The sequence below is a fragment of the Magnolia sinica genome, chromosome 1 (assembly GCF_029962835.1).
Source record: "Magnolia sinica isolate HGM2019 chromosome 1, MsV1, whole genome shotgun sequence".
In the NCBI taxonomy this organism is placed as follows: domain Eukaryota; kingdom Viridiplantae; phylum Streptophyta; class Magnoliopsida; order Magnoliales; family Magnoliaceae; genus Magnolia; species Magnolia sinica.
The window spans coordinates 53,707,649-53,779,737 of record NC_080573.1 but is presented as its reverse complement, the minus strand read 5'-3'; the positions used below and the strand labels follow the sequence as shown (position 1 = coordinate 53,779,737).

General features: G+C 38.5%; 1 protein-coding gene and 1 non-coding gene across 2 annotated transcripts; both read left to right on the top strand.

Annotated features, from left to right (window-relative positions):
- The first annotated feature begins 21,061 nt into the window (after positions 1-21,061).
- On the top strand, positions 21,062-21,168 carry LOC131223210 (small nucleolar RNA R71). Its single transcript, XR_009160342.1, has one exon. It is a non-coding gene; the product is annotated as a small nucleolar RNA R71 (small nucleolar RNA).
- An 11,698-nt stretch (positions 21,169-32,866) lies between these two features.
- Positions 32,867-37,228, top strand: LOC131243424 (uncharacterized). Its single transcript, XM_058242816.1, has 5 exons — positions 32,867-33,325; positions 33,465-33,718; positions 33,818-33,856; positions 36,643-36,728; positions 36,917-37,228. Exons 2-5 carry the CDS (start codon positions 33,626-33,628, stop codon positions 37,032-37,034), a joined length of 336 nt encoding a protein of 111 aa, XP_058098799.1. The 5' UTR covers positions 32,867-33,325; positions 33,465-33,625; the 3' UTR covers positions 37,035-37,228.
- Positions 37,229-72,089: the final 34,861 nt, after the last annotated feature.

The window sequence follows — 72,089 nt, the reverse complement described above, 5'->3', positions numbered from 1 at the left end:
TTCACACAAAACCACATTCAACCAACCACCACTACACTAGATATTATAGTGGTTCGCTTGTGTGTACACTAACTATTTAGAAAAACAGCCACACAACTACTCCACTCCCAATATCCTCTCCCTCGGGATATTGGCTTTCACTATGAAATAGGTTTTTCAAGGTTCACCTAAAACCTTCATAATTGTGTCTTTCAAGTGGGCTTACACAATTTAAAAACCCCACACTCTGATATTTTCTAGATCACCTCAGACAAACCAAATAGAGATTTTCCTTGCACAACCTCAAAAACCAAAAAGAGATTTACAAAAAATGTAAATATACTTATCTGGATATTTTCCTTTGATGAAGCCCGATAGAACCAATTCGAAGTAGATGTTCAACGTAGATGTTCAATGTCTACACTCACTTATGAAAGGGTTCTAAATGATTTTTAGATTTAGATCACTTTGGGCTAACTTGATTTGATTTTGATTCCAAGAAAGGGGAAAAACTTTGAGTCGAGCCTGCTCGACTGGTTGAGTACTGTTCACTCGACTGGTCGAGTACTGTTCACTCGACTAGTCAAGCAGTCTTTAGGACTGGTCGAGGGTCCAACAGAAAATCTGAAAAATCCATAACAAACCTTAGAATGGTCGAGAAAATTCTTAGACTGGTCGAGCCAGTACTTGGACTAGTCGAACATCAGCTAGGACTAGTCGAGAGAATGTTTATAAAATTATATCATGACCCAAAATAAGAATGTAATCAATATGACCTAACCTAGGGTTAATCCAGGGTCATTCATACCTTATAGGTGAAACTCGAACATTGAAACATTGTTCGCTTCGGTTGATAGTTTATCTTAAAGTACTTGAAGCTTGTCATTGTATATTCGAAGATGTGCTTAAAGTAGTGACCTTGTAACTTTGAGTTCCAACTTAAGAAGATTACTTGAGCTTGAAATCTTTAAGTAAAGCACATTATCTTGATATAGTTGAAACTTGAAAACTTGATCTATCACTTGATGGTGTACTTGAATCTTTTATTCTTGTACTTGAAGTTCTTGATCTAGAGACTCTTGTTCTTGTACTTGAATGTAGGTAAGGATGATGTAAAGTTGAGCTACACAAGATACAGATTCCAAGAGGTTTTGGCACTACAAAATTTGACAAATCTAGGAGCTAGATAAGATAGCATTCTCAAGTGGCAATCATACCTCTTCTTTTGGATTTATCATTCATAGGATATTTTAAAGCTACATGCCCATATTCAGAACAGTGTCTTTAAATTTTGATTTCCAAACATTTGAGTTTCCTTTTCTTTTGTCAAAATGTTTTTGAAAATCTTATCTATTTTTATTCTTAAAAATTTTATAAAACGTTTTAGCTAACATAGCCATATCATCTTCATTCTCATCATTTTCAGAATCTAAGTCTTTAGATTTAGATTTATATTTGGAAGATTTAAGAGCTATGAACTTGTTCTTTGGAGCTTTAAAATTCATCTCATTGGTTTGTAGAGATCCAACTAATTCATATACCTTCATAGCATCGGCATTCCTCAATTCTTGAATCGTAGTGACTTTAGAATTAAACCTTTCAGGAAGTGATCGTAGTATTTTTGTGCACACTTTTCTTTCAAGGACTTTTTCTCCAAGAATCCACATAGAGTTAACAATGTCATTTAATTAAGTATAGAAATCCATGAATGATTCATTTTCTTCCATATGAATTTCTTCAAACTTTGTTGTGAGGATTTGAATCTTAAACTTTTTGACAATGTTAGTCCTTCCATGTGTCATTTCGAGAATATCCCAAGCTTGTTTAATTGTATCATAAGAAATGATTCTTTCTAATTCATCTGGTGATAGAGCACAAGTAATAGCATTAAGGGCTTTTGCATTAACACTACTTTCACTTTTCTGAACTATTGTCCAAAAAGTATAAGTGATTTCTTTCATGGAAGTGGTTCCATTTTCAGCCACTACATCCATCATTGGAGGGATCTATTGGGTCATGGTGGCTTGCCACACATTTTCATCAATGGACTTGAGGAAAATCCTAATCCTTGCTTTGCAATAAGAGTAGTTTGAGCCATCAAAGGGAGGTGGCCTAGAAATGTATAGACTATCGAAATTTGACATTCCATTAGCTCTGGATCTAGCTCTAGGATGTTAATCCTGAAAAGAGAAACCTCGCTCTAATACCACTTGAAAGGAAGAGAGGGGTGAATAGGACTATGCCAAATATTTTGATATAATGCAGAATAATAAAACAATAATACTCAATTGCTTAGAGCATAGAATTCTTGATATCAAATAGTTCATAAGACAACCTTCACCTAAAAGGGTTAGGTAGGACAACCTTATTTCACGACGTCTTTGAAATCAAAATTTCAAACTTAGCAAGAGAAAATTAATCATAAGAAAAATATATAAATAATAAAAACATTCACTACAATGCACAAAGGAATTATAGTGGTTCGGTGCTTAAACCCACACTTATTCCACTCCCAAAATTATTACTCTCACAATTTTAGCTTTCACTATTTCAAGGTTTTTCCAAGGTCACTATAACAACCTAATACAGTTCTTGTGATTTTCACAAGCTATCACAACAAAACCCACTTTATGGTTTTCATGGGATCACCATAAACAAACTCGTTGAGATTTTCTGGCTATCTTAGAAAAACTCAAAATGAAATAAAGTAAATACAATACATATCTTCGATTGATGAGTGAAAGACGTGACTGTAGCTTAGTTGCAATGATCTTCTTCTTGGGACATTGATGAAGCCGTGTATGAGTTCAACCCAAAAGAATATATGGATCTATTGAGTATTCAATAAAACAAAAACCCTAGGCGCTACAAATTCTATTCTCTAGATCTCAAGTAGAGTTTGTATCACTCTATTAAAAATAGTTAAAGCAACTTGAGAAAGAGAATAAAATAATCTTAAACAAAAGATTGTAATTACCATCCAAAAGCTTAAGATGAGACTGGCTTTCTCTCTTAAATAGAACAATTTTCTCGCTAATTTTTGTTGTATGAATGAGAAAAGGCTTCTATTTATACCCAAAGGAATTGAAAATTCGACAGGCCCAAGCCCAGATTCGGCTAACCGAACCTCCAGTTCGGCTGGCCAACCATAGGGTTTGACTGGGCTAATTTGTTTGAAATCAGAAATCTTGTATTGTTGGAAACTTGATCGAACATATTCGCGCTGGCCGATCTGTCATGTTCGGTTGGCTGAACCCAAGGTCAGGCTGGCCGAACATTATCGTGGAAAATCTTGTTCAATCTGTAAACTTGCCCGAATCACGTAGGGTTAGACAAAGACATTAGGCTGGCCGAACTAGATGTCGGGCTGGCCTAAATTGAGTGTATTTTAACATAAAAGATGATCATTAAGACGCTATGAAAAATGCACTTTACCTAAGGTCAATCTAAGATTATACCACCTGATGGTTGACTCATCCAAAGTATTTTGATCTTTGAACCATGTACTTTCATGCATTGAGATGTTGAGTCTTCCCTAAGACGCTTGATCGAGTCGATAACATATCTTCATGAGCTGTCAAAGAGTATCTACATTTGAACTTGTGATCCTTTCAAAACTACAAAATTTAACAAACTTGATTGTGCTTGAGTATAAGCACTTACTAGAACTGTGGATGTTAAATCAGGGGTGATTCAACTCCTACTTCAGTTTTATGGATTAAAGTTTATACTTGCATATGAAAGAGTTTGATGAGATAATATCTACATTACACTTCCCAAACATGTCTAAGGACATAGTAAGGCTGAAATTATTCCCTTTCTCTTTAAAAGAAATGGCTAAGTTGTGGTTACATTCCTTAAGACCACGGTCCATTGGCACATGGGCTGAGATGACAAGGGAGTTCCTTAAAAAGTTCTTCCCGTATCATATAATGAATACATCAAGAAAAGCAATCATAAATTTTGTGCAAAGAGGATGAGACATTCTTTTAATGTTGGGAGTGATATAAGGATCTCATAAATTCATGTCCACAACATGGATACGGAACATGACGAGTAACAAGATTTTTCTATGAAGGGTTAACTTCACCCATGCATCAATTTATGGAGATGATGTGTAATGGGTTATTCATGAACAAGCAAGCTGATGATGCGTGGGATTATTTTGATAAACTTGCTGAAAACACACAATCATGGGATACCACCTCAAGAACCACCCCTTCTAAGCCTACTCAATCAAAGGAAAGGGGAGGCATTTATTTTTTTAAAAGAGGAAGATAATATAAATGCAAGAGTGGTCAATCTCACAAGAAAAGTAGAGGCCATGGAACTTAAGAAGGCGGAACCTATCAAACCTGATAAGGCTATGAAAGTTGTTTGTGGTATTCCAACAATTCCTGCTTTTCAAGATATTGAATGAGCAATCAATTGTCGTGAACAACTACCAAAGACCTTTTAATGGACCCACATCGAATACATACAATTCCAGTTAGAGGAAACATCCAAATTTTAGTTGGAGGAATGGACAAACGGCTAACCCACAAGAGGTCTTTACTCAACTCTTAAATCAAAAGAGGCCGCAAGAGGATCTAGATTTAAAACATATCCAAAATTGAGAGCTTTTCAATCAAGGCACATTACAAGCTTTTTAAGACCTTACAAAGGCTATTCAATGGATTGAGTTACACTTAACGATTGGAGAGAAAGGGACTCTTCCAGCCCAACCTCTACCAAATCCAAAACCGCAATATGAAATTAGTGACCCAAGCTTCAAATCAAATAGAGTAAGCTAAGTTTATCACCGCTCTTAAGAGCGGAAAGACAATTGATAAATCTATTCCGGTGAGGATTGAAAAGCCTAAGGACCTGGAAGAAGATGAGAATGATAGACCTAGCATTGCTCCACAAGAGAACGAACCAGAAAAAGTGTGTAAGCCAATTGTGACATTCCCTCAGCAGTTGATTATACCAAAACCTTTAACTAACTTTCAGGATATTCTAGAGGTGCTTAAGCAAGCGAAGGTCAATATCCCTCTACTGGATGCCGTCAAACAAATCCCTTCATATGCCAAATTTCTGAAAGATCTATGTACTACTAAAAGACAACAAAACATATAAAAGAAAAAAAATTGGAAGAAAAAGTGAGTATCATCCTCATGCGAGATATGCCAACAAAATACAAGGATTCTAGTAGCCCAATTATCACTTATGTAAATGGGAATCACAGGATTGAACATGCATTTCTTGACCTGGGGGCAAGTGTAAATCTGATCCCTTTCTCGGTTTACAACAACTGGGTCTATGTGAATTAAAACCCATCCTGACCACGTTACAACTTACTAATCAATCGGTTCGTGTACCGAGAAGGTTGATTAAGGATGTGTTGGTCCAATTTGATAAACTCTACTATCTTATAGATTTTATTGTTCTGGATACTCAACCCATCATAGATGTGAGCACTCAAATACCCGTCATTCTTGGTCGCCATTCATTGCTGCATCAAATGTCATCATTAATTGTAAGAATGAGATTATGAATTTATCTTTCGAAAATATGACATTGGAGCTCAACATCTTTTTTAACATGAGTAAACAGGCAGAGGATGATGATGATACCCATGAGCTCAACATCTTTCATGGAAGATAGAGCATTTTTAACTCTATACTCTTACCATCTAGAGACATGCTTGGCCTACTCCCCTTATTTGGATGATGACCTAATTAAAGAGATGTATGCCTTACTTGATATTGCACTAGTACTTAAAAGTTAACCGGTGGAGGCCATAATTTGAAACTTTTCCCCAAAATGATGTAGTGCCTCTACCATCTAGCCTCAACGCACAGAAGCTTGACCTAAAACCTCTACCCACTGAACTTAAATATATTTATTTAGGTCAAGATAAGACATGTGTGGTGGTGATTTGTTCCCACTTTGAGAAGGAACAAGAGAGTATGCTTATTTCTACTCTCATTGAGCATAAAGGAGCCATTGGATGGTCAATTGCGGACCTTAAAGGAATTGATCCTTTGATTTGTACTCACTGCATTCATCTAGTGGATAATGCAAAAACCTCTTGACAACCACAACGTCGACTAAATCCAAATATAAAGGAAGTGGCGAAAGGAGAGGTCCTTAAGTTTTTGGATATGGGTATTATATACCATATATCTTATAGTCAATAGGTGAGTCCAACTAAGGTGGTTCTTAAGAAGTCTAGAATCACCATCGTAGCCAATGCCGACAATAAACTCATGCCATCTAGAATTACTACTGGTTGGAGAATGTGCATTGAATACAGGAAATTGAATACCATCACAAGGAAGGACCACTTTCCTTTACCCTTCATTGATTAAATTTTAGAAAGGCTAGATGGTCACTCTTACTACTGCTTCGTTAATGGATATTCGGGCTATAATCTGATCAAGATAGCCGTTTAAGATCAAGAAAAGACAACATTCACATGCCTATCTGGCACCTTTTCTTACCGAAGGATGCTATTCAGACTATGTAATGCCCTCGCCACCTTTCAGTGATGCATATTAAGTATATTTTCTGACATGGTGGGGCAATATTTAGAGGTCTTCATAGATGACTTTCTATTTTGGTCCATCCTTCATCGAGTGCATGAAAAATCTAAAGAATGTGCTGAAGCGATGTGAGGAAAAGAATTTGGTTTTGAATTGGGAGAAATGTCATTTCATGGTTCCCAAGGGAATAATGCTTATATAATTTTGTCCAAGGGAATTGAGGTAGACGATACAAAAATTAATCTTTTCTCTAACCTACCTCTACCCAAGAGCATACGTGACGTGCGATCCTTCTTAGGACACGCTAGATTATATAGATAATTCATAAAAGACTTTAGTTATCTCTCTCATCCTTTATGCAATCTACTTCAAAAGGACGCACCATACGAGTGGACTACGCAATGCCAAGAAGCTTTCACTAAGCTCAAGGTTATGTTGACTACTGCACCTATCATGCAGCCACCTGACTGGAGCATCCCTTTTGAAATTATGTGCAATGTGTCTGAGTATGCCGGTCCTTACTCTTGCTCGAGTGGTAGACTCTCAGGAGTCTCAATTCCCAGTTAAGGGTTTGAGTACCCATAGGTGGTGAAATTCCACTAGCGTGAGTGTGTGGGGTGTGTGTGCATGTGTAAAAAAAAGAGTATGTTTTTAGGGTAGTGTTAGGCCAGAGAAAAGAGAAGAAACTCTATGTGATTCATAATGCGAGTAGAACTCTAAATTCTGCCCAAGTGAACTACTCTACTACGGAGAAGGAACTCTTAGCCATGGTGTTCGCTTTAGACAAATTTAGGTCCTACTTTATCGGATCCAAGATCATCATCTACATTAACCATGCGGCACTAAAGTACCTTCTTTCTAAGAATGATGTTAAGCCTCGTCGAATAAGATGGATCCTTTTACTCCAAGAATTTGACATGTAAATACGTGACAAAAAGGGAGTAGAGAACATAGTTGTTGACCATCTCTCAAGACTTGATCTACCCAATTCCCTTAAGCTAACACTGATAAATGATATGTTCCCTGAAGAATAATTGTTTAAACTCTTCCAATTGCCTTGGTTTGCTGACATTGCGAATTATCTTGCCACAAGTTTCACGCCGACATATTGGACTGTGTAAAATAAGAAAAATTCTTTATCGAGGTACGTAAGTTTTTTTGAGATGACCCTTATCTATTTAAAATATTGCACAGACCAAATTTTAAGGAGATGTGTGCAAGATAATGAACATCATAGTATCTCCTTTTGTGACTCTTAGGCTGTGGTTGTCACTTTCTACTAGGAAGACCACGACCAAAATTCTGCGATGTGGCTTTTATTGGCCCACAATGTTCATAGATACTCATGAGTTTTACAAAGCTTATGAGCGTTGTCAGAAATTGGGAGGATTATCTCATCGAAATATGTGTCATTAAACATAATTCTTATCATTGAAGCATTTGATTGCTGGGGCATCGATTTCATAGGGCCATTCCCCAATCCTTTAGAAATATTTACATTTTGTTAGTAGTAGACTATGTCACTAAGTGGTTCAAAGCGATCCTGTGCCGAAACAATGATCATCGAACGGTCATTAGATTATTAAAAGAGAATATTCTTTCCCGGTTCGGAATGCCTTGGGCCATCATTAGTTATAGAGGGTTACACTTTTACAGTAGGTCATTTGAAAACTTAATGAAGAAATATGGCATCTCTCATAAGGTGAGCACTCCATACCACTTGTAGACAAGTGGGCAAGCCGAGATTTCCAACATGGAAATTAAACAAATTCTGAAAAAAATGGTTAACCCTGACCATAATAATTGGTCAATCTGCTTGACCGATGTTTTATGGGCTTACCGTATAACTTTTAAGACCAGACTCATCTATAAGAAAGCTCACCACTTACTTGTGGAGCTAGAGCATAGAGCCTACTAGGCTATCAAAAATCTAAACTTTAACTTGGACAACACTAGCTCGCTACGCAAACTTTAATTAAATGAACTCAAAGAAATCTGGAATAATGCGTATGAGAACTCGAGTATTTATAAGGATGGGATGAAGGTGTTCCATGACAAGAGCATCCTTCGGAAACCATTCATAACCAGTCAAAAAGTCCTTCTATACAATTCTCGGTTACATCTTTTTCCAGGTAGGCTTGGATCTCGTTGGACCGATCCCTTCATTGTTACTACCATTTATCCTCATAGGGCCATCGAGATAAAGAATTCGATGAATGACAATGTTTTCAAAGTAAACGGACATTGTCTCAAGCCATTTATTGAGAAGTTTGATTCAGTGGACATGTCCATGCCTCTGATTAATCCTGTATATCAGAATCGACTTCCTAGTCTAATGGAGGTGTAGTTAGGTTTATTAATTTCATATGATTTAGGATTAGGATAGTTTATTTTTCAGTTTGTTTAGTCTTCGTAATAACCCACTTACATGTTAAGAACTTTAGAAAAGCTTCAATTCTACTTCTTCAAGTACTACCTTTCAAACATTACTCATTTCTTTTCGTTGTCTCATATGCATTGCATACTTATATCTTTTACATTGAGGATAATGTAGATTTTAGGTTGGGGGTGTGGATTAGGTAAACTAATCAGTATTTGCTAAGTCTTTGAGCAAAAGTTTTGAAAATTTTTAATATTTCAAATTAAAAATCTGTTCGTAAAAATAAAAGCTTGTGTAATTAAGAATCCCTTGAGTATAATAGTAAGATAGAGATTGAATTTTGAATTGTTCGAGTTTAATTAACTAAGTAGACTATCACTTAAGTTCTTTCATTTAATTGATTAAGAAGAAGTTTGAATGTCATATTGATTTAAATCACAAGACACATTCAATTGGCTTTCTGTGAATTATGCTAGAATTTCTTATTGTTAGTATGTGTATCATTGATAGATATTGAGAATTGAGTCTGGAGAATTTTATCCACCTAAGATGAAAATAACCAATTTAAAAATAGTGAGTTCGACAAAAAAGGTCATAAATGATGAAAAGACTGGAAAAGAATGAAAAGTTTTTAAAAAATGAAAATGAAAAGATTAAAAAGAATGAATAAATGAAAAGCGACCGTTGATATAAAATCAAAAACTGAAAAAATAAGAAGGGATAAGTTCGGAATTAACACTTGATTATTCAATCAATCTTGAGGTGATGAGTATGGCTAATATTATGAAATGATAGTACTTTAATGGAAAGTAAGTTGGAATTCACTCAGCACATTGGAAAAACTTGATATATGAACTTATGCTCTTAAGTGGTTAATAAAGAACCTATTTGATTAATTGCTTATGTGATTTGGCTCTAGGTTTTCAATTTTTTACTTTCACCTTTTTTATTGTACTATTTCATACTTGATTGCATAAAAGATTATTTTCTAAAAATGATTTAAACATTGAGAATTGAAAATTAAGTCATACAAGATTTGCTCAGGACTAGAAAAATGTTGGTTGGGGGTTGTGTTGAGTGTCAAATATTGCATATTTACCCCTGTTTATATCTTGATTTTATGAACATGATAATGCTTAATGGGTATATTTTATACATGTTTGTATTGCGAGGTGAATTTGAGAGCTAGGATTGAAAAGAATGTTAAAAGCATGGATTTGATGCTCAAGAATCACCAAGGCAAGAGATGGATCTTAAGAGACTAAAATTGAAGATTTTAAGACCTCGAGATTCAAGAAAACCAAGTGGAGAAGAAAAGAAGTCGAAAGTGCAAAGTGTAGAAATTCAGAGAATCTGAACTTCATTGTCTATGGTCGATGACATTGAAGCAAGTTTTTGTCAATGACATCCAAGAATTACATGAAAATAGAGTTTGGTTGTTGGACAAATTGGATGCATTTCTCAATGACATTGAAGCCCTGTTTAATTACTCGAAGACCAGTTCGATGACATCAAGATTTTTGGAGATTTCATGAGTAACTCGATGGAACAATCTAGACACTTTTATTATTATTTAAACACCCTTCGATGTCATTAAAGGACTGTTCAATGACATGAAGAGTTACGCAGTTCGTAAAGGCGTGACTTCTGGATTCGAGTTACGTTCAATGACATCGAAGGCATTACATAGAGTGTGTAAATTTGAGGCGGTTTCCAAAGATGGTCGGACAAAGGTTATAAATATGGGTTCTTCAAGTAGTTCTAGAGATAAATTAGGTTACAAGGAGAAGAACCAAAAGGTGGAGCAGCCTTCCAAGAGTTTTTCTTCTTTCCTTATTTATTTTTCATGTTTTGTTTGAGAGATTTAGGTTTAATCATGTCTATGGTTAATTAAACCTCTTAGCTAAGGCTAAAAGGTGAAGCTTGTAGCGTGTTGGGATGATTATCTTGCTTTGATTCTTGTTGATATTGAACTTCATTGATTTCTGTTTGAATTTAAGGAATATTTTTAATTTTCTATGATTTATTGTGACTCAAATTACAATAGATGTTGTGATAGCTTTGAATATCTTCTTTCCTAGTTTGAGATTGTGAGATTGGTAAATTTTGTGATTCACCATTGTCTCCTGGGCATGGTGGATGGTTGAATTCCCTTCCAATTATAACAATCTCCTTCATTAAGGACAAGATCAATGAAAATTTCATAAATTTGATTTAATTGTTTCATCTTCCAATTAGATAGGATAGGACTCCAAATCCAGTTGAGTTTCTTTAATCAAGTAAGGTAGCATCCTGATAACTACAAGTGGATCCTTTGTACTCTAGTTCCCTTTTGATTATTGATACTTTATTCACAATTACTCTTAACTATTTCAGATTTCAATTTAGATATTTTTATAGTTATAATTTTAGTTATTTTCAGACTACGTACAAGTTTAGTCCCTGTGGATTCGACCTCGGTCTCACCGAGTTATTACTACATTGCGACCCTACATTGGGGTTGTGAACACTTGATATCCAAGTGATAATAACACACATACCAATTCTCATGATGATAACGTGGATAACATAACCATGTTTTACTTGATTCATGGATAATGATATATAAATGATGTTGGTGAACATAAGGATAACCTCTTACATGATAGACACCTAATGCCTAGGGCATGTATAATGATAGTGTTGGACGATGGCCATGATATTGATGATGCATGTGAATCCCTGTATGCTATGTACTCCATGCATATGCTTGCATGATATATGCTATGAGGATAAGTTTGATGTTGTATGATGTCTATGATAATTATGATACATGTGAAAACTTGTTGTTGGAGCATAAAAATCAAGTACACGTGATATAAAGAAGACTAGAAGAAAGGGAGGAAAATTCAGAAGAAAAGAGGATGAAAAGAATGTGCATAAGGAACAGAAGTTGCACGAGTTCGCGCAATATGCTTTGAGAAGAGAAGTGCGCCGCGCAACAGGGGCACTGTGTAAGGTGAGCCCCATGGCACAAGATTCGAGGACTTACATGTGTAGAGGTCTATAAATATCCCTTCACCCCTTCATTTGACAAAAATAAGATCAAAACTTCTAGAGAAGAAAGACCATGATACCTCTAATAGGTATTAGGAGAGAGAGAGATGAAGAGATGAAGTGAAAAGTTGGTCCACGCAACTCACATGCCCACGCAACTACATGCTGAGTTGCGCGGGGATGACCTTTGGACAGTTATTCTGCCGAATTTGTTATAGACCTTCTGGGAATTCAAGCATCTCTATAAAAGGGTGTTACTTGGACAAACATAAAAGGAAGATGAGGATGTTAAGGATGTTTAGATCTGCACAACTGTTCTCTCATTGAGACAAGCATATCGCGAGCCAGAATGCTGCCGGAATTGATAAAACAAACCTATTCTATTCCTGTATTTTTATTTCATATACTTTATCTTGGAATCAATGGATAGATGAGGATGATGTACTTGTACTCCTAATCAATAAAATATATTGTGATGATTGTTATCTCTATTCTTTCTTTGTTATTATTGAATAAGATAACCCCAAAATCTAATACATTTGTTTCTTGTCGAAAAACTTGTGTACTACCATAACATATGCACCTTATGTATGTGCATGTTATATGAGTCCTGGTGGCCATTTGTTAAGTATTTATTCACTAGAGGTGTGGGGCTTTAGTGTGTTACCGAGACACTTAAATGTATGGGCCTTTGCATAACATTAGCTATTCTTGTGTCAGGCCTGGTGCCTTGGGCTTGTGAAAGCCTACTTGCCCATGGAACTTGGAATGTAAGCTAGTTACAAGTAACCATTAGATGACAAACTAAGTAAGCCAACTTCCATGGTCAAGGGAAGGATGTTTTAACTATCGTTAGCTTATTAGTCTATTTGGGCAATTGGCACTATTGTGAAGTGAAGCCCATGAAGGCATGAGATGATTATAGCATGTGATGTAATAAATGGTAAATGCATGTGATGTGTGGATGATATGTGATGTGTAGCTCGTACACAATGTTTATGGCATGTGTTATGCAGCCAATATGTGATGGACATGGCATGCATCATGTAGCCTATACACATGGTTAGGTCCTATAAGACCAAATTATGTATTGATGATTAAATCTTAGTTGGGCCCAAGGTTTGGCCCATTGCTTATAGGTACGAAAGCTGTGATCCAGCCCATATCAAGAAAGGATTAAAGATGTGTTCACAACCCCAAGTCTAGGGTCACGATGTAGTAATAACTTGGTAAGACTGAGGTCGAATCCATAGGGACAAAACTTGTACGTATTCTGAAAATAATTAGAATTAAAACTATAAAAATATCTAAATTGAAATATGAATAATTGAGAGTAATGGTGAATAATGTTGATTAAAACTTATGAGTTTAAAGGTGGGAACTAGTGTGCCAAGGATCCACTTGTAGCTATCAAGATGTTACCTTACTTGATTCAAGGAACACAATTGGAATTAGAGTCCTATCATATTCAATTGGAAGATAAAGCAATTTAAATCAAATCTGAACTTTTCATTGACCCAATTCTCAATGGAGGAGAATTGTGATGATTGGAAGGGATTCCATCACCCTACCATGCCCAGGAGATGATGGTTAATAATAGGATTTACCAATCTCATAATCTCAAAACAGGAAAAGAAGATATCCAAAGCTATCACAACATCTATTATTATTTGAGTCACAATAAATCATAGAAAATTAAAAATATTCCTTTAATATCAAACTAGAAATCCATAAGGTCCAATAAGAACAAGAATCAAAGCAAGGTAATCATCCAAACACGCTACAACCTTCACCTCTTAGCCCTAGCTAAGAGGTTTAGCCAACTATAGACATGATTGAAATCAAATCTCTTAAACAAAGCATGAAAAATAAACTAGGGAAGAAGAAAAACTCTTTGGTGGCGCTCCACTATTCATAACCCCAAGTGTAAGGTCGCGATGTAGTAATAATCTTGGTAAGACCGATGTCAAATCCACAGGGACTAAACTCGTGCGTATTCTAAAAGTAACTAGAACTAGAACTAGAAGAAGATGTAAACCTAAATCTGAATAATTGGGAAAAGTAATTATGAATTTGTAATTAAAACTTTTGAATTTATAGGTGGGAACTAGGGTGCCAAGGATTCACTTGTAGTAATTAATATTCTACCTTACTTGATTCAATGAACACAATTGGAATTGGAGTCCTATCTTATCCAATTGGAAAATATAACAATTAAATCAAATCTGAACTTTCATTGACTTAATTCTCAATGGATGAGAATTGTGATAATTGGAAGGAATTCCATCACCCTATCATGCCCAAGGGACGATGGTGAGCAACAGGATTTATCAATCCCACAATCACTAATTAGAAAAGAAGATATTCAAAGTTATCGCAGATCTATTGTAATTTGAGTCACAACAAACCATTAAAAATTGAAAATATTCCTTAAAATCAAATTAGAATTCAATGAAGTTCAATGCAACATGAATCAGAGCAAAGTAAACATCCCAATCACGCTACAAGCTTCACTTCTTAGCCCTAGCTAAGAGGTTTAGTCAACCATAGACATAATTGAAATAAAATCTCTTAAGAAAATCATAAAAACAACTAAGGAAGAAGAAGAAAACTCTTGGCGATAGCTTTCTATGCTTTTGTTCCACTCCTTAAACCCTAGAAGATGCTTAGGAACATCCTAGGGACTCCAATTTATAGTTATGAAACTCCAACTTTGGCATCGAGTTAGAAAAATCTGGTAACCACCTCAAATTTACGCAGTTAGCGCAAAATCTATGTAACCCTCGACTAGTCAAGAATAACCTTTGACTGGTTAAGGGTCACCTTCGAATGGTCGAGGGTCACCTTCAACTGGTCGAGGATAGCAGAAATTTAGAGGATAATGTTGCTGGAGTTCGAGTCGAAGATTCTTTGACTAGTTGAGCAGGAGCCAGGACTGGTTGAAGCTTAGACTAGTCGAACTCAGACTAGTCGAGGATCATAGAAATTCACTTCAAAACTTCAATTCTCTTCATTCCTCATTTGGTTTTCTCGGATCTTTAGCATGTGAATTCTTCATTCTTGGTCTTCTAAGATCCAATCTTTGACTTGATGATTCTTGAGCATCAAATCTATGCTTTTAACATTCTTTTCAATCTAAGCTCTCAAATTCACCTTTCGATAAAAACATGTATAAAATAGACCATTAAGTATTATCATATTCATAAAACCAAGATATAAATAGGGAAAAATATGCAATATTTGACACTCAACACACTCCCAAACTAGTATTTTGCTAGTCCCGAGCAAAACATGTGTGAAATAATCTTCCATCTTCAAAGTTCAAAACCTTTTTTAGAAAACAATCTTTTGTACAATCAAGTATGAATGAGTAGAGTTAAGATAGAAAAGTGAGATTTTAAAAACCTAGAGATGAATCACATAACCAATCAATCAAATAGATTCTTTATCAATCATTTAAGATCATAAGTTCATATATCACATTTTTCGAATGTGTCTTATGAATATCAACTTACTTCCCATAAACATACTATCATTTTATATTGTTAGCCATTTTCATCATATCCGGATTAGTTAAAAACTCAAGTACTGATTCCGAACACATCCCTTTTTCCTTCTTTTTCTAGTTTTTTATTTTATATCGACGATCGCTCTTATTCATTCTTTTTCAGACTTCACATTCTTTTCATAGAGCTTTTTTATTCTCTTCAGAGATGTTGTCATTCTTCATTATTTTCATTCTTTTTCATCATTCATGACCTTTTTGTCGATCTCTAATTTTTCAACTGGCTCTGTTATTCTTTTAAAGTGGATAAAATTCTCCAGACTCGATTCTCACCAGCTATTAATGATTCACATACTAACAATCAGAAATTCTAGCATGACTTACCGAAGTTAAATTGAATGTGTCTTGTGATTTAGATTAACATGATATTCAAACTTCCTCATAGTCAATTAAATGCAAGAACTTTAGGTGATAGATTTCTTAGTTGATCAAACTCTAACAATTCAAAATGCAATTTATATCTTATCATACTCAAAGCATCCCTAAATACACAAATTATCAATTTCCAAATAGGTTTTATCTTGAAAAATTGAAAATTTTCAACAATTTTCATAATTTTTTGCTCAAAATAAGAGAACGCTGATTAGTTTACCTAATCCACACCCCCAACCTAAAATCTATATTGTCCTCAATGTAAAAGATGTAAGCATGCAATACAAAAGAGGCAATAGAAAGAAAGGAGCAGTGATGGAAAGATAATACCTAAAATAGGAATTTTTTTGGCTTTTTTCAAGGATCTCAATGTGAAGATGGGTTAGCCAAAATACAAAATAAATAGAAAGAAAACTATCCTAATCATAAATTCTATGAAAGCAATAAACCTAACTACACCTCCATCAGACTAGGAGGTCAATCCTGGTAGACGGGATCAATCAGAGGTATGGATATGTCATATGAATCAAGCTTCTCAACAAATGGCTTTAAACGATATCCATTGACTTTAAAAACATTGTCATTGTTTGGATTCTTTATCTCAATGGCCCCAAGAGGATAGACATTAGTAACTATGAAAGGGTCGGTCCAACAAGATTGGAGTTTACCCAGAAAAAGATATAACCGAGAATTGTACAAAAGGACTTTTTGACCAGTCAATAATGATTTTATAAGGATGTTCTGTCATGAAACACCTTCATCCTTTCTTGGTAAATTCTCGAGTTCTCACACGTATCATTTCGGATTTTCTCAAGTTTATTTAACTGAAGTTTGCACAGCGAGCCAACGTTATTTAGGTTAAAATTCATGTTTTTAATATCCCAGTAGGCTCTATGTTCCAATTCCATAGGTAAGTGACAAGCTTTCCCATAGACAAGTATAAAGGGAGACATTCTAATGAGGGTCTTAAAAGTGGTACGGTAAGCCTATAAAGCATCGGTCAATCGGATTGACCAATCCTTATCGTCAGGGTTAACTTTTTTCTTTAAAATGTGTTTAATCTCCCTGTTGAAAATCTCAGCTTGCCCACTTTTTTGTGGGTGGTATGGAGTGCTCACCTTGTGAGATATGCCATATTTCTTCATTAAGTTTGCAAATGGCGTATTACAGAAGTGTGAACCTCCATCACTAATGATGGCTCGAGGCATTCCGAACTGAGAAAGGATATTTTCTTTTAAGAATTTAATGACTGTTTGATAGTCATTATTCCGACACGGGATCGCTTCGACCCATTTAGTGACATAATCTACTGCTAGCAAGATGTATAAATTCCCAAAAGATTGGGGGAATGGTCCTATGAAATTGATGGCCCAGCAATCAAACGCTTTAATGATGAGAATGGGGTTCAAAGGCATCATATTTCGACAGGACAATGCTCCCAATTTCTGACAACGCTTACAAGCTTTGCAAAACTCATGAGTGTCCTTGAACATAATGGGCCAGTAAAAGCTGCACTGTAAAATTTTGGCCATTGTCTTTTTGGTAAAAAAGTGACCACCACAGGCCTGAGAGTGACAAAAGGAGATGACACTAGTGTTCATTGTCTGGCACACATCTCCTTAGAATTTGGTTTAGGCAGTATTTAAACAAATATGGATCATCCAAGAAGAACTTACGTATCTCGGCGAAGAACTTACGTTTATCTTGTGCAGTCCAATGTGTTGGCATAAAACCTGTAACAAGATAATTTACAATGTCAGCAAACCAAGATAGTTGGGAGAGTTTGAACGATTATTCATCAGGGAACATGTCATTTATGGGTGCCATCTCAAGGGAATCTGGAAGATCAAGTCATGAAAGATGGTAAGCCACTACGTTCTCTACTCCTTTTTTGTCTTTTATTTCTAAATCAAATTCCTGGAGTAGGAGGATCCATCTTATCAAGTGGGACTTAGCATCATTCTTAGAAAGAATGTACTTAAGCACCGCATGATCAGTGTAGATGATGATTTTAGACCAATCAAGTAGGATCTAAATTTGTTCAAAGCGAATACTACAGGTAAGAGTTCCTTCTCTGTAGTAGAGTAATTCACTTGGGCAGGATTTAGAGTTCTACTTGCATAATGAATGACGTAGGGCTTCCTTTCTTTTCGCTGACCTAACACCGCCCCAATAACATAGTCAGACGTCTACACATAATTTCAAAAGGAATGTTCCAGATGAGTGGCTACATGATAGGTGTGGTAGTTAACATGCCTTTGAGCTTAGAGAAAACTTCTTGGCATTACTCAGTCCACTCGTATGGTACATCCTTTTAAAGTAGATTACATAAAGGACGAGAGAGATGACTAAAGTCCTTTATGAATCTCCTATAGAATCAAGCATGTCCTAAGAAGGATCGCACGTCTCGTATGCTCTTGGGTGGAGGTAGGTTAGAGATAAGATCAATTTTAGCCTTATATACCTCAATTCCCTTGGATGAGATGATATCTAAGAACAATTCTCTTACGAACCATGAAATAACACTTCTCCCAATTTAGTACCAAAATCTTTTCCTCATATCGATTCAGTACATTTTTCAAATTTTCCAAATATTTGCTGAAGGATGTACCAAAGACAGAAATTATCCATGAAGACCTCTAAGTATTGTCCCACCATATTAGAAAAAATACTCAACATACATCGCTGAAAAGTGGCAGGGGCATTACACAGTCCAAATGGCATCCTTTGGTAAGCAAAGGTGCCAAGGGACATGTGAATGTGGTCTTTTCTTGATCTTCAAGGGCTATCTCTATCTGGTTGTAGCCCGAATATCCGTCAAGGAATCAATAGTAGGAGTGACTAGCTACCCTTTCCAAGATTTGATTAATGAAGGGCAAAGGAAAGCAGTCCTTCCTCGTGATGGTATTCAACTTCCTGTAGTCAATGAGCATTTTCTAACTAGTAGTGACCCTGGTTGGCATGAGTTCATTATTGGCATTGGCTACGATGGTGATTCCGAACTTCTTAGGAACCACCTGAGTTAGACTCACCCATTGACTATCAGATATATGGTAGATGATACCACATCCAACAACTTAAGGACCTTAGCCTTAACTACTTCTTTCATATTTTGATTTAATCGACATTGTGGCTGTTAGGAGGTCTTCGCATTATTCTCAAGATGAATGCAGTGAGTACAAATCAAAAGGTCAATTCCCTTGAGGCCCACAATTGACCATCCAAGGGTCCCTTTGTGCTCAATAAGAGTAGAGATAAGCATACTCTGTTGTTCTTACTCCATGTAGGAAGAAATCACCACAGAGTATGTCTCATCTTGACCTAAATAGACATATTTCAAATCAGAGGGCAAAGGTTTTAGGTCAAGCTTTGGTGCCTTGAGATTAGACGGTAAAGGCATTACATCAGTTTGGGGTAATTCTTCAAATTGTGGCCTCCACCTATTAACTTCAAGTACCGGCACAGTATTAAGCATGACACTCATCTCCCTAATCGTGTCATCGTCTAAATCATAGGACTAGGCCAAGAACATCTCTAGAGGGTTAAAGCATAGAGTTAAAAGAGTTTTATCTTCCACGAAAGAATCAATCATGTTAATGTCATGGGTATTGTCATCATTCTCTACCTATTTGTAGATATTGGAAAAAAAATATTGAGCTCTAATGTCATATTTTTGAAGATAAATTCATGAATCCTTCCTACAATTAATGATTGCATTTGATGTGGCAAGGAAAGGGTGACCAAGAATGACAGGGATTTGAGGTCTCATATCCACTATGGGTTAAGTATCCAGGACAATAAAATCTACTGGATAGTAGAATTTGTCAACATTAACCAACACATCCTCAATTATTCCTCTTGGCACACGAACTGAACGATCGGCAAGTTGTAATGTGGTCCAGGTGGGTTTTAATTCACCCATACCCATTTGTTCGTAGACCGAGTAAGGAATCAGGTTTATGCTCGCTCCTAAGTCAAGAAGTGTGTGCTCAATCTAGTAGTTCCCAATTACACAAGCGATAGTTGGGCTACCAGGATCTTTATATTTTTTTAAAATATCTTGTTTTAGGATGACACTCACTTTTCCTATCAAAAATATTTTCTTTTGAATATTTTCCATCTTTTGGTCGTACATAGATCTTTCAGAAATTTGGGATATAAAGGTATTTGTTTAACGACATCCAGTAGAGGAATGTTGACCTTCACTTGTCTAAGCACCTCTAGAATGTCCTAAGAGTTAGAGAGAGGTTTTAGTGCAATCAATCGTTTGGGGAATGGAGCAAATGGTTTAATTCGAAGTTCCGATTCTAACTCATGTAAAGCATTGCTAGGTATAGCAGTTTCATCTACTTCTGGGTCCTTAGGCTTTTCAGCCCTCTTACCGGAATAAATTTATCAATTGTTTTCCCATTCTTAAGAGTGGTGATAGACTTAGCTTGCTCCATCTGATGTGAAGAGCTTGCGTTGCTAATTTCACATTGTGGCTTTGGGTTGGGGAGAGGTTGAGCTATAAGCATCCATTTCTCCCCAATTGTATTTTTTGTCGCGAGTCCTTATATGGCCTTTGTAAGGTCTTGAAAGGCTTGTAGCATACCTTGGTTAAAAAGCTCTTGATTTTGAATATGTTTTAGAATCAGATCCGCTTGAGGTTTCCTTTGGTCCAAAAATTGGTTCAGGATCCCCTAAGGAGTGGTAGTTTGTCCATTCCTCCATCTGAAATTTGGATGATTTCTCCAACTAGAATTGTATATATCTGAGGAGGTTCCTTTAAAAGGCCTCTGGTAGTTGTTTACGACATTTGATTGCTCATTCAGAACTTCTTCAAAAGCAGGTATTGTTGGACAATTTTCAGTTGTATGAACATTGTAAGCACAAATACTGCAAACAGTTTCCCTAGCCTTATCCTTCTTAAGTTCCATGACCTCGAGTTTCCTTGTAAGGCTAGCCACTTTAGCATTTATATCGTCTTCCTCTTTCAGCAAGTAGATTCCACCCCTCTGGTTTGGTTGAGTAGGCTTAGATGTGGTGTTTGGTCTTGAGGAGATGTCCTATGATTGTGTGTTTTCAGCAAGTTTGTCAAAATAATCCTATACATCATTGACGTCTTTGTTCATGAATTCCCCATTGCACATTATCTTAACCATTTGGCCCATGGAAGACGTCAGTCCATCATAGAAAAAACTTTTAATGTGTCACGTTTCAAAATCATGTTATGGGCATGAACTGACAAGATCCTTGAACCGCTCCCAACATTGGAAGAATGTTTCATTTTCCTTTTGGGTGAAGTTCATGATCGACTTTCTAAGAGTGTTCGTTTTACGATATGGGAAAATTTTCTTAATGAACTCCCTTGTCATGTTGTTCCATCTATCAATAGACCGTGGACGTAGTGAGCGTAACCATGTCTCAGCTTTTTCTTTCAAGGAGAAGGGAAAGAGTTTCAGCCTGACCGTGTCCTCAAACACGTTAAGAAAATATAAAGTGGCTATAATCTCATCTAACTTTTTCATATGTAAATATGGACTTTCAGATTCAAGTCTATGGAACTTTGGAAGGAGTTGGATCACTCTTGGCTTGATATCCATGTTTCTTGTATTTTCTGAAAAAACCATATAGGAAGGCATGCTCACCCCCGCCGATTGTAAGAAATCTTGTAGTGTACGAGGTGGGGGTGTGCTCTGCACCTCATTCTCATCCTAGATTTCATCAACCGGAGGTTGAGGTGGATTTGCAGGTTGATTTGTAGCCATCACCTCTACCAACTTTAAGGATCTCTAGTGATGTTTAATCCTGTGATGGATAGGCAAACCTTCGACCAATCCTCCTTCACTTAAGAGACGTTGAGTGTTATCACGAACTCACTTGAGCATGAACCACTCGAAGCCTTCAACTAGCTAAACCTAAACTTAAAGAGAAAGAAAACTAAAGCAATAAGAAATCTAAAAAAAGAAAGAGAGAGAATTAGAAATAAGTTACCGAATTGGAGATTTCTATGTTAAGATCCTACAAAACAGAAAAACAAGTTAGTTTCAAAAAACAAAGCAGACAAATTCCTAACCTACAAATACAATAGAAACTAAACCCTAATCTTAACCTAATTCTAATACTAATTATTTTAAAAAAAAAAAAAAAACACAGTTGTTAGTCCTTGGAAATGACGAGAAAAACTTATTCACAACCCCAAGTGTAGGGTCGCAATGTAGTTATAATCTCGGTAAGACCGATGTCGAATCCACCAGGACTAAAATCATGTGTATTTTGAAAGTAACTAGAACTATAACTAGAAGAATATGTAAACCTAAATCTGAATAATTAGGAAGAGTAATTGTGAATTTGTTATTAAAACTTCTGAATTTAAAGGTGAGAACTAGGGTGCCAAGGATCCACTTGTAGTAATTAAGATGCTACCTTACTTTAATTTAATGAACACAATTGGAATTGGAGTCCTATCCTATCCAATTGGAAAATATAATAATTAAATCAAATCTGAACTTTCATTGACCTAATTCTCAATGGATGAGAATTGTGATAATTGGAAGGGATTTCATCACCCTACCATGCCTAAGGGACGATGGTGAACAATAAGATTTACCAATCCCACGATCTCTAATAGGAAAAAAAGATATTCAAAGCTATCGCCGATTTATTGCAATATGAGTCACAACAAACCATTAAAAACTAAAAATATTCCTTAAAATCAAACTAGAATTCAATGAAGTTCAATACAACAAGAATTAAAGCAAAGTAAACATCCTAATTATGCTACAAGCTTTACCTCTTAGCCTTAGCTAAGAGGTTTAGCCAGACATGATTGAACTAAAAATCTCTTAAGAAAAGCATAACAACAACTAAGGAAGAAGAAGAAAATTCTTGGCGATGGCTCTCCACGCTTTTGTTCCACTCTTTAAACCCTAAAAAATGCTTAGGAACATCCTATGGACTCTTATTTATAGTTGTCAAACTCCAACTTTCGTACCGAGTTAGAAAAATTCAGAAACCGCCTCAAATTTACGCAGTCTGCACAAAATCTGCGTAACCCTCAACTAGTCGAGGACAACTTTCGACTGGTTGAGGGTCACCTTCAACTAGTCGAGGATGATGGGAATTTAGAGGATAATGTTGCTGGAGCTCAAGTCGATGGTTTTTCGACTAGTCAAGTAGGAGTCAGGACTGGTCGAAGCTTAAATTAGTTGAGGATCACAGAAATTCACTTCAAAGCTTCGATTCTCTTCATTCCTCACTTGGATTTCTTAGATCTTTGGCATGTGAATTCTTCATTCTTGGTCTTCTAAGATCCAATCTTTGTCTTGGTAATTCTTGAGCATCAAATCTATGCTTTTAACATTCTTTCAATCTAAGCTCTCAGATTCAACTTACAACAAAAACATGTATAAAATAGACCATTAAGCATTATCATGTTCATAAAACTAAGATATAAATAGAAAAAATTACGCAATATTTGACACTCAACATCCACCCTTGTGCTATGCTCCTTGAGACCTTTCCAAACCCTAAAAAATGCTTTGGATCACCCTAGGGAGTCCTATTTATAGATATGCAACTCCAACTTTCGCACTAAGTTCAAAAAATCTAGAAATTGCCTCAAATTTACTCACTGTGTAGTTTCCCAAAATGCAATTTCAGAACTTTCATTTTTTTAACTCAGAATTTCAGAATATGTTTTTTATGACAATTTTTAAGAATAAGTTTCAGGATTCCTTTTTTTTTCTTTTTCTTTTTTCACTTCAAATCTTCAATTCTCTTCATTCCTCACTTGGTTTCCTTGGATCTTTGGCATGTGAATTCTTCATTAATGACTTCTAAATCTCAAAATCTTTATTTAGTAATTATTTGAGCATAAATCTTCCTTGTGACATCAATTTCACCTTAAGCTCTTGAAATCACCTCGTACATGAAAACATACATAATTAGATCGATTAAGCACTATCATGTTTATAAAACCAAGGTATAAATAGTGGGAATATGTAATATTTCACACTCAACAACTTCCCAACCAGCATTTTGTTAGTTCCGATCAAAACATGCATGAAGTAATCTTCAATCTTCGATATTCAAATTACTTTTAGAAGATAATCTTTTGTGTAATCAAGTATGATTGAGTACAATATAAAGAAATGTGAGTACAATTTTGAAAACTTAGTGCCAAATCACATGAACAATCAATCAAAAAGTTTCTTTATCAATCATTTAAGAGCATAATTTCATATATCAAAATTTTCCAATGTGCTTAGTGAATTCTATTTACTTTTCATTACATACTACTATTTCATAATGTTGGCCATGCTCATCACCTCAAGTTTTATTGAATAATTAAGTAATGATTGTGAACTTATCACATTTTCCTTCTTTTTTTAGTTTTTTATTGTATATCCACAGTCTCTTTTATTTTTTCATTCTTTTCAGACTTTTCATTCCTTTCCAGTCTTTTCATCGTACATGACCTTTTCGTCGATCTCTCTTTTTTTTTAAACTAGTTCTTTTCATCTTTTTAAGGTGGATAAAATTCTCCAGACTCAATTCTCAATATCTATCAATGATGCACATGCCAACCATTAAAAATTCTAGCATTATTCATAGAAAGCAATTTGAATGTGGCTTGTGACTTATATTAACATGATAGTCAAACTTTCTCTTAATCGATTAAATGAAAGAACTTAAGCGATAATCTTACTCAATTGATCAAACTCCAACAATTTTAAATTCAATCTCTTATTTTATCATCATACTCAAAGCATTATTAATTCCATAATTTATCATTCACAAACATGTTTTTAGCATGAAAATTAAAAATTTTCATAATTTTTGCTCAAAATTAAGAAAACACTAATTAGTTTACCTAATCCACACCCCCAACCTAAAACCTACATTCTCCTTAATGTAAAAGATATGAGCATGCAATACACATGAGACAACGAAAAGAAATGACAAGTGATGAGAAGATAATACCTGAAGAATGAGAATTGAAGTTTTTCCAAAGTTCTTAACATGTAAATAGGTTAGTACGAAAACTAAACAAACTGAAATCAAACAATCCTAATCCTAAATCATGTAAAAGTAATAAACCTAACTATACCTTCGTCAGACTAAGAGGTCAATCCTGATACACATGATCAGTCAGAGGCATGGACATGTCCTCTAAATCAAACTTCTCAACAAATGTCTTGAGATAATGTCCAGTCACTTTGAAACTATTATCATTCGTCGAATTCTTTATCTTGACTGCCCCATAAGGATAGACATTAGTAACGATGAAGGGAACGGTCTAACGAGATCAAAGTTTACCCGCGAAAAGATGTAACTGAGAATTGTAGAGGACTTTTTGACCAGTTATGAATGATTTTCAAAGAATGTTTCTGTCATGGAATACCTTCATCATGTCTTTGTAAATTCTCGAGTTCTTATAAGCATCGTTCCAAATTTTCTTGAGTTCATTCAATTAAAGTTTGCGCAGCGAGCCATTGTTATTTAAATTAAAGTTCAGATTTTTGATAGCCTAGTAGGATGTATGCTCCAGCTCCATAGGTAGGTGGTAAGCTTTCTCATAGACGAGTCTAAAGGGAGACTTCCAATGTGGGTGTTAAAAGTTGTACGGTAAGCCCATAAGGCATCAGTGAGGTGAATTGACCAATATTTATGGTCAGGGTTAACCGTTTTTTCCAAAATTTGTTTAATTTCCTTATTGGAAATCTCAGCTTACCCGCTTGTCTGCAGGTGATATGGAGTGATCACTTTATGAGAAATGTCATATTTCTTCATTAAGTTATCAAATGGCCTATTACAAAAGTGTGAACCTCCATCACTAATGATGGCCCGAGGCATTCTGAATCGAGAAAGGATATTTTCTTTTAAGAATCGAATAACCATTTTATGATCATTATTATGGCACGGGATCGCTTCGACCCACTTAGTGACATAGTCTACTGCTAACAAAATGTAAATATTCCCAAAGGATTGGGGGAATGATCCCATGAAATCGATGCCCCAACAATCAAATGCTTCAATGATAAGAATGAGGTTCAAAAGTATCATATTTCGTCGGACCAACCCTCCCAATTTCTGACAATGCTCATAAGCTTTGCAAAACTCATGAGTATCTCTGAACATCATAGGCTAATAAAAATTGCACTGCAGAATTTTAGTCATGGCCTTTTTAGTAGAAAAATGACCATCATAGGCCTGAAAATGACAAAAGGAGATGACACTCTAATGTTTATTGTTTGGCACATATCTCCTTAGAATATGGTCTGGGCAATATTTAAACAAATAAGGATCATCCTAGAAAAACTTACGTACTTCGGCGAAGAATTTTTTCTTATCTTGCGTAGTCTAATATGTTAGCGTGAAACCTATAGTAAGATAATTTGCAATGTCAGCAAACTAAAATAGTTGAGAGTGTTCGTCAGAGAATATATCATTTATCAGTGTCGGCTCAAGGGAATCAGGGAGGTCAAGTCGAGAATGGTGGTTGGCTACTACATATTCTACTCCTTTTTTGTCTTGTATTTAAATATCAAATTCTTGGAGTAAGAAGATCCATCTTATCAGGCGGGGCTTAGCATTTGTCTTAGAAAGAAGATACTTTTGCGACACATGCTCCATGTAGATGATGATCTTTGATCCGATCAGGTAAGACCTAAATTTGTCTAAAGCGAATATTGCGACTAAGAGTTCTTTCTTTATAGTAGAGTTGTTCACTTGAACAGAATTTACACTACGTGAAAAAGGAAAAAATAAGACGAATTTTAAGACGGTTGTGGACCGTCTACAAAATCCCTTAGTTTACAGACAGCTCTTAACCGTCTCTAAAATTTGAGACAACTCCTAACCGCCTTTAACATGAAGTAAAATTGTCTTATTAATGTTGAACGTCCACAAATCATTTAAGATGGTCAAAATCTGTCGATAATTGCGGAGAAAAGACGACTATCAACTGTCGAAATAAAAGACAGTCCTTAGCTGTCTTATAGGCAGTCATCTGAGATGGTCAGAGACCGTCGGCATTAGAGATGGTCCTTAGCTATCTTATAGGCAGTCATCTAAGACGGTCAGAAACAATCTGCATTAGAGACGGTCCTTAGCTGTCTTATAGGCAGTCATTTAAGACGGTCAGAGACCATCAGCATTAGAGACGGTCCTTAGTTGTCTTATAGGCAGTCATCTATGACGGTCAGACACAGTCTGCATTAGAGACGGTCCTTAGCCATCTTATAGTGGTTATCTGAGATGGTCAGAGACTATTTGCATTAGATACAGTCCTTAGCCGTCGTATAATGGTCATTTGAGACAGTCAAAAACCGTCTGCATTACAGACGGTCCTTAGCCGTCTTATAGTGGTCATCTGAGACAGTTAGAGACTGTCTACATTAGAGACGGTTCTAAACCGTCTTACCCTTCCGCTTCCACGACTCCCTCACACAAGGTGGAGCATGCCTTAACGTGGGGTTATTGTGGGGGCCGCCTTGATGTATGTATTAAGTATCCAAGCCATCCATTAGTTCTTTCAAATCAATATTAGGCATTATCCCAAAAAATGAAGCAAATGCAATTACCAAGTGGACCATACCATTTGAAAGTGGTGATTGACTTTCCTCACCATCCATTTTTCCATTGCATTTTATGAAATGAGACCAAAAGTTAAACATATACAAGGCTCAAGTGGACCACACCATAAGAAGGAATGATGATAATCATACTCACCATTTTAACTTTCCCTGGGGCCATCATGATGTATATTTACCATCCTACTTATTCATAAAGTTGTTTACATCGGGATGAAAGTAAAACACAAATATTATTAGCTCAATCCAAAACTTTTATGGTCCCCAAAAAGTTTTCAACGGTAGGAATTTAATCACCATTACGTGGTCTGCTTGTGTCATGGATATGCCTCAATTTTTAGCTTATTTCCTGAAATGATAGGGGAAAATGGATGAATGGTGTGGAAGGACTCCATACATCACGGTGGCCAGTTGGTGCCCCTACCCATTTTGAGCTGGAGACAACCGAGGGTAGGACGCAATCCGCGCTTGTTGCGTGGGCCGTGATCTCACCTAATCCGTGTGGAAGCAGATTGGCTGATGTACCACACACCACACACCTATCTAATGTGTACGTGTCATGTGAAAATCAAAGTTATATGGGCCCACAATGATGTGTTTATTATATCCATACCGTTCATCCATTTGGAGAGATCATTTTAGAGCATGATCCCAAAAATTATTTATATCCAAATCTCAAGTAGACCACAACAAAAATATAAGTGGGAGAATAATTCTCACCGTTAAAACATTCGTAGGGTCCACAATAAGTTCACACAGACCTGGATGAAGGGGCAAAATAAATATCATATTGACCTAAAACTTATGTGACCCCCAAAAGGCTTTCAATGGTAGAAGTTAAATCCCCCATTGCTTTTTATAGTGTGGTCCAATTGATCCTTGTATCTGTCTTATTTTTCTGGTCAAGCATTATAACAAGCTCTCCAAATGGATAGGCAGTTTGGATATAACACATACCCCATGGTGGGACCCACAGAAATTGGTAACGTCAACACACCCGGCAGTTCGATCGTCTATGGGAAACGGATTGGCTAATAGCTAGTGGTCGGTGATATGTGGACCCCAACATGATGTATGTGTCTCGTCCATGCCATCCATCCATTTTTCTAGATAATTTTATAATATAAACCCAAAACTGAGGTAGATCGAAAGCACAAGTGGGCCACACAGTGTTGAATGAACTCTAGCCATTAAAAACTTCCTGGGCCTACAAAAGTTTTGAATAAAGCTAATAGTTGTTTTTTGCCTTCATCCAGGTCTGCATGACCTAATTTACAGGTTAGATGTCAAATAAACATTACAGTGGGCCTTAGGAGGTTTTTAATGGTAGACGTTTCATTCACTAGTATTTTCCCATGATGTGGTCCACCTGAGATTTTGTTCTTTCTTACCTTAAACAAATACCAACCTTTAGTGACAAATGGGAGTTGATGGTCCTACACAAAACTAACTTTTAGGTGTGGCGATAACTACCATTAGAAGTGGGAGGATCAGGGATGGCTCGAGGACAAACGTTTTGTGTGCTGATGCATGCCTTGTATGGTCAGTGGGGCCTATTGATTGGTTATCCAGATTGTTGATCTGATGGGCCCACTGCAATGTGTGTGTTTTATCTAAGCCGTCCATCCATTTCATAGATCATTTTAAGGCATGCTCTAAGAAAAGGAGGTAGATTGAAGGCTCAAGTGGACCACACCATAGGAAATAATGGATATTAAGTGCCCACCGTAAATCTTTATTGTGGTCTACTTGGGACTTTGATCTTCCTCTTTTTTGAAATACTACTCTAAAATTAGTTTTCAAAATAAATGGAAAGAGTTGATAAATCACATGCATCACGATGGCCCCCACCATGAGACAAAATGAATCACATCCAAAGCTCAAATGGACCACAACAAAAATAGCAGCGGGATGATGATGTTCACCGTTAAAAAATTCATAGAGCCCACCATAACGTTTATTTTCCATCCAATCCGTTCATGAGGTCACAAATACCTGGTTGAAGAGGAAAAACAAATTTCATGTTGATCCGAAACTCTTGTGACCCCAGAAGGGTTTCAATGGTAGACATACAATCCCCTGCTGCTTTTTTCAGTGTGGTCCACTTTATCTTTAGATCTGTCTTATTTTTCGGCTCAAGCCTTACGAAGAGCTCGCCAAATGGATGGACGGTTTGGATATAACACATACCTCATGATTGGACCCACATAACTAGTTGACGTCAATACATCAGCTATATAGCTGGTGTGTGGTACACCAGCCAATCCGCTTTCCTCGTGCGAACGTAGATTAACTACTGACAGGTTGAGTAGGGATGTGGATTTGTTTCGCAGGAAGTTCCTGCACAAGGATTCGGGGTGGGGCCCACTGTGATGTTTGTTAGAAATCTACCCATGTATCCGTTTTTCAAGATCATTTTAGGATATGAGACGAAAAATGATGTGGATCCAAAACTTAAGTGTGTCAAGCGAGAGGAAACAGTGGGGAAAGAAATTCTGACCATTGAAACCTTCCTGGGCTCCACTTTGATGTTTATATGCCATCCAAACCATTTATAAGGCCAATCCCACTGGGATGAAGTGAAAATACAAAAAATGTAATCCGAATACAAAACTTTTATGGTGATAAGATTGTTTTAACGGCGCTCACTGAATCCCCGCTATTTCCTCTTGTGTGGCCCAATTAAGCTTTGGATCCACCTCATTTTTTGTGGCATGTCCTAAAATAAGCTATAAAAACGGATTAACAGGTGGATTTCTCAAAAATATCTCAGTGGGCCCCACCCCGCATCCTTGCGCAGGAACTTCCTTCCAGAGCCCTTTAGCAGGAAATCCGCGTCCGTTGAGTGGCCAGACTCGCTATTGAAGTGACGTCACCAAGTTTTGTGAGAGCCACCTTGATGTATGTGTTTCGTTTAAACCGTACATCCATTTTGACCGTTCATTTAAGGGCATGAGCCCAAAAAATGAGGTAGGCTTAAGTGGACCACACCGTAGGAAACAGTGGAGATTAATTGCCTATTATCGATCTTTGGTGTGGGCCACTTGGTCCTTCGATCTGTCTCCCTTTTGTGATCAATTGCTAAAAGTAAAAGATAAAATGAATGGACGAAGTGGATGAACCACATACATCACAATGGGCCCTACGTAACCCTTGAAAAGACCGCCACTCTCCACTCCGTGGAGGTAGTACCAAATCGGCACCCAAAAAAAAATGAGCCCGCCAGTTTTTTCATTCTCGCGGGTTCAAGGATTCTCTATCCCTCTCTCTCTCTCTCTCTCTCTCTCTCCGTCTCTCTTTTAATCTCTTCTCCTTCAGGTGTGGAAATTCCAGGCCATCAGTCTCCAAATCAGGATTCCCCACATTTGGACATGAATAATTTCTAGGGTAATCTCTCTCTCTCTCTCTCTCTCTCTCTCTCACTTCTTCTCCTTTACATTTTCCAATGAATCAGTGAGAAATCTTGTAAGTTTTGGTTCCGTTACTTGCCCCTAATCGCCTCCTCTCTCTTTGTATAAATTTCCGTTTCTCAAACCTCGAGCTTTCGTTTGGAAAATCCAGCAATTTTAGGGCAAAAGAGGAGAGAGATCTTCTTCCAAGAGATTTTTAGGGTTGCCCTTTGCAATCTATCCGATCGATCCTGCAAAGGCGAACAAGAATTCCAGGTCCGTTCTCATCGCTTCCTCTCAATCTGTTGAAAGTTCTCCTATTTCCATATTTATGGTTGATGAATTTTCTAACGAATTGACAAATAATCCACAATCAATATACATTGTTTATTGTCCATACGATAGATGTCCACAATACGATTATTCTTTTCATGACGTGTTTGTGAAAATGCTCATGATCTTGGATTCTACGGTTGCATTTCTAAGTCTCACAGCCTTCCTGAATCATGTTTCTTAGTTCAGTAGTTATTCCTAATGAGTAGATATCTTTTTATAGGTCTTCTTTCTTACTTTTGGACCTAACCACTTTTGTAGAGTGTATAGAGGTTGTCATCTAAGGGCGTGAGCAAGAAAGGACCAAAAGATGGGCCAACCCAGAAGCGGTTGTATTACGATGTTCACCAATAACAGATCCTTTAGTCAGGAAACCAGCAGTGTCAATGAAATTAAATATTAGCAGCCCCTCATCATCGGAAGGGGACCAAACTAGAGAAACAAAGAGATAGAAGAAGTCAGATTGTGGGCTTCGTGATTTAGTAATATACATTGGCCCTCAAACTAGTGGATTTAGATCTTGATAATTCCAAAAAAAAATAAATGTGTATTGGCATCTCTCTGATTATGAATCTGGATTAAACTAAATCTTTTGCAAGATGCAACTGTCCAATCCTTCTAGCTCTATAAACACAGGTCCAGCTGTTGTATGTGCATTTTGCCTGTCCTTTAAATACTCTAAAGTGATTCATTATTTCTGACTTCAGTTGATTATTTGACCCTTTTACTAAAATAGATACAATCAATTATGTATTTCTCTATGAGGCATTAAGCTTGTGCTTATTTAGATATGAATTGATGAACTTAGCCTTCTGTATATGACCTTTTGCACTTCACATCCTAGTCGTTGTAATTTTTCAAATGTGATTCTTCTACAAACTGGCACATGATTTGGAAGGTCCAGGTCACCTCACATCATATACGATGTGTTTGTGGTGGCTGAGCACCATTACTATACTGCCACTGATGGTGGCAATGTGCTAGGTCAGCTTGTGGGTTTACTAGACTGATCTGGTTTTGATGTAGGTTCGGGCCAAGCTAGATGGGGAGTGAGTCGGACTCAAGATGAAAATGTGCCTCATTTAAGTAAATGGGTTGGGTTCAATTGAACCCTGACCCGACCAACCCATGTAGGTTATCAATGGGTGAGGGAGGCCGTTCCGATCTGAACAATTGTTTTTTTTTAGCTTCTTAGCAACAGTAGCTTCGATGTAGCTCAGGATCCCGCTAAAAGAAACATTCATTCCTTTGACAACATAAGGAAAATCAAGAAATTGCAGCTCTCCTTTCTTTACAAGCTGGAATAGCATAAGAAAAAAAAAAGCTTCAAAGACAGTGAAATCAATATTAAAAGATGAAAAGGGGGAAGTCTCTTGTTTCAAGCTAAGTAGTTCAAGCTGGTTCTAGAAAATACCAACATAAGGAACTATAATACATGAAAGAAGTTGGCTGCATATGGTCGATGTGATAATATCAAATTGAAAATCAGAACTAACATTCTATCATTTTGGGAGAATTCGATTACTTCAAAACATTGTTGGAAACATGCATGGTTGAAATAGCTTAGGCAACTGGCCCTCGGTTAACTAGCACTGCACCTATTGAATTCCTTAAGAGCACTTGCCCAAAAGGCTTCACAGCACATATATTTAGTGCCTCTGTGATTATACATTGAATAAAGTTCTTGTCACTATTGTTGATGCTTTATGCACTAGATAATGATGGATGCTTTTATAGATTGTGTTCCATTGGAGTTCCATGAAGTGGGCAATCAAAGAATCTCTACTTCACAATGAAGTGGGCAATCAAAGAATGTCTACTTCATAATGATGGATGCTTTTATAGATTGTACTCCATCGGAGTTCCATGAAGTCAGATTATGGGCTTTTATAGATTCCTTAGTGTGCTTGTTGGACTTTTCCTTGTATGCTTGTGTTGTCCAGGAAACAAGTAGATTTTGTATCATTTATGGTTTGATCTTACCTGAAGTGAATTTTGAACATAGTTCAACAGGAAAGTTGAACTGATTGGTGGCATAATCTCTTTGCCTTTTAAAGTTTATATTGGTTTCAAATGCTCTGGTCTTTTTTTTTTTTTTTTTTTTCCTTTTTTTTGCAGAACTATTTTGTCTTTACTCCCGAATCAGAGGCTTCCCTTAACCTAAGGTTTCTTCTTTCGATTCTAGGGTTTTCTGCCGCTTTTCCTTTTATTTTTGGTGGAGAAATAGAAATTTAGGATTTTATTATTCTGATTCCTGAAATTTGAAGACATTTGTTTGGGTTTTTTTTTTTAAAAAAATGGTAGAGGCAGATCTGACCATTGGAGATCTCCAAGGTGCCTTGTGTTTGTTATTTCATAGTTTTCGGCAGAAGAATCGAGAGGATTTTGCGTTGCTGATTTCAGTGAGCTGGAAGTAGGAGAGCTGCTAGAAGTTAGCTGATTTTCCCTGTTTATTCCACAAATCAATGTTTTGTTGCTTCAAAAGGCATAGTTTGAGGGAGGTTTTGGATGCCCCAAATGTCATGACTTTGATAAAGGATACAAAAGCGGCACAAGAGGTAATGGAGGAAGTCATATTTGATTAATGTTCATCTAATGTTTCTATTACAGTTCTCTTTCATTTCAATGTCATTCTTCTTGTACTGTTTATCTTTCAGGTCCAAGCTCTGAAGGATTTTTTCGATATGCTTTCAAATGTCAGGTTCTGCACTTGATATGACATCTGTGATGTATTTTTATTGTTTTATATTTGTAACAACCAACAACTATGCTGATTGAAGAAATTTCATGTTAACATAACTTCGGAATATAATGTTTAAGGGTTCAAAGAACATACTCTCTACCAACCAAACTTATGTTTTGATTTTTCTTTCTTATAGTAGATTTTGTGGAAATTTCAAAACTTCTTTAATTGTGACTTGAGTCAATGAGGCTGAGACGTGGTATTGATAGATTGGAACATCATCACTTGACAGCAACTGTTTTTAGCTTGTAAACCTTCTAATCTGTAGTTTTGAACCTTGTTTTTAGCTTTAATATACACATAGTACATATGTTGGGATTCAACATAATGCCCAAAATAGGTCTGGGGCTTATTTCTTGCTCCTCATTGTGGGGCTTGAACTTTCACACGATGGGATTAGGTCCACTTTGCCACACCAAACCCTCCTGGTTCAAAGGAACTTGACCTCAATCAACACATTAGAAACTTCTGCTATTACTGTTTATTAAAAAACAGCCAAAAATAAAAAATACAGAAAAATACAAAATGTTATTTTAATGACTAATCTAAGGCATGAATTTGTACATCTATTCATCCTACATTTATTCCAACCATTTACAATATAATATTAAACAAAAAAAATCTGTTGATTTTTCTTGACAGTCACTGTTCATTCGAAAATCAGCTTTTAAAAAAAGAAAAAGAAAAACAAGAAGAAATGATGGTGGATGAGTGACTGTCATTTAAGAAATGGAGTCCCATTGTTGCATAACTTCCAAGCAGTGATCTTAGCCTTTGTGTTGTAGTGGATGGATAGTGTCCTATCTCGAGGTGATGAAGTTGATTTCTTCCATGATGAGTTTCGTTGTCCAGTTTATGTCAAAGATGTGGTGAATGTCATACTAACTTTGACTAAGATGTGGATTTCAAGTATGGATACAACAAGGCGTTCTACTCTCTCTCTCTCTCTCTCTCTCTCTCTCTATCTATCTATCTATAACATTATGATTTGAGGTATTTACTTGCTCCTTGGTAAATGCCACAACTATCTTACACTCCCTAACAGAAATAATATTAAAGTTCACTTCCTCTCTCAAATTTGAATTTACCCCGATCTCCTATCCACTTCTTTAATCATTTCACGTTCGTGGATTAGGGCATCATCGCAGAAGGAATGTGTGGACACTGGTTAGATGGGCTTCATAGCACTTGCTAACATGGCCCATGAGTGAGAGATTTGATCCAAGCATCCCCTTGCCCAAAATTCAAACCAATGTACTTGTCATGCGAGCCACACTTTTATGAGAAAATGGAAAGTAAGAAGATCTAATCATTGGTCTATGTTCGGATATTCAACACATTTATGGCCTACTTTATGTGTGGACTAGCTTGACTTTTGGTCTAATTGATGCTTGCACCTTACCTGATGAATGGATAGGATCTCAGACATGTGTCCCTCATGTGAGGGAGTACAATAAGCACGCCCTTCCACCTTTTTTGTTTCTTTCTTCCCCTTGAGGGAACACTCTTGCACTCTACTGCTCCCTTAAAAAACACAGATTAACAGAGGAATTATGTGATACATAACCCTCATCTTTCCACATTATACATGGGTTTTCAGTTTTGACTAGTGGGGCCCATGGTTTGGTAATGCACACCGTTGGTTTGCTGAGTCCCACTGTGCAAAGTTCATTAACTCAAGAATCTACTAGCTTAAAAGGTCCAAGGAACCAACATTAAGACCTTTTTCAATTGAATGTGGATTGTTGCTGCATTTCTCTGCTTATCTGTCTACCTATAGCGAAAAATTAATAGGTTAAGATTCCTTGTCAAGGAGGTTTTCGAGGTATAGAACATCCACTGTGGGACAACAAACCAATGGTCGGGATTATGTAAACATGGCCCTTCTCAAAACTAAAAACCCGTCTATGCTCTGCAAAGATGCGGGCAAGTGGTGTAAATCCTCAAGGGAACAGGCACACAATTGTCAATTGTGTCCAGCTCGTCATCTACAGCCATGGAGCAAAATGATTTATGTTCAAGACTGGCTATGATGGGCACAGTCCAAGGTCCTAACCATCAATTCAGTTGTCTCCAAATGGACAGTTAGAACGAAAAGAAAGTCTTTTTCTGGTTAACAACCTGATGGATTCAGGATCAATCTATGCAAAATTTTTATCATGGCCATCAGCAGGTGGCAGGATACATTGTAGTGCTATTTTTTCAATCTATGTTGAATCATTCTTCATCGCAAAAAGGAAAGTGGAAAATGATAGAATGCTCGTGTGGACTTTATTCATTTAAACTCTCTCTCTCTCTCTCTCTCTCTCTCTCTCTCTCTCTCTATATATATATATATATATATATATATATATATATAAAATAACAAAAAAGAGACTGATATTTAGATGATCTAAAGCGAAATCTCTTGTTTACAGGCAATTGGCTCTCTCTACGTCGAAGGTGAAGACATGTTTTGCCTTTCTCACCTGCTGCACTTATTCTTTGCCATTTTCATTGAAAAGAATTCCCTTTACCATCAACAATCATCATCTATTATAATTCTCAGAAGTGATCCTTTTTTCAAAATTTGTCAGATTTGAAGGACTAATTCTGTGAGGAAAAGTTGGGTTATTTTTAATTTGCGAAGGAAATAACTGCTTAGTTTTTTTTTTTTTTTTTTTTTTTTTTAAATTTAACATTTCATTTGTTTATATCATCTTTTTTTTTGGAGCTCTTGTTTTTTATTTTATTTTGTAGGTGGAAGCTGATGAAGCATGTTTGAATGATCAAGGCACATTGGCTAAGATGAACTCATTTCTTGAAGATGCATTTAATTCATCATGGTAAAATCTCTAGATGTTGATGCTCTGAAGCATTTGACCATTTTCCTGGTAGTGTTTGCTTAATGGACCATGCATTCCAAAAATTTACCAGAAAAAAAGAATTGTTCCCAACTCAGCTGATATTTGCAACTAAATGCAGTCTTTAATACCCATGATTTTCTGAGGGTTTTTTGTTTTTTTTTTTTCAGGGTTGTGCTTGCTAGGATATTGTATTATATTGGGCTAGAGCGAACTTCGTCGACATTTACTTGTCATGTCCAACTTATTTCCATCAAAGATCTTGTTGGCTATCATCTTCAGGTATAACCCACTCCTGTCTGCATTTTAAGGATTTGTTTTGATTTATATAGCATATCAAATTTTGGCACTTTCTAAAGGATCATGTAGACTTTGTAATAAGTAGGGAAGCATTGGTTTCTGTTTTTGGGACATGGGTTTTTAAGTTTGGCGGATGGATGGTCTTCATCCAAGTATTTATGTTCATTTCATGTTATGTAGGAAAAAGCGGAAATTGAACTTGAGAAACTATGTGAAAGCCTTGGTTTCAATTAACCTAGTGTTTTTTGTTTTGTTTTGTTTTTTTTTTTCTAAAACAATAATATTCATCTCTTAGTGAAATTAGTTCTCGTCAGTATATGAGAAACATTATTATTATAATTTCTATCACGGCATGTACTAAGAGAAACCATTATTAATTTTTTTATTTTTTTAAAAAAATAGGAAATGGCTATGGCTATTGACTGTAGCCCTTGAACTACAAACCGTAGCTGTTACTAGCTTCAGCTTTTATCCATAGCCTTTGTTCCCTTTTTCTGGTAGTGTTAGATGGTTCATGACTATCCTTCTTTACAGACGGTCCATAACTGTCCTTTTATTGTCCTTCTTTAATGATGGTCCATGACTGTCCTTCTTTACAGATGGTCCATAATCATCCTTTTAATGTCCACCTTTAATGACGGTCCATGACTGTCATTCTTTATAGATGATCCATAACTGTCCTTTTAACGTCCTCCTTTAATGGCGGTTCATGATTGTCCTTCAACTAATACGACGTAGCAAAATAGGACGGCCCATGCGACGGTTCAAAACTATCCTTTATTAAGATTATTAAGATTTGAGATGGTTTTAAGCTGTAATTTTTTTCACTGTTTTGGCGTAGTGTTAGAGTTTTACTTGCATAGTGAATAACATAGGGCTTCTTTTCTTTTCTCTGGCGTAATACCACCCCAATAACATAGTTAGATATATCGCACATAATCTCAAAAGGATGCTCTAATCGGGTGGCTACATGATAGGTGCTGTAGTTAACATGCCCTTGAGCTTAGTGAGAGATTCTTGGCATTGTTCAGTCATGTCGTATGGTACATCCTTTTGAAGTAGATTGCATAAAGGACAAGAGAGATGACTAAAGTCCTTTATAAATCATCTATATAATCCGGCGTGTCATAGGAAGAATCACACGTCATATACGCTCTTCGGTGGAGGTAGGTTAGAGATAAGATCAATTTTTTCCATGTCTACCTTAATTCCCTTGGATGAAATTATGTGTCCAAGCACATTTCCCTTGGGAACCATGAAATGACATTTCTCTCAATTCAAAACCAAATTATTTTCCTCGCATCACTTCTGCACACATTCAAGATTTTTCAAACACTAGCTGAAGGATGGACCAAAGATAGAGAAGTTGTCTATAAAGACCTTTAAATATTGTCCCACCATGTTAGAAAAAATACTCAACATGTATCGCTGAAAAGTGGATGAGGCATTACACAATCTAAATGGTATCCTTCGGTAAGCAAATGTACCAAATGGACATATGAACATTGTCTTTTCTTAATCTCCAAGGGCCATCTCAATCTGGTTGTGGCCCAAATAACCGTTAAGGAAGCAATAGTTAGAGTGACCAGCTAGCCTTTTCAAAATTTGATCAATAAAGGACAAAAGAAAGTGGTCCTTTCTTGTGATGGTATTCAATTTTTTATAGTCAATACATATTCTCCAACTAGTAGTAACTCTAGTTGGTATGAGTTCATTGTCAGCATTGGCCACAATGGTGATTCTGGACTTCTTAAGAACCACCTGAGTTGGACTCACCTATTGACTGTCAGATATAGAGTATATTATACCTACATCTAACAACTTACCTCAACCTTAACCACTTTCATATTTGGATTGAGTCGACGTTGTGGTTGTCGGGAGGTTTTCGCATTATCCTCAAGATGAATGTGGTGAGTACAAATCAAATGATCAATTCCGTTGCGGTCCGCAATTGACCATCCAAGGGCTCCTTTATGCTCAATGAGAGTAGAAATAAACACTCTCTTATTATTTCTCTTGGTGGGAAGAAATCATTACCGGGTATGTCATATCATGACATAAGTAGACATATTTAAGATCAGCGGGCAAAGGTTTTAGGTCAAGCTTTGGTGCTTTGAGGCTAGACGATAGAGGCATTATATCGGTTGTGGGCAATTTCTCAAATTGTGACCTCCACTGGTTGACTTTAAGTACTGGCGTAGTATCAAGCAAGTCATCCATATCCCTAACCATGTCATCATCTAAATCACAGGAGTAAGCCAAGCATGTCTTTACAGTGTTAGAGTATAGAGTCAAAAGTGTTCTATCTTCCATGAAAGAATTGATCATGTTAATGTCATGGGTATCATCATCATCCTCTAACTGTTTGTTGATATTGAAAAAGATGTTGAGCTCCAATGTCATATTTTCGAAAGATAAATTTATAATTCCATTCGTACAATTAATGATAGCATTTGACGTAATAAGGAATGGGCGACCAAGAATAACAGGTATTTGAGCATTCATATCTATGATGGGTTGAGTATTTAGGACAATAAAATCTACTGAATAATAGAATTTATTAACTTGGACCAACACATCCTTAATCATCCCTCGTGGTATACAAATTAAGCGATCGACAAGTTGTAATGTGGTCCAGGAGGGTTTCAATTCTCCTAAACCCAATTGTTCGTAAACCGAGTAAGGGATCAAGTTAACATTCGCCCCTAAGTTAAGAAGTACGTGCTTAATTCGGTGGTTCTCAAATACACGAGTGATGGTTGGGCTACAAGGATCTTTGTATTTTTATGGCACATTTTGCTTGAGGATGACATTCACTTTTTCTGTCAAAAAGATTTTCTTTTGTATGTTTTGCCATCTTTTGGTAGTGCATAGATCTTTTTGAAATTTTACATATGAAGGTATTTGTTTAACAACATCCAGTAGAGGAATATTGACCTTTATTTGCTTAAGCACCTTTAGAATATCCTAAGAGTTAGAGAGAGGTTTTGATGCAATCAACTGTTGAGGGAATGACGCAATTGGTTTATTTCGAGGTTCCAATTCTAACTCATGTGGAGCATTGCTAGGTTTATCATTCTCAATTTCTTTCGGGTCCTTAGGTTTTTCAGCTCTCGCCGGAATGGTTTTATCAATAATCTTCTCACTCCTAAGAGTGGTGATAGACTTAGCTTACTCCATCTGATTTAAAGAGCTTGTGTCACTTATTTCATATTGCGATTTTGGATTGGGGAGGGGTTAGGCCGGAAGCATTCCTTTCTCCCCATTCGCTAAGAGTGACTCAATCTTTTGGATTGATGATGCAAACATGTAACATTCCAAATTTTCCTGGATAGAGTTTATAATTGTGTCCGAGAAAATCGGGTGTTAATAATGTATAAATTTGATACTTTAAAAATTACACCTTAAAAATAAAATAAAATTTAAATCACATTCAGATACATTTATGAAGGTAACATTCACAAGAATAAAATTGACTGTATTGATTATTTTATCAAAGTAAAAGAATTCAGTAAATAATTAAATGCCCACTCAATGGGAGCTTATTACATTTATCGAGATTGTAGTGGAAGTATAAAATTAAATCATAAAACTATCTTCTTATTCTTTCAGTATAATCTTTCATAGGGAGATGATCCTGTAGGTCTTCAATCTGTACATTACCTGCATCATTTGTATGATTGGAGATGGTCAACACCCTACTCATAGTGATGGTTGTCCATTATGATTAATAATAATTCAAGAGATTTATAAAAGTAATGTTAGGGTTCTAATACGTCACGTACTTCACCACTGTAAGAGGTATCAGTATGTGCAATCAATGTATATATGAATGCGTGACTAGCAAAGTGTGTGCGACTCATCATACAGTGTTTAATATCACAATGTGGAATGTAGTTCAAAATATCTAACTCACCTCGCATTCTCACACTAAGGAGATTCGCTAGCGTGTCCAACACTAACGTGGATTTATGCAGACATTTCAAGGAGACACAACAACACGATTGAGAGATTTATGTAACACGATGTGTTCATAGAGTGACTATTTACGACATCCAATCCTGAGAAGTGATGTAACATGCATGACGATTTACTTACATCGATTGTGTACCATACCAACCAACCCACGGAATTACGTGTCGACCAAGAGGGCCACTACCCGTAACGCATTACGTCCATGATAAATATTTGAATCACTAGTTGTGATACTTTTAACACATCACTTACAATTAATAGAGAGATAATTCAATTTATGGGAGCTTTGGAATTCCAAGGCACATGCCTAAGCCATAAAGGTAAATAGCAGAAGGCTGATATAATAAAGAGAAGAGTAGCAATGACTAACTTAACAAAGAGGAGAGTGGCAAGGGCCAACTCAATAATAAGGAGAGTGGCAATAGTGAACTCAATAAAGAGAAGAGTAACAAGGGTTAACTCAACAAATTGGAAAAGGCAAGGGCAAGACTTGTATCCATGGCCTTACGTAGATTTATAAAGATCGCGCATAATTAAAGTCATACCAAAATTTTCAAAGGATAAATAATTGATGTTGGTAAATTACAATTGCAGGGAAGTTCACAGTATCATGAAAACATGTAAAAGGTAAGCTAATATCATCTTAAATCAAGTAAGCTTAAGGGAGAAAAACCCTCACCTTGGTTGTCTAAACGTCCTCTAAGGTTAAATGTCTAGGGTAATCTAGAGCTAACCTTTTATTCTGATTCACCTATTTTGAATTTGACTAGAGTTAATGTTAGAGGTTCCAAGTTATGTCATGTATTAATCTAAGCTTTAGGACTCAGGCGTGTCCTTTCACCAAGTCAACTCGGTTTGATCATCGTGGTGTTCTCCACCTCTTTCAGTAAAGGAGTTTGAAGGAAGGGAATTATAAAGCTAAGGAGGAAGAAGGAAGGGGGGGAATTTACACTAGTTGGAGTGTTTTGCCCGGCTTGATGTTGTTGCATCCGTCCGATGTTTCTTCTGTCTCTCTCTCTCTCTCTTCCTCTCTTTCTTTCTTATTTTCTTGTTAGTGTGCCTCCCAGCGTGGGAGGCATGTATTTATACAATTCTGGACTTTCAGAACTTTCTGTATAGAGGGTGCGTGGTGGTGTACGTAAGGTCGAGCGGATGCTCGCTGTTGGTGGCCGTTTTATCTTGGTTTTCTTCTTTTAGGTGGGACGTTTCACCCTCCCTTTAAGGAGTTTTGTTAGTTTTGAGAGGGCCTGCAGATGGAAGGTCGGGATCTCGTTCTTGGGTGCAAGAGCGTCCGTCCAGCCGATCGAAAGGTATCCCTGTTTCAACGTAGCTGTCGCGTTTTGCGATTTATTTACGTGAAAGTCGGCGAACGCCGATCTCCTCTCCTTTTTCTTCTACTGACATTGGTGTGGTTGGACTTCTTTTCTCCAAGGAGTGGATGGTTCCGATCAGCTCAGGTATCCCCCTTTGGATTTCCTATGCGGAGAGTTTGAATCGGATTTGGTTTCTGATGCCGTGTGGAGAGAAAGGCGGAACGAGTGCGGATGTTTTCGGTCGTTTTCTCGCTAGGACTTGTGGGGCCCATTCCTACTACCCTTCTGAAAGATCTGTTTCATCCATCAGGTTAATAGGTACATTTTGGTTAATGGCTCCAAACTTAGAGATGATCCGCGTTTTGGCGGCCCCCCAGTTGATCATAGCGTGCGCCGTGCTCTACCGCTCACTAGGCCTTGTTCGGAGGTGGGGCCCGCACATGATGGACGGTCTAGATTTCCTTGATGGACTGTCATGGTGGGCTACAACACGTCCGAACGAATAATGTCCGTTCTTCCAGACGCGACAGGAGATGGATTTGAAAGAGGGAAGGTTTTTCGTCCTATTTTAACGGGTTAAGGGGTTTTGACCGAGTTTGCTATCTGGTGCAAAGCCAATGCACACCCTTTGGTGCACCGACGTGGTTAAGATGGGCCCCACAATGATGCTTGTGGGAAATCCACTCTGGCCATCTGATCTTTTAATGGCCCAATTAAGTCCATCTGGCCCTCGATGAGGCAGATCCAAGCTTTGGTGGCCCATACAACTTGAATGGGGGATCCAGTTATGGATATCCATGGATCTGATGGTCGGATCGTTCTGAATTTTAAAGTCACTGGTCAAAGGGTCCTAAGGGTGTTTGGGTGTGATATGGGGGTTGACTTGAAACTCAAGTGGCCTGTCAGATATCTTTAACTATCGGTGAATAGTTGGCTAGAGGGTTTGTTATGATGGTCAAAAGAAATACTTGGGTGTAAGCTGATCCTATTTTGAAATCAATGGTCAGATGGTTTGGTCTATGAATATAGATCATTCCCAATGGTTAGATTCGTGTCAGGGAGTAGATGTAAAGTTTGGATGGTTAGATTAGTATCATACACATGTACTTATTACGTTAAATTCCATGGTGACACTTGAGAACTTTCAATACTCGGGTATTGGAAAATTCAAGATGTTACAAAACATTCCCATTGTTGTTTTGAGATCTTGGAATGCTTACACCATATTTTGGTTGAATAGCTCTTGGTTTTACATGAACTTTTGAACTATATCCTCTTTAGGCTTCTTTTAATTTAAGAATTGCATAAGGGCCTTTTATGGGTTAGCCGTTTGTCTATTCCTCCAACTGAAATTTGGGTGGTTCCTCCAGCTGGAGTTGTATGTATTTGAGGTGGGTCCTTTGAAATGTCTTTTATAATTATTTGTGGCATTTGATTGCTCATTCAATATCCCTTGAAAAGAAGGAATTGTTGGGCAATTCTCAGTTGTATGTATATTACAAGCACAAATACCACAAACATCTTCCGCAGCCTTTTTTGGGTTCTACCTTCTTAAGTTCCATGGCATTGACTTTTCTTATGAGTTTGGCCATTCTTGCATTTATATCATCTTCCTCTTTTAAAACATAAATCTCCCCCCCCCCCCCCCCCTCCCCCCTTCCCTTCTTTTTATTGAGTAGGCTTAGAAGTGGTAGTTCTTGAGTAAGTATCTCATGATTGCACGTTTTCAGCAAGTTTATTAAAATAATCACACGCATCATCGACTTCTGTAACGCCCCGATTTTTGAAACCCAAGTATATAACTCGTTTTCCAAAAACCTGAGTGTTAGCCTTTAAAATTCAGTGTAAATTTAAACCACTTTGTCATTAATCAGAGTTAGCAGCGAATGTAGCTAGAGTAAACCATGCATTGTATAAAAACATTCTAACCATGATAAAAATTCAAATGTAGCGCTCATATAGGACTTATACAATCCCAAATAATAAAGTTTATTATATAAAAACATGAAATTTATCATTTAATGATGGAGCTTAATATGGGCTGCAGGGACCTTGTCTAGCTTCTCAACTACTCGATCTGCTCTAGCAACCTAGTGAACAACATGCTCACTCTATAGGATTGATCGTGATAGTGTCAATAGCTATTGCAGTGAGGAGTACCCTCTACGATTACACACTCATCATTCATCATATAGGATTGATCGTGAGTCATGAGAATGAACATATTACATAACGCAATTAATCATCATGAGCATATATTAAAAAATTAAGCCAATCACATAATCTCGTCATAAGCAAAATATAACAACAATCGCAATGCAAGTGAATGTGTCCTGATAGTCTAACAATCAATCATACCACTTTCTATTGCACCCGAAAATCACATTGTACGTGAACTCCGCAAGATGACTAGAAAATTTGATAAGCGAACTCCCGCTCCACCTGAAAATCATAGTACAAGTGAACTCCGTAAGATGAATAGAAAATTAACCTTTAAACCTCTACCTCACCCGAAAATCATATCGTACATGAACTCTACAAGATGGCTAGAAAATCGACAAGCGAACTCCTGCTCCACCCGAAAATCATGGTATGACTAAACACTGCAAGGCGAAAAGAGAATCAACAAGGGGCATTCCAACATTATCCGAAAATCATATGAACTCCGCAAGATGGTTAGAAAATCGATAAACGAACTCCTGCTCCACCCGAAAATCATAACAAACTGCGTATAATGGAAATCAGCATACAAATATCTACTTTACCAGGAAATCATATCGTATGTGAACTCCGTAAGATGGCTAGAAAATCGATGAGCGAACTCCCGCTCCACTCGAAAATCACAGTACGACTGAACATTGCAAGATGAAGAGAATCAATATACAAACTCTAGACCACCTGAAAATCATATCATATGTAAACATCGTAAGATGGCTAGAAAATCGATAAGTGAACTCCCGCTCCACCCGAAAATCACGATACGATTGAACACTGCAAGATGGTTAGGGAACAACAATATATGCGAATATAACCAATAAGCCACAAAATGACACCAATAATCAATCAAAGCCACGAGGGCAAATATGCGGTCTAAGCTGTGTAAGGCAAATGTGTGATCTAAGCCGTGTAAGACAAATGTGTGATTCAAGCCGTGTAAGGCAAATAGGGACCGCAAGATGGTAAGTCCAAGATAGGTTCTATTCATTCCATCACTTAAGTGTAAGTGGTAACATACAGTTAATTAATACATGTACAACTAGAGATAACATGTTATCATCAAATCATTTATGCATGTTATAATTAAAGAGAGATGCCCATCATCTAACACATGAATTAATTGCACAACAAATTAGCATATTCAATAGTAAGGTAAGTAACTCAATCAGAGGAATCATATCATCATCGATATCCAGATTGATGAAATTAAGTGGGAAGCTCAAAGGGTGAGTCCTCACCTTAGAGCGTAGATTTATTTCTTGCTTGGTTGGAGATCATTAAAGGACTCAAAACACTTGATTAACCTAAAATATCACATGTCAATGGTTATGATAGAATAGGTTCAAATGTGCCTAAATGATTAAGATTCCCAATGTGTATTCGGGTTAGATTCAAATTGGCACAACTAGACAAACTAAAGTGTAATTTAAATCCAAGAAAATGTGTAATCTCAAATCCTAAATTAGCCACTAATTAGTTGTAATGAACATTCTAGATAGAGTAGGGCTTGCTTACCAAAAATCAAAGTCAACTTGGATCTAACCCGGCTCGGAATGATCTATCCTTCTCAACGAAAATGATCTGCACCAATATCATTTACATACTTGCAACTAAGAAACCGACTAAATATTTAATTACATTAAATTAGGGTTAATCAATGCAAGAAGCTAAGTTGACTCACCTTAACCTGGATTAACTCATTTGGGTTGGGCGAGCTTTAATCGGGTAGACTCATCAGGCCCACCCACTTCCTCTTCGCCTCTCTTTTCTTGTTGGAACTCGACTGGACTAGGCCTACCTCGACCCAGTCAAACTCAGTTTCAACCGAGTCAACTCGGTTTTAACCGAATAGCAGCCCTAAGGTCCGTTCTCATTTTCTTTTCCTCTCCTTCTCCCTTTCTTCCTCCCTCTACTCTACTCTTTTTTCCTTCTTTGTTCTCTCCTGCTTCTTCTCTTACTTGACCAACAACTAGTTGACGACTCAGACCCAACTCGGATTGAACACGTCAAGTCAAGCCGGTGCGGTTTGATGCAGCCTCCTCACGGTCTCTCTGTCCCTCTCATTTTCTCTTCCTCTCCTTCCTTTCTTCTTTTTCTCCCTGCTGGAATCTCTAGCTAGAGTTGGAGTAGACCAGCGCCTAAGTCACGCTGGAATTATCGATGAGCCAGACTCGTTCCAGTGGCTGGATGCAGCACCCTTCAATTCACGTTGAAACATGAGTGCAACAACACTCCTCTCTCATATTTCTCTCCTTGCTTCTTCCTTTTCTCTCCTCATCAATTGATTAGGATGGAGCTTAGCTCGAACTCAGACCCAACTCAGACAGACCAAGATTGCCACTCGGTGCAGCAACGTGGCTCTGGTTGAAGCCGCTCCTCACTTCTTTCTCTACCTTCTTCTTCCTTCTTTTGTTTCTATTTTTCTTCTTCCCTTCTTGTTTTCTCCCTCTCCTTCTCTAAGGCTTCTTCCTGGCCAAACAAGGCCTAGATTCGGCCCAAGCTGATACACTATGGCAACGACACCTCTCTCTCTTTCTTTCATTCTCTTTCTTTTCTTTCCTCTTTTCCTCTTTTTTTTTTTTTTTTTTTTGGGATGGGTCACCTTAACAGTAGTCCTTTATAGGTCCTAATAGTTTTCCCTAGGGTTAACGAGCATTAACTGTTTAATCTATTACCATTCGTATCTTTCACTCGAGTCAAAGCATCTCGATGATGCTGATAGTGCAAATCCTAGGTGCATGACCATAAGACATCCATACGAATATTTTTCTAGCATGATGGTCCACCTAATGGACGTCCCATATCAGAAGATGGGGCCCCCCCAGGAGGTGGTGGTTTTTTTTAGCTAATGGAGAAGTTAACATGGTCGATAATGGCAGAATTTCAACGGACAAGTGATTTAGTAATCCGATGCATATGGTTGGTGTGGATTCATCCTCTGATAACAGTGGGGCCCTTCAGATGGATGGTGGTCCATGTTTTTTGCTTAATGGCTCGAGTTCAGCTCATGTTGGCGGCGAAAACCCCTTTCTACTGTTGAAAATTCCTAGCATGGAGGACTAAGATCACTTGGAACGCATGGTTAGGATGGAATGGAGCAGAGGTACATGGATTGCCAGCGTAGAAAGCAGAAAGAAAACAATTCTTTCCATTTTCAGAAATAATGGTTACACAGCCCTTTTTCACCATGTGCACATCTGTGTGATCTAATAGGTGAATCAACCATCATTTTGGTCGTCCATATCTTCCAAATGAAATTGACGGTTTGGATCAAGCATATGCCTAATCATGGTGAGCTACAACGCTCATAAACAGACGTCCGTTTAAATATTATCGGGCGGGAGAATTACGAAAGGAAGGAAATTTCCTTCTTTTTTTGCATTTCACGGGTCAGACCAGTTTTGACCTGCTGACCATCTTGGCATGGCGTGGGTGCATGCACAGGTTGTATGCATGCATTACAGGTGGGGTCTACCTTGATGCTTCATTTCATAATCTAGTCCGTCCATCAGGTTCTATGGCCCATGATAGGCTAATACCCTAAAATGAGACAAATCTGAAGTTCATATGGTCTAGATTGAATGTATTTCAAATCTTGCATGTTCACTAATACAAACTCAGTGATCAGATCGTCGACTATCGATTCCTGCTAATCTGATGGTCGGATTGTTTCCTAGGCCTGATCATCGCCAATTTGAGGGTTTTAGGGGCCCAAGGACAATTCGCCTAATGATTTATGGCTGGATTTGAGGCCCAATTCCTGCAATACAATCTTGTATTATTCATGACCCATTTCTAGGGTTAAGGATTGGTGGATCCGATGATCTAGAGTTTAAGCATAGGCAATGCATGGTTCGATTCATCTTTAATGGGTCCTACATGCCCATTATTGACACTTCCATGGTTAAATTTGGCGATCCAACAACGTAAGTGTCTCAGACTTACTCTTTAATAGTTCTAGGTGTCCTAAAGTTAATACAAGTGAAGATCTAACCATTGATCCCATGCTCAGAGGGTCGGATGGCTCAATCTATAGATAGAGATCCTTCCAATAGCTAGATTTAAGTCAGGATAAGGGCAGATGTTTAGACGAATCAGCTCTGTGTTTATACTAAGTTAGGTCCTCATGGTAACACTCGAGTACTAAAAAGTTTGGGGTGTTACAGGTTCCTTGTTCATGAATTCCCCATTATACATCATCTCCACAAATTGGCGTATGGGTGAGGTCAATCCCTCATAGAAAAAGCTTGTTATACGCCATGTTTTGTAGCCATGTTGTGACATGAATTTATGAGATTTTTAAATTGCTCCCAACATTAGAAGAATGTCTCATCCTCTTTTTGCATAAAATTCATGATTGCTTTCTTTAAGGTATTTGTTTTATGATAGGGGAAGAACTTTTTGAGGAACTCCCTTATCATCTTAGCCCATGTGTCAATGGACCTTGGTCTTAAGGAATGTAACCATAACTTAGCCTTTTCTTTCAAAGAAAAAGGCAACAATTTCAGTCTAATTGTGTCCTCAGACACGTTTGGGAAGTGTAATATAGATATTATCTCATTGAACTCTTTCATATGTAAATGTGGACTTTCATATTATAGTCCATGAAACTCAGGGAGGAGTTGAATTACCCCTGGTTTAATATCCACAGTTCCTGCATTCAATGGAAATATCATGTAGGAAGGTATACTCACCCCCGCCGGTAGTAAATAATCTTGTAGAGTACGAGGCGGGGGTGTATTATGCACCTTGTTTTCATCTTGAACTTCCTCAACTGGTGGTTGAGGTTGAGGTTGATTTGCAGCCATCACTTTAATTAACTGAGAGGATCTCAAGTGGTGTTTAATCCTGTGATGGATAGGTAACCCTTTGACTAATCCTCCTTTACTCAAAAGATGGAGGGTGTTGTCACGAATCTACTTGGGCATAAAACACTCCCAGCCCTCAAGTAACTAAACAATTAAACCTAAAAAGAAAACTAGAAAAAATAAAACAAATAAGAGATCTAAAAAAAAAAAAAAGATAAGAGAGGGTGGGAACAAAATTACCGAATAAGAGTTGCTATGTTAGGATCTTACAAAATAGAAAACAATGTTAGTTTCTAAAAATAATTTTAGAAAAAATCATAAGCTAAAAACATAGCAGGAAAAAAATCATAATCTTAACCTATTTCTAATACTAATTAATTCCAGAAAAATGAGCCGTTGTCCCCGTCAACAACGCCAAAAATTTGCTCACAACCCCAAGTATTGGGTCACGATGTAGTAATGATTAGGCAAGATTGAGGTCAAATCCACAGGGACAAAACTTATACGTATTTTGAAAATAACTAGAACTAGAATTAGAAAAATATCTAAATTAAAATCTAAATAATTGAGACTAATAGTGAATAATGTTGACTAAAACTTATTAATTTAAAGGTGCGAACTAGGGTGCTAATGATCCACTTGTAGCTATTAAGATGGTACCTTACTTAATTCAATGAATACAATTGGAATTTGAGTCCTATCCTATCAAATTGGAAGATAAAGCAATTTATATCAAATTTGAACTTTTCAATGACCTAATTCTCAATGGAGGAGAATTGTGATGATTGAAAGGGATTTCATCACCCTACCATGCCTAGGAGACAATGGTAAACAATAAGATTTACCAATCTCACAATCCTAAAACAGGAAAAAAAGATATCCAAAGCTATCACAACATCTATTATAATTTGAGTCACAATAAATCATATAAAACTGAAAATATTTCTTTAATATCAAATTAGAAATCAATGAGGTTCAATAAGAACAAGAATCAAAGCAAGATAATAATCCAAACATGCTACAAGTTTCACCTCTTAACCCTAACTAAGAGGTTTAGTCAACCATAGACATGATTGAAATCAAATCTCTTAAACAAAGCATAAAAAATAAATTAGGTAAAAAGAAATTTTTTTTGGCGGGTGCTCCACCCTTATACTATGCTCCTTGAGACCATTCCAAACCCTAGAAGATGCTTTGGAGCATCTTAAGGAGTCCTATTTATAGTTGTGGAACTCCAACTTTCGCACCAAGTTGGAAAAATTTAGAACCCGCCTCAAATTTATACTCTGCACAGTTTTTCAAAATAGACTTCCAGAACTTTCATTTTTTAGACTCAGAGTTTTAGAATATGTTTTTTAAAACAATTTTCAGGATTTATTTCCTTTTTCTTTACTTTAAATCTTCGATTATCTTTATTCCTCACTTAGTTTCCTTGGATCTTTAGCATGAGAATTCTTCATTAATGATTTCCAAATCTCCAAATCTTCATTTAGTAATCTTTCGAGCATAAATCTTTCTTTTAACATCAATTTCACCTTAAGCTCTCGAAATCATCTAGCACACGAAAACATGCATAATTAGATCGATTAAGGGCTATCATGTTTATAAAACCAATGTATTAATTGGGGAAGTATACAATATTTCACACTCAATGGGATGCACATGGACATCTCCAATGGATAATGGACTATGACCCAGGGGTTTACTATTTAGCATCCATGTGTCATAACTTGGCAAGTTGATCTATTTTGCCTTTCATAGTTTGATATACATAGTTAATTCATGGGCATCCATTTTATATGCATGCATGAACACATTATGTAATTAGAGTCCTTGTATTATTCCATGTGCCTGGACATGATGCAAAGGAGTTGAAGGATTTTGGATATTGTTTTGATTTGGGCCGTCATGCTGGTCCATATGATTGGATGAGATGCATCTATGTACTATGTTTGGTATCTCGTGTTAGTCCATATGGTTATTTAGTGCCGTCGTGTTGGTCTTTGTGCTTAGATGAAAGTTCAGAGGAATTGGGGTGTGTACATGCCATTGTGATTATACACTTGATTGTGTGGGCTTTCATAAATGACATATTTCATGAGTGGATGTTTTATATGGTGGCCATGTGATGGCTAGTTTGGTGAGATGATTGTGTTGAGGCCTTTTAATGGCCCAAGTATTAATATTGTTGGGAAGTTTTGAGAAGGGTGTGCCATGGCTACCTCGGGCTTAGATCTCGATCTTGGAGACGCCTATCCTCCAATGAACCCGCTAAGATTGGTCAATCGGGTCTTCTTCTATCGTGTGTCAAGTGGGGTTGAGCACAGTATGACAGGTGCAAGAGTCCTTTCCACTGTAGGGACCGGGAAGGGAAGAGGTGTGATGAGCCTACCTACTGTCATGTGTCGGGTCGAGGTGGGTGGTAATTTGATTGCTGAGGTCAGGTAGGGTGAAATAAATAAGAGTCCCCCATTGTTAAGTCGATGGCTAAATGGGTAGGGGTTGACACGCCTAATACTTTTCTTTTTGGAAATATTGTCCCACTCTTATATGAGGATGGTTGTTTACCCATGTGTGGTACGTTTGTGATTTCTGATGGAGATGTACTAGCAGATGAAGATGTATGTTGTCCCACTCTTATGTAAGGATGGTGGATTTGTCGTGTCCCAAATTCAGAACCGGGCTCACAAAATTCTCGATCGCCAAATCTGGCACCGACAGCCGCCATAGTACCACATTCATGACTCCCGGTACCTATATACCAGGTTCTGATCCAGGGATCCTACAAGGAGGATTTTCAACATGAATTGGATTCATAATAAGCATAACCATAAGCATAACCCACGAACAATAACCAAGGCACCATCACAAAATTTACTATGATTAAAAACTTTAAGGTACAATGCACATAAAGGGAAATACAATAACAGAATCGGAAGCTCCAGAAGTCCGCTGCACGCTTCAATCTCAATGTTGTTGTGGCGTTCTAGAATCACCTGCATGCAATGGTCGTGCATAAGCCTATAAAAAGCTTAGAGGGTGGTGAGAGTGTGTGCGCAATATAAGCGTATTTAGAATGTAATATCAGAGTAATGCAAAATATGTTGGCGAATTCATGAATACTATCAGCCGTACCAAGTCTATGCGATGTAAGGCATGAATACTATTGGTTATATCAAGGCCAAGAGATATAAGGTGTGAATGATGTCTGCCATACTAAGGCCATGCAATGCGAGATGCAACTCAAGCATACCGGTCCTTATCCGAATTCACATATCAATGCAGCTTATCACTAGAGCATCAAATATCAGCATAGTTCTCACGCTGGACAATCACCGGGGTTTAGTATACTCTACGCTAGCTTGCCGCCCCTATCCGATCGCACAACTGGGTAAGTGGAAGAGACCACACTATCCGCCTGCCAATATCGGGCCTAGCTCGTCGATAGTGGACTCATTCCTCAAGGTGGTCAAACTCAACCTAGATATTTTTCCCTCACTCAGGCGAATAAGGTCACACCCCTTTCCAATCGACCACGACATAGTCGGAGACGCGACCTACTGGTATAAGGCCCTCGTGCGCTCATGTATCCACTCGATCTCGACGTTGGAGTCATCCTTTAGTACCATCGGGTTTAGAGATTTTCACCTAGGGACATCTATGGCGCCCCGATGCTAATAACAATATTTTCGGTGTCTGAACATGCCATCCACGATATGCCTGTGGAGGTCACAGCCTTGATGTCGCTAATGCATACAGTAATCATGTCACACACATGTGAGATGCATGAATCACACTGTCCAGTCATGCTAATCCTACACGTACCGCGCGCTCATGTGAGCAACTCCTATCAGTGAGTCCCATAAATAATCTGCCCAATGGCATATGCTATGATCAGTTACTCCTCATATCAAGCATATATATGTTGCGTGTGGGCATGAATCATGGAGTTATACTAAGCATGTTATATGGTGATAAATTATCTTCATAATGAAGATGGGCCTAGACGGCCTATACACAATAAGTATGGGCCTAACAATCGGCCGTAGGGAGAGTTACAATGTGGACATTTAACCATCATTGCTCTTACAATGTGGATGCCAAACCATCATTGCTCTTAAGGCATGGCTCGCCATAAACATCATTACATACATTATGGTGGCACACATCGTAATGGACCTCATATACATCACATTCGGTGTCATGCCCTAAACTAGGAAACCGGGCTGACAAAATTTTCGATTGTCGAATCCGGTGCCAACAGCCTCCGTAGTACCCCATTCTCGGCTTCCAGCACACATACGCCAAATTTTCGATCCTAGGATCATACAAGGAGGATTTTCAACGTACATTTCTTTCATAACAAGCATAACCACAAGTTTACCCAAATTACAAAGATAACATCATCATCACATATCCACCAATATAAACATTTGAATACAATGTTGAAAGGGAAATACATAATCGAAATCAAAGCTCAAAAAGTCAGCTGCATGCTTCAAGCTCAACGCTACTGCAGCCTAACGCCACCTGCACTAATCTATTGTGCATAAGCTTATAGAAAGCTTAGAGGGTGGTTAAAGTGTGTTCGCAAGATAAGTGCTAAGCATACAAATACAATGCCATAATCATACAATGTCATAAATACTAGCAAGATCATGAATCATACGATATTAGAGTAAGCGAAAAAATACTGGTAAGTCCACGAGTCATATAATATCAGAGTACGCAATATAGATCATAATGAGCCAAATATCATATACTGCGAATGCAATGCAATATGCAAATCCTGCTAAGTCCGTCTAGGCCATATAAGTGCAGAAACGTAGCAACCCAAAATCCCATATGTCGCGGATGTAATGCAATATGCGATGCGAATGAAATGACCAAGCTGGAGTGAAATCGGGATGATAGTATGTAGTATCTCTGGCTAGAGGTCCATCATAAGGAAATTTCATCCAAACCAGTCTCATACCTAAATTTGGATAGTCAAACACAATGTGGTAAACTTCTGATCTCAGGTTAGTCGCATGCCTAACTGAAATCCTGGCCATTGCAAAGGTACGCATATTAAATTAGTTGTGCACCACCAGCCCGAGTGGATAGTGAATGAATGAATGAATGATTATGCAACTCCTGCTCAATAAGTCCACATATCAGTACCGTACATCTCTAGGATCATCATTAGGATCTAGTACACTCTACATGTAATCGCCGCCCACTTGACGCGCAACCATGCAAGTAGAAGAGACCTCATTATCTGCCTGGCCAGTAGTCAGCTAAGATCTACCCGATAGTGAACCCATTTACAAGCTGGTCAAACTCAGCCTAGCTATGCCCCTTACCCTTGAGCGGGTAAGGCTACACCCCTCCCAACCGACCACGACACAATGAAAGATACAACCTACTGATATTCGGCACTCGGGCGCTCATGTATCCACTCGGTCTGGACGTTGGGGCGTCTCCTAGCCACGGAGGTATATGGCTTTTCACACAGGGACATCTATGGCGTGCCGATGCTAGTAACAGATTTTCGGTGTTCCATCTGGCCATCCACGACATGCCTGTGGAGGCTACGGCTCTGATGTCGCTAGGGCATACAGTAATCACAACACAATGCAAGATGCACGAGTCATACAATCCATTCATGCATCAATTTTGCGTATACCGTGCGCTCATGTGAGATAATCTCCACCTATCAGGGAGTCTCATAACAACCTTCCCAATGACATATGCAATGGTCAACCACATCTCATAATAAACATGCAGATGATGCGTATGGGCATGTCTCATGATGCTATGCTGTCACATACTCATAATCGGTATCGACAACTGGCATCGATAATCAGACTCGATAATCGACTTATACAATTGGCCTCGACAATCCGAATTGGCCTTAATAATCGGCATCGATAATCAGAATCGGCCTCGACAATCGAAATCGGCCTCGACAATCAGAATCGACCTTGACAATTGGAATCGGCCTCGATAATCGGAATCAACCTCAACAATCGGAATCGATAATCGACCTAACAAAGGGCCTAAAGGCAGGTTACAATGTGGACATTTAACCATCATTGTTCCTAAGGAGTGACCCGCATAGAGCCAAACGTATCGTGGGCCCCTGACCTCACACAAGGGCCTAATACACATCACTATGGGCCTCACTTATGGGCCGCATATACATCACAATGGGCCTCGACACATGGGCCATAATACATCACATCGGGCCTCACTCATGGGCCGCGTATACATCGCAATGGGCATCGGTACATGGGCCATAAAATACATTAAGGTGGGCCTCATAAATGGGCCACAAAATACATCAAGGTGGGCCTCACAGATGGGCCACAAGTATATCAAAGTGGGCCTATCAAATGGGCCACAAAATACATCACAGTGGGCTTGACGGATGGGCCACAAAATACATCAAAGTGGGCCTGACGGATGGGCCACAAAATACGTTAAGGTGAGCCTCACAGATGGGCCACAAGTATATCAAAGTGGGCCTCTCGAATGGGCCAAGAAATACATCAAAGTAGGCCTCTCAGATGGGTTATAAAATACATCAAGATGGGCCTCATGGATGGGCCACACCAATGGGCCTTATATCCACTACAAAGGGCCTCAAGTGAGAGCTTGGATTACATCTAAAATCATTTTAATAGTTGCAGGTGCAACATATGTATCACTCTATACACTATCATTCTATGGGCCACATGGCACTCTAATGATGATCATTACTGCCCAAACATGGTCCATGTAAATCAGCATTATCCAAACATTGTCCAGCACCGTCCAGCACATCTGGAAGGTGTGGATGAAATAATACATCACGGTGTGGTCCCACATCCTTTGATGGACGAAATGGATATAAAACACATACATCACAGTGGTCCCACGTCCTTTGCTGGACGGAGTGGATATAAAACACATACATCACAGTGGTCCCATGTGGGTGTGGGCTACACATGTCATCAAGGTGGCCTCATGTGCATAACACAGATGGCATGGATATAGAATATATACATTAAAAGGGGACCCCCAGAAGTTACTGACGTCAATACACAGCTAATGTTGTGCAGCCTTAGCAATGGATGGATGGTATTAGATATAATACATACATCTGGTGCGTCCACACGCGTGGGAACCACCAGCAATGGATGTACGGTATGGTATAACACACACCTCATGATCGGACACACAAAACTTGTGGGCGTCAGCACAACAGCATAGTTGTCGGGACCCATGTCCATACCAATGGACGTTGTGGATGTAAGGAGGGTCCACACCTAGACGGTGAAGCACATATAGCACGTGCGGGCCCCACAGATGGACGACACGTATACAACACATGCATTATGGGTAGGGCCCATGTCTACAGGTGGATGGTCATGGATAAAACACGTACATCAAGGTGGTTTCCACCGTCCAGATCACTGGACAATGTGGAAATAAAACACATACATCATGTGTGGGCCCCACGTCCATGTGTGGACAGGGTGGCTGAAGCACGCACATCACGTGTGGGGCTCCACAGATGGACGGTATGCATCTAGCACACATCACGGTAGGTACCCACTGTCCAACAACTATTGGACGGCTGAGATATAGAATAAATACATTAAGGTGGGGTCCACACACCACGTCCAGGGACTGAACGTCCTGAATTTACTGATCAGGTGGGCCACATCAACACCATCCAGAGAGAGAGAGAGAGAGAGAGAGAGAGAGAGAGAGAGAGAGAGAGAGAGAGAAACGTGAAGGGGAGGGACCTCGCCACTAATGAGCCTTCCCTTATTTAATGCATACATCAAGATGGGTCTCACCATATGTGGGCCCTCAAATCATCAAATCCAAATAAAATCACCCACCATTTTTATTTCTTCTTAGTCTGATGAAATCCCTAGCTCCTCGGCTTCGACTTTAACAGAGGATAATGGAGATCGGATGGTTGGATGGTGGAGATGGGAGGTAAGAAGGTGGGCCACACTAGCTCCTCTTTGGTAGCTTGGACTTTTCTCTTGGGAGCTTGAAAATGGAGAAATGAGAGAGAGAGAGAGAGAGAGAGAGAGAGAGGTTGGGAAGTAAAGAGAGAGGGATGGGTGTGAGTGAGTGATGGAGTGATGAGAAGTGATGGGTGTGTACTTGACATGTATGGGTTGTAAGAGAGAGAGAGAGTTGACTTTGGGGTTGTTCTTGTACTTGACATGATGGGATGTGATGTGATTGATTGATGGGACATGTTCTCTTGGGTTCGCAAATGCACGGCATTTTTCTCGAACTGAATGCGGGCCCACATCTCCTAGCTTGGGTATCGCCTCGGCGTGCGAGATGCGGTGACAGCATGGTCGCAATGATACATGTTTTGGGTCGAGCCGACTCGGATTGGTAAGGTACAACTCATGGTTGCGTGCAAATACCGATTACAGATCGCGGGTTGTCGAAATTTGACCGGGAGGACTGCGGAATCCTATGGAACCGTACGGGTTAGGATATGAGTCTCACATTCGACCCCACACAAAGGCCTCACATTTGTCTCAATGGGCCTCACTTATGGTCCTTATATACATCACATTAGGCCTCAACCCATGAGCCTCAAATACATCCCAATGGGCCTAATATACATCAAGTGGGCCACACCAATGGGCCTCATATACATCAAGTGGGCCGCATCACATGGGCCGCGCCAATGGGCCTCGTATACATTAAATGGGCCACATCACATGGGCCACACCAATGGGCACCATATATATCAAGTAGGCCACATCCACGGGTCGCACCAATGGGCCTCATATACATCAAGTGGGCAACATCACATGAGCCGCACCAATGGGCCTCATATACATCAAGTGGGCCATATCACATGGGCCGCACCAATGAGCCTCAATACATTAAGTAGGTCGCATCCACGGGCCGCACCAATGGGCCTCATATACATCAAGTGGGCCGCAACAACGGGCCTCATATACACCAATGTAGACCGCAACAACGGTCCTCATATACATCAAGGTAGGCCGATCGTCCTAGCGGGACTATCTACACCATTATTTATTATTAAAGATCATTTTAGAGCATTACCCACAAAAATGAATCATATCGGAAGATCATCCGGACCATACCACAATTAGTAGCATAGATAATGATTTTTCCTGCTTAAAATTCGTAAGGCCCCCCATCACTTTTATTTTCCATCCAATCTATTCGTACGGTCACAAAGACCTGAATTAAGGGGAAAAAAACAAATTTCATATTGATCCAAAACTTTTGGGATACCAAAAGGGCTTTAATGGTGGCTGTTTAATTCTCCATTATTTTCTGCAGTGTGGTCCACCTGATATACAGATCTGCCTCATTTTTACGCTCAAGCCTTAAGACGAGCTCGCCATCTGGATGGACAGTTTGGATGTAACACATACGTTTGCAGTGGGTCCCACTGTCTAGCCATCTGGACGGTGTGGATTAGACCCATACATCTGGTGGGTCCCACGGAACTTGTTAACATCACTACATCAGCTATATAGCTGGTGTAAGGTACCCCAGCCAATCCGTCAGTAGGTGAGTCCCACATGGGGCCCACCATATACATATACATATATATAATTATATTATATTATTATTTTATTTTATTTTATTTTTTTGTTTTGAAGATCTCCAGCGTCCAGGCCCTGTGTGGATATGCATCACATGTGGGCCCCACACGGATGGACGATTTGGGTATAAAACATACCTCGTGATCAGGGCCCACAAAACTTGTTGTCGTCCTTATAGATGGACGGTAGGGATATACAATACATGCATCCTTATGGGGTCCATGTCCCTGGACGGCTGAGATACAAAACATATGGCATGGTGGCCCACGACCACGTCTAGACCGCTGGACAGTCTAGATGAAACAGATGGACAGCGTTGGTAAAACACATGCACCATGGTGGAGACCCACCGTCCAACAGCTACTGGACGGTGCAGAGATGAATGAAACACATGCACCATAGGTGGGTCCACACGTGTGGCACACTTCAGCTCTGAATGAGCTGATATTTGTATTTTCCTTTCATCCAGGGCTGCTGGATGGTGCCAGCAGCGCTGGACCGTCCTACCACTTGCTGGGCATCGACAAGGTGGGTCCCACGGGTGACCAGCATGGATAAAGAATACATACTTTATGGTGGGGTGTATCAGGGTGGGCCACACACATATCATCATCAATCATAAGAAGAAGAGAGAGAAGAGAGAGAGAGAGAGAGAGATCGGCGTAGTGGAGGGACCCCACCACTATGGGCCCCCCTTAGATCATAACACATACATCAAAGTGGGTCCCATCATAAGTGGGCCCTTAAATTGAAATCAACGGTGGATATCCTAAAATCACCCACCTATATCACTCCTTCTTAGTCCCTTGGCTTCCTTAGCTCCAATGCTTAACCTTTGATGGTGGATGATGAAGTTGGATGGTGGAGATGAGAGTTTTTGGGGTAGGGAAGTGGGCCACACCTAGCTTCTCCTTGGGAGGCTTGGACGATTGGTCTCTTGGTTGCTTGGGAGTGAAGAGAGGAAATGAGAGAGAGAGAGAAATGATGGGATGAAAAGGTGATGAAGTAATGGGTGATGGGTGTAAGAAAGGGATGGGTGGAGAGAGAAAGAGAGAGAGAGTTGACTTTGGAAATGGTAGAGAGATGGATAGGATATGGGTTGCTTGTACTTGTGATAGGATGTGTACTTGATTGATTGATGTGATGGGCTGTAGAGATTCTCTTGGGATTTGTAACGCGCGGTGTTTTCCTCGAAATAAACATGGGCCCATAACTCCTGGCTTGGGTATTACATCGGCACGCGAGACGCGACATTGGAATCACGGCGACGGCATGGTCGCTAGGGTGTAAGTTTTAAGTCGAGTTGACATAGATCTTCAGGATGCGACTTTGAGTCACGTGCAAACGCTGATTACAAGTCACGGGTTGTCGAAATTCGACTGGGAGGACTGCGGGAGTCCAAGAAATGGTACGGTCTAGGATGCTGGCCTTACAGGATTACCCATGTGTGGTATGTTTGTGGTTCCTGGTAGAGATGTATCATGTGTGTTGGAGACACACTAGCAGAAATGACGGATGTTTAGCATTTGACTCATGCATTCATTCATCCAGTATTCACTGGGACTGGTGGTGCGCAAATAAATCATTATGTATACCTTCGCAATGGCCACATCTTTTGTTAGGTACGTGACTAACCTGAGATTAGGAGTTTACCACATTGAGTCTAATTATCCAAATCAAGTATGAGATTGGTTTGGATAGAAGTCTCTTGTGATGAACCACACGGCTTGCGATATCACGTATTATCGTTCCGACTACACATGACAGCTTTGTCATTCCTTTTCTATCGTATGTCCTATTGTAGAATATGTAATTTAATTATCTTGTACATGATAATTGGGTATTCTCATGATTCATGGTTGCTAGTCGAGTGACATGCCTGACATTGATGTCATGCTCATGATAACATATGTAGTTATACAACATGCTTGATTGATAACCTACTCACCTATGATAACATGCTCAGTTGATAACATGCCTATGGTTGTTTTGGATGTCTTTATGGGAGCGCCCTCATACGCCGTGTTTTATTCCCGGCACGCAGTAGACTCACGAGTTGTGGTTTGCTCATAAAGATGACTTACACTTTTTCAAGATGTATGCAAGAGTTATTGGAGTTTTGTATTGTTTCCTTTATTACTATTGAACTAGTGCACCATATTATATGTGATATGTCGAATAGGTTCGTCTCTTCGAATGCATTGATACCATGTACAAAATAAGTAACCACCTAATCAGATTAACCATTTATAATAATAAAAATCCTCCGCCAAGATCTGGGTTTGGTGTTCGATAAGTTCTCTAATCGTTCACTAGGTCCGTTAAGTAGCGAGGAAGTTCTCCGACCTGAGTTCGGGACTTGGTAAGTAGTAGTTCCTGGGTTCCAAATTTGGTGTGTGACATTTTGTTAACACATTATTTTTGTATTTTTTTGTTAATTCATTGTCAAGTCTATTTTCATCTCACAAAGTGTCATCACATTTTGAGTTCTAGAAAAATTATTAAAATTTATGAAGTATTTACTGCTTGAAACCAATGATATCTTGGAAAGTTTTAAAATGTCTTAAAATTAGTAATATTTAACTGGATTTTATTTAATTTTTCTTTATATGTTCCTAGAACAGGACCCATCAAACTTAATTTTGACTTTTGAATCACCTCAATCTAAGTTGCATTCAAGAAGATTCACTATTTTGAATTTAATGTATTTAAGATATCCATTGTGACCAAATTAGGCTGCATCGAATTGGTATCAGTGTTGCAGGCAGAAAGACACCATCAATTGCACTCTCTCCACCATTGAGAAGCATGATGTCGAGAAGAGCATTATCGAGTACATCAAGGAGTTCGATAATAAGTACAATGTCACCTAGCATTGCATCGTCAGGCACAATTTTAGTTCATATGTGACTCATTAGACAAACCACTTTGCCTATTTTATTTGGATTATAAGGCAGTTTTGTTATCACTACGCCAAAATTGCTAATTAGGAATGACTATCTCTTTGGTTTAGGAATGGCCCTAGGACCTGTTTGGGAGTGTAGATTTGGAACCCCTTGGATTCGAAACCCCTTGGATTTGAAATCCTCCTATTGCGTTTGGCACCCTAGATTGGGAATCAACTTCAATCCAAAAGTAGCTATGTATGTTATATTTACAAGGGTTTGAATTTAATTACTAAATCAACTTTAATAGCTCTAATTAGTGACATATGTAGTGTTTGACACAATGGTTGTAATAAGCCCGCTGAAATATATGCTTTGTCAGAAAATGATGAAATTCCAAGTCTTGGATGGGCATGCACAAGATTATGTCCAAGTGACTAACCAACGATTTTAACCGTTGATTTACATTGACAATGTTTGGATGGTGTTGATCATCATATTAAAGTAATTAATGGTGATACCATTAATAATCTAAGTGCTTGTTTGGGAGCATGGATTTGAACCCCCTAGATTCGGAACCCCCTGGATTTGAAACTCCCTGGATTTGAAATCCTCTTGTTGTGTTTGGCACCCTAGATTGAGAATCAACTTAAAATTTTTTAAAAAGTAACTATTCTTAGTAGTTTTGCAGGTGTTTGAATTTAATTGCTAAATCAACTTTAATATCTCTAACTAGTGAACTTATGTAATTTTTAACACAGTGGTTGTAATAAGCCTACTGAAATATATACTTTGCCAAAAAATGATGAAATTCCAAGTATCGGATGGGCCACAAGCACAAGATCACGTTCGAGTGACTAACCATTAATTTTTAACCATTGATTTACATAGACAATGTTTGGCCGGTGCTGATCATCGTATTAAAGTAATTATAGTGATGCAATTGATAATCTAATTATTTTAGCATATCATTAGTGGGCCATGTGTCTAATAGATTAATAGTTTAGTGATACACATGTTACACATGCAACTATGAGAATTATTTTAGATGTAATCCAAGGTCTCACCTTGGATTTCAAACCTCCTGATTAAGGGGATTTGAAACCCCTGGTTACTTTATGGTGCCAAACAACCCAGGGGATTTGAAATTCCCTCAACTCCCCCCAAATCCATGGTGCCAAACGACCCCTAATTGTTTTTGGATATCATTAGTGGGCCATGTGCCCATTAGAATAATAGCATGGTGACACACATGTTACACATGCAACTATTGAAATGATTTTAGATGTAATCTAAGCTCTCACCGGATTTGAAACTCCCTCCTTGAGGGGATTTGAAACCCCGGTTACTTTATGCTACCAAACAACAGGGGATTTGAAACCCCCTCCATGAGGGGATTTAAAACCCCGATTACTTTATGCTACCAAACAACAAGGGATTTGAAACCCCCTCGATTCCCTCAAATCCATGGTCCCAAGCGAACCCTTCATAGTTTTAAACTGTTCCTAATTCTAAGTGTAGTACATAAGCGTGGTGCGTCCTACTACTACCTTTATAGGGCTCGTCGTGATGTAACGGTTTTATCCACACCATTCATCCATTTTCTAAGATCATTTTATGATATAATCCCAAAAATGAGGTAGAACCAATGTTTAAATAGACCACAAAGTGGGGATTGAACGCCTACCATTAAAAATTTATTGGGAGGTGCAGAAGTTTTAGATCAAGCCGAAATTCGTGTTTTCAATTCATCCAGGTCTACGCAATCCGTTTCACCAGGTAAAAACCCTACTCGTGCCTTCTCTCTCATTCTCCAACCTAACACCCATTCTCTTCGGGCCTGTTTGTTTTTTCAAAGCCAGTGTATTTACACTAGAAATAGGTAATTATTACCGTTTATTGTGTTTGAAAATTCATAGGTATTTGTGCCATTGAAACTAGTTCAAAAGAGATCATTTTAATTTTTGAATGGTACAGTAATGTATATGATATATCCGTTTCGTCCATCTATTTTACTATAATATTTTGAAGCATGGGACAAAAAAATGAAGCAGATACAACACTCAGGTGGCCCACACCAAAAGAAACAGTGGCCCCACAAAGTTTTTAACGGTAATCATTTGATTCGCTTTTTCGTATGGTGTGGTCCACTTGAGTTTTGGGTATACTCATATTTTTTTACTAATACTATAAATTTAAATGGCATAATGGATGAACGGTGTGGATAAGTGAAATGCATTATAGTGGGACCCATACATATTTTGTAATGTTTTTGGTTTCGTGTCAAAAAAGTAAGTAGTCAAATCAAGTATATTGTAAATACACGGGGAAATAATTATTACTCTTTTACCTGGTATTTACCAGTGCACTAGAAAATCAAATAGGCCCTAGGCTCTCACACTCTCTCTCTCTCTCTCTGTATTCTTTAGGTTCTCTCTCTCTCTCTCTCTCTCTCTCTCTCTCTCTCTCTCTCTCTCCCATAGACACACAACAACCGTTCCTATCTCTCCTTACACAAAGTAATGGTGATCGATGGTAATTGTCTGATTTTCTTTGGCCGCCCAAATCACCTGAGTCACCATGTATCAAAAATCTCTCTTGCGTTTTCATTTCTTTTTGGCTCTTTTTCAGATTTCACCCTTCCATTTTCAAATCTATTTAAAGGCCTGAAGCTCTTCCTCTTTCATCTCTCTCTGGAGCTAAGATTTCTTTCAAACTTTCCACAACCGCAAAGGTAATTTCAACATCCCATCTGATCTTATTGTTTCTTCAGACATTCTCCTTCTCTTTGTATTCTTATGCTTCGATTTGTCTATTTTCCATTTGAATTTTTTTTTTTCTGATGTAGGGTTTGTAATGATATTTGAATGAATGTTTTTGAAAGTTTAGTTCTTGCAAATTTTCGTTCTTAGAAATGTAATTTCTGAGCTTAATTCTACTAATTTCCATATTGGGATATATCGACTTAAAATCTACCTGAAACCTCTAAATTAATGTGGTGTGGTCCACGTGAGTTTTGGATTAGGGTGGGTTGTTGAGAGTTCCTTCAACTTGGTGAGAGAGGAAGTGTGATGCACAAGTCAATCTGAAAAGTAGCTGAAATTAGGTTCTTAATAAATTCCTACATTCATTGTGTTTGTTGAAATTACTATGAGCTAGCCCATCATCTTCCCACTACTATTTTGTTGTTGATGATTCTCCATATGGGATATTTGTTGCTAATTTGTCAATTTCAGTTTTGAAACTTCTGCTGACTTTCATTTGGATAGTTTAGATAAAAATTCCATATTGTAAAATAACATTCCTAGCCAATTGTCTAATTTCACTTTCTGGATGGAGCATTCATCTCTGTGACAGTGTCTACAACTTAGCTAGTGAAGTTTCTGGTTTGTTCTTGAAAGCAACATCCTTAGCCAGTGAAGTATTTGGTTTGTTATTAGTTTAGGCCATTCATTTCTTCCAAGATATGGTTAAGTTAGCAATCTATGGAAATTTAATGTAGATTTATTAACTAATAGTTGAGAAATGTCCATCATCGAACATTTACGAAGTGCAGAACAATGTTTGAAGTATCGTTTGAAACTGGGTACGATCACCTATGATTAGGCTGAGCTCAAGCTTGTAACACATTTCTGTAAATTAACCCAGGCCTAGGTTTTGCAACATTTTCTTTGGATGCCCAAGCAAGCCTAGAATAAGTCTACTTAATATGTTTTTTGTTGGACTTTAGCCTGAAATCAAAGGCTAACTAACTACTAAACTGTCCATATTAGAGTGTGAATTTTAGGTCCATTAATATTCAGTTGGGCTAAGGCCTGATACTAACTCAGGTTATTTATTCAGCAAATCTGCATGCATCTAATATGTGGAATGTAGGAATGTCATTGAGTGGTGAAATAATGCTGGAACTTCACTTTGATGGAATAGAAGTATTCCAAGTTTTCTTTGAATGATCTCCAATGTGCTTGAGTAATGTCCTTTTCTTTTATTATTGTTTTTTCATTTGACTCTACATCATTATGTTGTTATTGGACATTAGGTAAATTAGCGTTAAGACATTTTATATCTCAACAATTAGTTCATTATGAACAGTCGTGACATTTTAGCACCGTGAAATTGTAATTGGACTTCAAGTTAAGAGACAAATTTGTGGAACTTAATTAGTAAATAGTAATTAATGTTGTTTAATGAATTTGATGCAAAGAATGTTGTCACCTATTGTTTCATGAAAATAGATTTTTTTACATTATGGGATTTATTCTCCAAAAATACTAAAATGGTTATAGCTTGTTTTTTGACAGTTGCGGTAAATTTTAATTACCATAGGTGAACTTTTTGTCCTTGATTTGTAGATGCTGTTTTTAGATTTTTTTAATATTATTTATTTATTTATTTTAAAATTCATTCTTTGAATTGGTTTTGCAGAAGTTTTAGCTATGGTGTTGATGTTCATGGTAGTTGTGAGACCTGTATCCTAGCCCGTACCATTTTGTATACCTCTGCGGTCCTACTGGTTCCAGCGACCCGAGATCTATTATTAGCGTTTACGCGCGATCCTGAGTCATGTTACGTATATCAAAGTTGGCTTGACTCGAAACTTGTACCCTTGCGACCGCGTCGTCGCCGTGGTTCCGATGCCTCGTCTCGCGCGCTGATCCGATACCCGGGCCAGGAGATGTGGGCCCGCATTCAGTTTGAGGAAAACGTCGTGCGTTGCAAAACCCAAGAGAATGTCCCATCAATCACATCAATCAAACAAGTACCATATCACATCATGTCAAGTACCAACACCCATCCCTCTCTCACCTAAAGTCAACTCACTCTTACAACTAAGTACACATCCATCACCCATCACTCACACATCCCTCTCTCTTACAACCTCTCTCTCTCTCTCTCTCTCTCTCTCTCTCTCTCTCTCTTTCTCCAAGCAATCCCAAGAACACCCAACGTCCAAACAAAAGAGCTCCATGAGAGGAGCTTTAGTGTGGCCCACTAATGATGCATGCGTTTCACCAATGTTGTGGGTCCAACCGTGATGTTTATGTTGATCCAGGCTGTCCATCTGTTTGGACGGTGGTGGATGAAGCCACCACAATTCATGTATTTTATCCCTGCCGTCCATCTGTTATGGACAGTGGGGCCCTGCTGGTATGTGTGTGTGGCACCCACACGTGGGGCCAGCAACATCCAGGCCGTACATCTGGATGGTGGACCAGCAGCAAAGCTGCTGGACTGACGCCACTTGTTATGTGGGCCATGCCATGATGTATTATTTCATCTGGGTCGTCCATTGCTGGTGGAATCCACCTAGACGCTGCCCTTTTTTTTCAAAATAATAATAGTAATATTATATTATATTATATTATATTATATGTGGTGGGCCCCACATGGACCCACACGCGATGCATGTGTCTTGCATCTTGGCCATCAGTCCAGGCCTGGATGCTTGATGCGGAGCCCTCTTTTTAAAATAAAATAATATATATAAATACATATTATAATATAATATAATAATAATTTAATATTATATTATGGTGGCCCCACATGGGAACCACCAGATATAAGTGTTTCATCCCCCATCCACTACTATCCAGTGGATTGGACGGTGGGTGACCCTCCATGATGTGTGCTTTCATCCACACCATCCACTACCTGGGACGGTGGGACCCACCTCCATGTATATTAAATCCACGCTGTGTATCTACCATGATGCCTGTGTTTCATCTTAGCCGTCTACCTATTTTAACATCAGCAAGTTATGTGGGACCACCTTGATGTATGAGGTGTCCACGTGGCCCAGCAGGTGGGACCCACGTGATTTGTATATGCTATCCACACCGTCCAGTGGTCTAGACGGTGGGGATCACCGTGATGTATTTGTTTTATACCCATGTCGTTCATCTGTTTCAGCAACGCCGTCTATCTATTTTGTGTGGTGTGGGGCGTACTGAGATGTATGTGTCTATATTCACACCGTCCATTTGGACAGTGCTGATTGGAGCCGACCTTGATGTATGTGGGCTTCCATGATGCGTGTGTTGTATTCACACCGTCAATCCATTTGGATGGATGTGTGGTTCACCTTGATTTATTTATTTAATATCCACACCGTTCAGATAGTACCGGACAATGTTTGGACCGTGCTAATTTACATGGACAATGTTTGGGCAGTGCTGATCATTATTAATGTGCCACGTGGGGCCTACCATTGATGTATGTATTGTATATCTACACCGTCCATTAGAGTGGCCCACCATGACATCTATTGGCCCCATGTCGCGTGGCCCATTGTGGTGTATTCGAGGACTATGGGCAAGGCCCATTGTGATATGTATTAGGCCCGTTAGCATGGCCCATTTGATGCATATGAGACCCATGCGTAAGGCCCACATATTATGTATTTGAGGCCCATTAATGCGGTCTACTTGATGTGCATGAGGCCCATGTGCAGGGCCCACCTGTGATATATATTAGGCCCATGTGTAGGGCCCACCTGTTGTGTATTAAGGCCCATGGGTTGTGGCCCATTGTGATGTATATCCAGCCCAGATGGTAAGGCTCGATGTTATGTATGAGAGGCCCATGGTAAGGCCTATTGTGATGTATTTCCGGCCCATTTGGTAGGGCCCATTGTGATGTATTTTCGGCCCATATGTGCTGCCCATTGAGTTGTATATGTGGCTCAGGAGTGAGGCCCAGTGTGATGTATGTGAGGCCTAGATGACGAGGCTCGATGTGATGTGTGTGAGGCCCATGCGATGCGGCCCACTTGATGTGTATATGACCCTTATGTGAGGCCACGAGCCTACTATATGTTTGGCCCTATGTGGGCCACTCCTTGGGAGCAATGTTGGTTAAATGTCCACATTGAAGGGCAATGATGGTTTAATGTCCACATTGTGACCTTCCCTTAGGCCTTGATCAACCGATTCCAATTCTGACTGTCGAGGCCGATTATCGAGGCCGACTCTGATTATTGATACCAATTCTGATTATTGAGGCCGGTTCTGATTATCGAGTTCGATTTCGATTGTCGAGGCTGATTGTTGAGGTCGATTCCGATTCTAATGATCGAGGTTGATTCCAATCCCGATTATCGAGGCTGATTGTTGAGTCCAATTCCGATTCCGATTGTCAAGGCCGATTCAAATTGTCGAGGTCGATTCTGGTTCTGATTGTTGAGGCCGATTCCAATTCTGATTGTCGAGGCCGATTCCGATTATCGAGGCCGATTCTGATTATCGAAGCCAATTCTGATTATTGAGGCCGATTCCAATCATCAAGGCCGATTCCAATTGTTGAAGCTGATTCCGATTCCAATTGTCGAGGCTGATTTCGATTATCGATACCAATTTTCGATTGTCGAGGCTGATTATTGAGGATAATTTCATTGTCGATATCGATTTTAGATTATCAAGGCCAATTCTGATTGTTGAGGCCGATTCTGATCCGATTGTTGAGGCCGATTCTGATTTCAAGGTCGATTATCTAGGTCAATTTCGATTGTCGATACTGATTTTCGATTGTCGATATCGATTTTCGATTGCGAGGCCGATTCCTATTGTTGAAGCCGATTTCGATTCCGATTGTCGAGGCCGATTGTTGAGGCTGATTCTGATTCCGATTATTGAGGCCGATTTTGATTGTCGGGGCTCATTTTCGGGGCCGATTCCGATTGTTGAGGCCTATTGTATAAGCTGATTGTCGAGGTCAATTATCGAGGCTGGATATCGAGGTCGATTGTCGAGGCCCAATGTGAATTATATGCGGCCCGTATTTGAGGCCCGTTGTGATGTATATCTAGCCTATGTTTAAGGCCCAATATGATGTATATGAGGCCTATGAGATGAGGCCCATTGTGATGCATTTGAGGGCCGGGCGATGAAGCCCATTGTGATGTATGTTAGGCTCATGTGAAAGGCCCATCATGATGTGTATTAAGCTTTTGAGTGAGGCCCATGGTGTTGTATATTTTTCCCTTGTGTGAGGCCATGGGTCTACTATATGTTAGGCTTTATGTGGACCATTCCTTGGAGGTAATGTTGGTTAAATGTCCACATTGTCGAGGTCGATTGTCGATGCTGGTTATTGATACCGATTATGATTATGTGACAACATAGCATCATGATACATGCCCAACGCATCATCTGAATGTTTGTTATGAGATGTGGTTGACCATTACATTTGTCATTGGACAGGTTGTTATGAGACTCCTTGATAGGCGAAGGTTATCTCACATGAGCATACGGTATGCGCAGGATTAATGCATGACTGGATTGTATGACTCATGCACCTTGCATTGTGTGTTGTGATTACTGTACACCCTAGCGACATCAGGGCTATAGCCTCCATAGGCATATCATGGATGGCCAGATGGGTCACCAAAAATTTGATATTAGCATTAGGTTGCCATAGATGACCTTGGGTGAAAATCCCTAAACCTTCTTGGTACCAGAGGAAGCCCTAACATCGAGACCGAGTGGATACATGAGCGCCTGAGTGCCGAATATCAGGAGGCCACGTCTCCCACTGTGTCGTGGTTAGTTGGGAGGGGGTGTGGCCTTACCCGCCCGAGAGTAGGGAGCATAGCTAGGCTGAGTTTGACCAGCTCGTGAATGGGTCTGCTATCGATGTGCCGGGTAGATATTAGCTGACTACTGGCCAGGTGGATAGTGAGGTCTCTTCTACTTGCATGGTCAAGAGTCATTGGACGACGATTTGCATGTAGAGTGCACTAGACCCCTGTGATGATCCCAAAGATGTATAGTACTGATTTGTGGAGCAGGAGTTGCATACTCATTCATTCATTCCTTTACTATCCGCTTGGGCTGGTGGTGCGTAACTATTTGTTATGTATACCTTCATAATGACCAGGATTTCGGTTGAGGCACGTGACTAATCTGAGATCAGGAGTTTACCACATTGAGTCTGACTATCTAAATTAGGTATGAGACTGGTTTAGATAGAAGTCCCTTGTGATGGACCCCATAGCCTGCGATACTACGTACTATCATCCTAACTTCACACTCCAGCATGCTCATTCCATTCGCACCGTATATTATATTACATCCGTGGCATATGGCATTTTCGGTTACTCCGTTTCTACATTTATATGGTCTAGGCACAGCTGACGCTATTCATAAACTCATCAGGAATTGTATATTGCATTGCATCATCAACATCTGATACTTGGCTCTTTATGACTCTTCATTTGCATAGCTGATCTGCATTGTGTATTCTGACATTGATTGACTCATGGACTTGTCCGTATTTCCGCTTACTCTGATATCGTATGATTCTTGATTTTACCAGTATTTTCGATATTGTATGATGATGGTATTGTATTGAATACTTGACACTTATTTTGCGCACACACTTTCACCATCCTTTAAGCTTTCTATAAGCTTATGCACGATAGATGCGTGTAGGTGACGTTGGTCGCAGCGGCGTTGAGCTTAGAGCGTGCAGCTGTCTTTTGGAGCTTTGATTTTACTTTGACATATGTATTTCCCTTTCAGCATTGTATTCAAGTTTATATTAGTGGATATGTGATGATGATGTTGCTTTTGTGATTTGGGTAAACTTATGGTTATGCTTCTTACGAGATAAATGTACGTTGGAAAATCCTCTTTGTAGGATCCCAGAATCGGAACCTGGCATATGGGCGCTAATAGCCAAGAATGGGGTACTATGGAGATTGTCGGCACCACATTTAACGATCGGGATTCCTGTGAATCCGATTTCTAGGTTTGGGGCGTGACAATAGTGTTGATGATTGATGTGGGCAAGTTCTTTTTCTTTTTCTTTGTTGATTAGTGATCCTCTTTCCTCTTCTTCATGTGTGTTTGGAATGGTCTATGAATGGAACAGATCATCTTGTACACCACACCGTCAGTGGCCGATGGTTTAACAATCACACGGCTTGGATGATCGGATGAATACCACTGCTGAAAAATGAATGTTTAAAATAGGATAGCCTTTCATGCTTTACATGGAGACATTGTTTAATTGCATCACCTTTCTATAAACACAACTTCACAGCTAAAGGAGGTGATTGACATTCTTCGTTATTAGTTTAAGTTAACAAATCCATGGATGACTTTACTACTGTGGATGCAACATGGGCTATTTATCCATTTTGTTAGTAAATCCTTTTTGGTGATCTATGAGTACATGCTCAACAATAGCTTAGATAAACATCTATTTGGTTTGCCCCTAACTATCCGTCTCATAGAAAAAATTTCTCAATTCC

Bases quoted from the DNA above. Each gene is read 5' to 3' on its own strand.
- LOC131243424 (XM_058242816.1), top strand. From the start codon at position 33,626: ATGTTTTGTTGCTTCAAAAGGCATAGTTTGAGGGAGGTTTTGGATGCC. The intron at 33,857-36,642 runs GTCAGGTTCTGC...TTTATTTTGTAG, and splicing joins TTTTCGATATGCTTTCAAAT to GTGGAAGCTGATGAAGCATG. The intron at 36,729-36,916 runs GTAAAATCTCTA...TTTTTTTTTCAG, and splicing joins GATGCATTTAATTCATCATG to GGTTGTGCTTGCTAGGATAT.